The sequence below is a fragment of the Ptychodera flava genome, chromosome 17 (genome assembly GCF_041260155.1).
Source record: "Ptychodera flava strain L36383 chromosome 17, AS_Pfla_20210202, whole genome shotgun sequence".
NCBI classification, from domain to species: Eukaryota; Metazoa; Hemichordata; class Enteropneusta; family Ptychoderidae; genus Ptychodera; species Ptychodera flava.
Genome location: NC_091944.1, coordinates 14,669,949 through 14,739,542, shown reverse-complemented (window position 1 = coordinate 14,739,542; position 69,594 = coordinate 14,669,949). Strand labels below are relative to the sequence as shown.

The following is a 69,594-nucleotide window of genomic DNA, read 5'->3' as shown; positions in this document are numbered from 1 at the left end:
TTTTCTCTATTTTTTTTGCCATTTCAGTAAAAAATTGTTTCCTCTGAAAGCAATGGTCTGTTCGCTTTAAAATTTGGCGTGCAGGTGCCTTGTGATAACTCAAAATAGAATTCATCAAAATTATTGCAAAATTTGCATATTTGTATTTTTGGGCAATTTTTGCCATTTTTGGTTAAAAAAATCTTCGTTGAAACTGTGTATGCCATTACTTTCTAATTGGGTGTGCAGGTTCCTAGGAGTGACCTGAAGATGACTCTGTGAACTCATGCTGAAATTTGCAAATTTTGTGGTACTGTTTGTCATGCTTTCAAATTTGGTACATAGGTGAAATGTAGTAGGTCATTCATTCAAAGTCAAGTACTGCCTGTGTGAATGAGCAGATTATGATTGTGCTGTTCCAGGCTGAGGTGCTATTTATAGTAATGATGCAATTTTAGACGGTAATTGATGTTTTAACTGAATTTGACTTACATTGTATGTAACTCTTGTACTGTATAAACCCTATCAATTCACCCAGAAAAAATAATTAATATGATTTTAAATAATTGAATTAATTAGGAAATCAACAAAGCCAAAATAATTTTAGTGTAGAATTATTAGAAAGTTCAACTTTTTTGACAGTTCATAGTGAAATGCTTACCAGCTTGGAGGATTAAAACATGTAAAGGTATCTTTCCTGAATCCCAACTTTGACATATTCTGAACCGTCATATATTGTGCTCTGTATGTTATCTAAAAGAAATTGCTCATAATAGTTTGTCATGATAGGTTGGTCAAATAAATAGAGATAGAGAAAGTTCCAATTTCCATTTATGGTTGACTTGGTAAGGATAAAATAAAATTACTTTTTGAGGAAAAAAATAGAGTGGTCAATTAAAAGAGTGGTCAAAGTGATAGGGTTTTTATGGTAAAGCTGGGCTGTAAGGTTCCTCATGTGCTATTTATAGCAATTATGCAATTTGTGTAAACAGTGCAATGAAAGTGTTACATGATTCCTTATAATGCTTTTGATGACCTTGAACTTCTTAAGTTGCAAACATTTGTCTCTTCAGTGTGCTTTCTCTGAGTACCTACAGGCTCAAGTTATTCAACAGAACTTACTTGCAATGTTAATTTGAAAGTTAAAATGTGCTTAGTTAATAGGATTGAAATACTGATAAAAATGCCAGTTGAAGATTCTTTATAACCTGACAGATATGCTTTTTAACCTGACAGATATGCTGTTTTTTATGATGTAAATCTTGATAAGCAAGTCTTGTTTACTTTAATTAGAATGTAATTAACTCTCGTTTATATTATTATAAGCAGTAGTATCAAGTTGAACAAGCTGATATTGACAAGTTGGTCGGCTTTTGGAGGTTAAAAGCTGTAAAAATAAATGTATGCATGTCTGTCTATCTGTCTGTCTGTCTGTCTGTCTGTATGTATGTATGTATGTTAGTTAGTATGTGCGGAGGTATGTCCGTCCACATTAAAACCTCCTAAACTGCAGCACCTACCATCTTAGAATTTGGTGGACAGGTGCACCCAGGGGTGGAGATGTGAATTTGTTGAAATGAACATGTCAAAGTCAAAAAGATGCAAATGAGGGCAAAAAAAAGGAAAAATCCTGCAAATTGCTTAAAACCCTGTAACCACTAACTGGCCAGATTTGGTTGAAACTTGGTATGCAGGCTCTTTATAGTGACTTAAGTTACATTTCTTCAAATTGTGGTGAAATTTTGAAAGTTGTATTTTTTGGGCGATTTTCCTGTTTTTTGTCCAAAAATCTTCTTTTCTGAAAGCGCTCATCCTCTTGCCTTGAAAACCTGTATGTATGATCCTAGGGTTGGCCTTTGTCAGATTTGTTCAAATTGTGGTGAAATTTTCATATTTGTATTTTTGGGGCAATTTTTCCCATTTTTTGTCAAAAAATCATTTTTTCCTAAAGTATTTGTTGGATTGCTGTAAAACATGATAGTCTTGATCCTAGGGTTGTTTTCTGTCAGATGTGTAAAAGTCATTATGAGATGGAGCATTTCATATTGCTGGGGTATAAGATTAATTTGGACTTACAATGGAATTTTCTTAGTAATCAACCTGTAAGAATGCAATGTCATGTGTGTACTAGTACTAAGTATCTCTGTAAAATGGGAGGACAGTGTCATTGACACTATTTTTTATTTTGCAAAGTAGTCTGAAGATTTTTTCCTAATTTTTTAATTGAAATTTTTTTCTTTTTTTGACCACCCCCTCCCAAGATCTAATGGTTCATTCCTGATGCACATTTGAAAATAGATGAAATATATAGTGAACAAAAGGTCACCAGGCCTACACCCGTGTTCCTGTTTCAGCATTTACCATTTGAAAGGCCATTCTATTTGTTCAAGTTATGCCACTGTCTCACTAAATCATACACTTTTTCAGTTTTCTGAGTCCCCTTTTAATCTATTACGGAAATAAGGAAGTCTTAGATGTGATATAAAAAGTCAAAGTATAAAAAACCTTCATCATGTACTTGCTCAAAGAAATCTGTCCAGTACAGTCTACGAGAGGGCGGTTTTAGAACACAACATGTTGACGACTTGTCCGACCAACCTTGACCAATTCAGTTTTCCCGCATTTTTTGGTCTTTCAGACCGACTCTTCATTCAGCAAGAATGTTGTAAATACGTGATTATGTCTTGATTTATATTCAAAATTAGGGAATTGGGAAATTTTTGTAATGTTGTTTCTTTATTTTTGTTGACCTAAAATTTCCAAGGGCTCACTATGAAAATCTATATTTGAACTTTTGTAATTTTTTCATGGCTGATTAATGTGTTATTCAAGTAGAGGAAGAGCAGTTTATTTCGCTAAAATGTGGTGAATTTTGGAGGAAAACGTTCCGCGTACCATTAGCCAAGTTTTGTTTGACTAACGCCTGTCAATAGCTGGATTTGATTTATTGACAGGCGCCTGTCAATAGACACTAAGTAAACAAAACGGTTATCCCAAAGATTAATGAGATTATGGTGGAGGGTAGTGTTTTCAGATTGTTATATGGAAACACAAGACTATTATTTAGTGAATGTATGTGTTTAAATGCCACTCATTAAAATTCTTGTACATGAAACTGAACGGGTTTTTATAGATCACAGGCCATGTTAAGTAGTTGATAATCATACGGTCAAATCTCGTTAGTTTGATCACATACACATAATATGAGAATGAACACGTGATATTTGTTCCCCTCAGCTACTGGTGTCGTATTCGTCCGAACACAAGCCCTGCTTGGATATAACCCCTTTTTTATTTCTACTTTAAAGGGTTTTTGAAAAGTGTGAATGAGTCCAAACCCTAGTTTACCTCAAATATGGTATTCAAAAATCGAAATTAATATGGCTGGATCGATTCGACATTTAAACTTGCTGCCGATTTGCCCATTATTGATTTGGACCGTAACTTGCCCGTTTTACAAGGCGCCGCCAGAATGATGGCTATGTTTGCGTCACAGTGAAGAGCTATGATGAGAAGAATATTAATGTTGAAGCGCAAGGGTAAATGACGGTGTCATAAATTATGGTAGTTTTGTAAATTATAATTACTTTTTAGACCAAAGAAACTAGTGGAAGGTGTCCAATTAACGCAACGTTGAAGTTTGTTTGCTCTTTTCAAATTTTAATTACCAACAGGTGCTTTGTTGGACTTGGTTCAAGTCTGTGATTTGTAAATGTGTTTGACTGGGGTTAACGCGATAATTTGTGTTCTGTTTTCGTGTAAAACGCGTGAGTGTGGTGAACGCGATGAGTGGGGTGAACGCTAAACAGGGGAGTTTCTCAAGGAATCACAATCCGGCAGAAACTAACTCACTACTGCGCAGACTCAAAGGTAACGCGTTCAAAACATGGCCTGAGGCCTAGGCTGCTACATTCCAAATAGGTTTATATGAATTAGGAGAGTAATAATAGAAACTATTACAAACGGTTTTTTTGTTAGAAATTTACAACTTGAACCAAGTCTAGTGCTGTGTGGTCATGAGCATTCGAGCAGGAATGTTGAACAATTCACTATTTTACTGTGATTTTTACCTTTTTTAAAATCTGGAAACATTTGCGCCGAAACAAACGAAACAAATTAAATATTTTTCCTCTTTTTAAGTTTGTACCGAAAGAACTACCTCCTGAATTCCAATTTAATCAGATTAGTGGATTTAATCAATGCTGTATTTGTTGACATGAAAACAGTAAATTATTCCGAAATACATATGATCCTGCAAAATCTGAAACGCGTGTATAGTTTTCTTGGGAGCTTCCTTATAACGCCTTCAAGCGTTTGCTGTTCTTTATCTACTCTCACAACTAAGGCGAACATATTTCAGGTTGAATTTCTTTGTTGCCAACAAACTTGTAACATAAGTATTAGTACAATGCACTTCATCCCAGCAACATCCCTGGAACATTCAACACGAGCAGACTGTACAAAAAGTAAAACCTGGATGAGGGTCCGCTAAAATTTGTTCGACAATCGACTTCTGATAAACAGCAGTCAATTTTTTCCCCAAATCTCTGTCTCCATGATCGCATTCGCTGAATGAAATCGAGTTCACATTCTTCAAGACATTGCATGTTGCTATTTGTAGCGTGCAATAATTACGTAACAAAGCGCACTAAGTTCGGATTTGTCTTTTTAGCATGATTTCAGTTGTTTTCATACTTTTTTCACTGCAACATTTACGAATTGCTAAAAAAAGTTCAGGGTAAAACTTATTGCAGCTGGACGTTACCAGAACCGCTTCCCCTCACACTTTTATGTTTACCCTGTGTTCACAAGCCTTCATTTTGCCCCAGTCATTCGGTTATTCTTTGGAATGTGAAATTGTTTTCATCTGGACAACATAGTAAGTCTTACTCTTACCTACAGGCAGGCACTACACAACCAACACGTCAGAAAAATCCGGCGCACGGCCCGTGGGCTGCAATTATCGCAGCTAGGTAAGGTCGTGCACGTATTTCAAGCTTTCAAATTTCAAGTTCAACTCTTTCAAGAAGGGTTATGTGGAAGGATTGCTGCGAATCCGTAGCCTCTCACCACTCGGGTAGCTTGGTCATTGGAGTGGTAGGGCTACGATGTGTAATACGCAAATATCGCACAGGATACGGCCTTGGCCAGAAATTTTCAAAGGCACAAATTTGACATAACTTTTCAAAAAGGACCGTGTCCGGTGTTCATATAACCTACCCGCTCAATAATTACTCGGTATTTGTCATTTTTCTCTCCTCCAAATGGATTTTTCGCAGCAAGACCGACGATCGCCTTGCTTAACCGCCATCTTGAATTTAAAGCTGCTTGACCCATGACGTCATGCAAGTCTCGCAAGTTCCCGTTCCTACTTCATTTGAGATATCAACAAACAACACGTGCGCTGACTAGTATTGCTGTCTCAGCATTGTCGGCTACGTTATGCGAATTTTCGCGTGGTAAAAAGTGAATGAATAGAAAGCAAATTACTTTTAACTTCAAAAATTGTGAATAAAATATGTAATAAGTTTATAAATAAAATAAATTGTTGAATGACACTAAACTTGTCCAACTATTATCCATCATGCAAATTATGTTAAATTCCCCAGAGAAATTTTACATTATCGATCATGATGTTCTCCATCACATGTAACACAAAATAAATGCAATGATCCTTTTATTTACCATATCGTAATATTAAACAAACTTGGTAGAGCTGATGTGCGGAGTTGCCCTTATTTTCCTTTACATCTTTCACATTTTCTGTTTTATGAATCTGCCTTCCAATGGAGACTCGTCTGTAACCTTTTGCTCTCTCCTCAAAGACTTCTCCACAGTTCATACATTTGACCTCCATAATGTTTCTGAACTTGAACTGAACCAACACCCTAACTCCTTACTAAATTTCAAATGAAGGACCACTTATTATTATTATATCCTTTATTAATCCAATATAAAAAATTGAAATGTGTTGTGGTGTACACAGTCTAAAAAGAAATATTCCACAATAGATAAAATACAAAGATATCACACAGATTAAAAAGCACAGTTCCAAATAACAGACAAAGCACTTGTCGATCAACAACAATACAATTTAAATAATTCTAACAGTAGCCATTAATGAGTTTGTTTTTTTGTTTTTTTTCACCTGTTAGAAAATTGGTTTAGAATTCTCACTGCTGAGGGTACAAAAGTATTTCAGAACCTGTTTGTGTGGCACCTTTATTGAATAGTATCTGGTACCAGACCTCATTTTAGTGAAATTACTATTCAGTTGATGCGTTTTGTCAGACAATATAGTTGTAGATTTGTTTTTCACTGATTTCATATACAAGTCATCAAAACTATACAATTGTACGCCTAGAATATTCCTAGCAGCTTTGATGACACGATTTATCTGAACTTTATTAGAAGAGGAAATACTACGCCCCAGCAAGAAATACAATAACAGATGATTGACTCAACCGTTGATCTGTAAAACATATGCAAAATGTTCCCGGATACACCAAATCTATGCAACTTACGCAGAAAATACAATCTTTGCTGACATTTACGGTTTACATATTCACATGGTCATCCCAAGAAACCATGTTTGTAAGAAGGATCCCAAGATATCTATAACTATTTACCCTTCCAACCTCCTCACCTTTTATTTTTAACGGAGGTGGACTGATTTTGTTTTTCCCGAAATCAATTATCATTTCTCTGTTTTCTTTACATTCAAAAACAAGTTATTATCATCATACCATGTAACCAATCTGTCCACTTCTTGCTTATAGATTGTGTCCTGATCTGCTGTAATGAGGCCAATTAAAGACTTGTCGTCAGTAAATTTGAAAAGCTTATCATTACTGTCCGCATGTATGGTGGAACAATCAGATGTAAATATGGTAAATAATGACGGTGATATAACCGAGCTTTGAGGCGAGCCGGTATTTGTCAATCGCACATGCGATCGCATTGAATTTACCTTGACAAACTGTGGTCTCACAACCAAAAAATCTGCAACCCAATAAATTAACTGCCTGTTTACTGACATATTTTTCAATTTTTTGATTAATAAGTTTGGTGAAATAGTATTAAATGCATTTGAGAAGTCCACAAATAAAATTCGAACAGATGCATTGGAAGTATCAAGGTGTTGTGTGAGGGTATGTAGAAGACAGAGAACTGCGTCTTCCGTAATTCTGTGTTGGCGGTAAGCAAATTGCAGTGGGTCTTGGTAATGTTTGAGAAACCAAATATTTTAGGAGGATCAAGATGTCGTAATGATGTGCGCCTGCATTAAACAATAATTTTTATACAACTATTTTTATACAATTATGTTTATTTATAAAACAAAAGACTCTTTCATAATTGCATGTCAAGCCCCCTCCCCCTTCCAAATTAAAAAAAATGAAATATAAAAAAGTGCAAAAACACAACTCATTCCCAATTTCTTTTCTTTACTTCCTTTTATTTACAATATTTACATTTCCGGGTTTTTTTGCGAAAATACGCACAACGTTGCCGACAATGCGAAGTGTGAAAGACGATGGTCGAGCGCACGTGTTGTCTGTTTACGTCTGAATGCAAATAAACTAGAACGGGAACGTGCGAGACTTGCATGACGTCATGGGTCATGCAGCTAAAATTCAAGATGGCGCTGACTTCAAGGCGATCGCCGGTTACAGTTGGAAAAACCCGTTAAAAGTAGGTAAACTTGAGGAATACCTAGACATCTTCCGATGGATAGATGCTAAATGGACTTTGGACCAAGTCTATGGAAATTATTTCTGTAAAGATCGAAAATTGGCATTCAAATTCGCGCCGTTCGAAATTCCGTGCGCATCGGCATAGTGCATGTGTAATACTATCCTGTGCGATATTTCAGTTCTTCACATCGCAGCCCCCACTCCCAGCAGAACACGTCAAGGAGTGGCAGGGCTCGTTTTCGCAGCAAGTGGAAGGTCACATTTAAGATCGGGGTGTCAGCGGGACGGTCACATTTTACATGATGGACTACCCCTGATTTCTTCTTGCACCCCGTCGTGATAACTGAAAGCTCCCTTTCCATAAAAGAGTTATAGCTTGACGATGTCCGTTCTGCATTTTTTCTCGCTCTACGCTAAGATCCAGTAAAAAGGAATTCACGCATATGTTTAACGACTGAGAAAGGTAAATGGAGATCTTTCATACAATACTCGCAACGCATTAAAATAAGAACTTTATTGACGTTATTCCCTCAAGGGTGAACATAGTCAAGAGCTAGTACTTCAAAAGAAACACATGGAATAAACAGAAAACAACATAATGAATATGTTAAGCAGGTCAAATGATATGTTAAGTAGTCACTATTGATGACGTGTAAAAGTAACGCTTTCATGAAGACAGCCATTTGAGTGCCGCCTGTCTTTAGCAAGCACCAATGAATCTCGTTCGAACCTAAACCATAACACATGTGATACAGAAGTGGTGATAGCATCGAGGAAGCACGAGAACAAAGTGGAACTAACAGTCGTATTCCAGACTCATTGAAATCAAGGTCAGTGTACTGCCTCGATCTCTAAGACAACGGGAACAGATCCAGCATGAGAACAAAATGGAACGAAGGGAAAGACCATTGGATATCCTTGGGGGCTTGGAATATTTCGGGGAAAAAAGATTCCAAGAGGTTACCTTCGAAAATAAAATTCTAGCAAAGGATGGTAGAAAATATAAAAAAATTGCCAGCAGATATGAGGTAATTATAATGGACGGACAATTACAAGTCTTTACTTAAAATTTTCGGAGCCCTACATACAACATCTTTATTTTTTCGTATTGCCTTTCAATATCATTCCATGCCCACGCGCCATAACATCTGTCACTTTCGGTGCACCGTAGGTCACGACATTTTCTTAACGCCTTCATTACATTTCATTTCATTAACACCCTGATTTCAATAACATTTTAACTCACACTTTTGCTATTGATAAATACATGTACCCAGTGTTTCAATCTGAAACATTAACTAGCATTATTCACATGTTGTACTTATGCGACAATTTCTCATCCTCACACCGGAACACTATCCTGAATACTAAACTCAGCTTGAAATAGCCTGCACTGGATATCCTGTGTCCATTGTTGTTCCTTGCAATTTTAACAACTTTAAACACAACATTGGTAATGCAATATGACAAGGGTTGGACAAGGGTGCAAGAATTTGCCACAAAATAGACCTACTCATAAATGTCTTAGTAATGTCACGTCCTTAATTTATGATTTATTTTGTCTTTCAAAGGATGTTATCGGATACAACGTACTGTTAATATACAAACAGAAGCCATACCCTGAATTGAACCAATGATTTATTACAGCAAATTTGGTGGTGCAAGAATTCACACTGTGAAAAAAAATAATTCCAGGTGAAGCAGGGAGACAATAATAATGCTCCAGACTCAATTTCCAATCCCCCCCCCGAATATCAAATGCTCTACCTAACAATCATATTCTGGACTAATTGAATCCATGAAGGTCAGTGACCTGCCTCTGTAACACCATGGGAACAGGTCACGCCGACATATGTCCGTGTCGACCCATTCATCCACACCCTCTTATTGCTTGTGGTCACTTCGACCTTGTCCCACTTTCATGTTATTTGACACACTTTAAATATCATGCAACTTGGCCGAGAGAAATGATAAATCTGCGTAAAAAATGGCAGGCTAGGAAACAATATTCAGCCGTTTTGATACGCAAAATGCATGCACTGAAGCCTTGTACCATAGCTTACGCGACAGCAAATGGCAGCATCTGTACACACTGCACATGTACACGGAACAGTTAATTTTTCCGAGTCGATTTTCAACATACAAGCGTGTCGATACACGGGGCTCAGCCGTGAGTCTTGTCCCGGAGTAGCATGAAATAGAAAAGTTCATTGACTGGTTCCATGATGCATTGCGCGCTACTTTATACAAGCGTGCGTTACTCATAGTTTAATTAGCCGTAGGATACACGCAGGTATTACCCATAGAACACTATGGCAGGTTACACCCTGACCTATATTTTCAATGGATACAAAATAAACGAGGCATTTTCGTCATTGTAAATTTGTGTCATACTTGTATAGCAATCCGTTGTACATTTTGTTATTTTGAGTGTGTATACGGTAGTTGATACAGCCATAGCAATGCATTATGGGATAACCGGGAAAAGGTCTATATGCTAACTATAGTGGAGTGTGCAGACACCGTGTCTCGGTTATTTTAGAGATCCGGTGAAAGTGAAAGAATTCTAAAAAGTAGAGTATTATATTCTATGGACAAGAATGTGCTGTGTCATTGACGAGAGGACATGGCCGTGGGCTACATGCGCTCCTTAGCTGGTTAGTCTGCTAAGTAGATCGATTTTCCGCTCGATTTATCGATCCCGTTGTCGATATGCCCGCCACTGCAACCTAAATGCTCACAAGGTGTGCAACACAATCACTCTAAAAACACACCACCCGATTTGTCTACTGGCCGTGCGCTCACACTAAACATTCAGAACTACATTCCCATATACCTAGTTGGATCACAAATTTAACCATCTCCTCAAAAATCACGCCGATGAATGTGTTACTCGCGTCATCTTGAAGAAATCGGCCGTGTTTTGAGACCAAGCGGGGTGAAATGCAGCCTGCAGAACGATTCTACCATATGATGTAATTTTTTCCACTGCTGATTGGCTAATCAAGGGCCAAATCAAAGGTCACTGCAAGACGTCACTGGCGAAGTACAGTTGAACCATCAGCAGAGGAAAAAATTACATCATATGGTAGAATCGTTCTGCAGGCTGCATTTCACCCCGCTTGTCTTGAACAAAAATGCTAGTGTCCTTCGACATAAATATAGCTTTTGTTATGATAATATGGAATTGGAAACTGTTCAAAATTACAATGACCTGGGTATAGACTTCAAATGTAATGGGAAATTTGACATAGCAAAAGGCTATTAAAGAAAGCACTGAAAGTTTTCTTTTATAGCTGAAAAATGATTTATTCATCAGTCGATGTAAATATTTCTGCATGGATTACAGTGACGGCACCAAGAATTTTGACGATGAGATACAGCTGGATATTGATACACTACCGAATTAGGTTTGTCAGTTTGCTCTCAAATTTACCCTTTTAGTGGTCAACTTTTACAACTTTGCGCCAACATCAGACAGACTAAAACAGCAGGTGACACAGCAAGATGTCTGTAAACTAATTTACTATGTAGTATGTTTATATCTTTACAGCAGCTATCAGTTTCAATGGTGACACACACAGAGACTGGTTGCCAAGTTTTACAAGCAGTTCATATTCATGGAGAGGTGGTAAAAGAACGATGTTACTGCAAATTAGACTCAGAGGACAGTGTTCTTTGTAGTTGAATATCAATAAAGTTCATGACTTCAAAAATAATAGAGTGATGTGTAAAATGAACAAACTTTACTTTGGTTATCAACAAATGAATGACACCACATTTCTCAAAGAGCTGACATCGGGGCCTACTTCAGTACGAAGTGAACTTGGGGGTTTCAGGCTATTTCGTGAACGTCATTTGTTTTCTATATTGACAAGATTGTAGCGACAAGTGATAAAAACATTGCAACATTGTAAGAGTGTTTATCATTTCTAGTTGATCCGACGTTTTTATTAAACACAAAAAAATCTAAAACAACAACCCAAGGTCTTTGTGTCAGCAACTTTTTAGCCTAAAAAAACTCAGACAACAGTTTTCTATATTGACAAGATTGTATTATATTGATATTCAACTACAAAGAACACTGTCCTCTGAGTCTAAATTTGCAGTAACATAGTTCTTTTACCACCTTTACCACCTCTCCGTGAATTTGAACTGCTTGTAAAACTTGGCAACCAGTCTCTGTGTGTGTCACCATTGAAACTGATAGCTGCTGTAAAGATATAAACATACTACATAGTAAATTAGTTTACAGACATCTTGCTGCGTCACCTGCTGTTTTAGTCTGTCTGATGTTGGCGCAAAGTTGTAAAAGTTGACCACTAAAAGGGTAAATTCAAGAGCAAACTGACAAACCTAATTAGGTAGTGTATCAATATCCAGCTGTATCTCATCGTCAAAATTATTGGTGCCGTCACTGTAATATTTTTGACCATGTTGTTAGATCAATACTAACTTATGGATGTGAATTCTGGGGAACTGAAAAATAAACAGATAAGACACTTATTAAAATTGAACTTCAACTTGTGTAAGATGCTTTTCCAAGTTATTCAGTCAGCAACAAATCTAGCTGTGCGATGTGAGATGGGCAGGCACCCGCTGTAAACTTTTATTAAGAAGATGATGGTTAAATCTTGGCATAGAACATGCACTTAAAAAGATAATAGTTTGATCCATGAGGTAATGGCATATTCTATTAATAGTAATATTGCCTTGGAAATGATAAGGCAAGAAGTTAAAGGATCACTGAGTGTAGATAATTTTTGTCGAAAAGATAAACATATTGTGAGAAAATGAACATATGAGATAAGTAATGACTACATTTTAAAATGAAAACAACAGGTCAATGCAGAAAAGACATCATCTGGTGAGAATAATAAACTACCCACCTATAGAAAATTTAAAACATATTTTAAACTGGAAAAGTATTTAAGCTGCTTCAAAAATAAACACGACAGAAAATACATAACTAAGCTAGAGGATAAGTGACCACAAAAGCTGGTGATTGAGAAAGACAGGCACACAAGACAAAAACTTAAAGTTGAAGACAGAATCTGTACTAGATGTGATACAAGCTCAGCTGAGGATGAGTTTCGCTATATCACGTGTTGTCCAAAACATATGCAATCAACACAAAAGTTGTTAAACTCAGTAGTGGTCAACAATGAAAACTTTACCAGCTTGAGCGAATACACCAAGTTTTGCAACATTATAAGCAATATACAAGAAACATATATATTTTTAGATTATCCCCAAATTTCCTGAATACATTATACATTTATACATTTTTTTATTTATTCATATATGTCAAATACTTAACATGTTATTTACTTCTTTTTGTTTATTCTGTTTCTTTTTATAGGCCTAGTTGTTGACTATGTTCACCCTTGTGGAACTAACGTCTATAAAGTTATCATTAGTTATTATTATTATTATTATTATTATTATTATTATTATTATTACAAGTTTAGGGGCTATAAGTATTATATAGAAATCTAAAAACAGTTAATTGTAGCTGTGGGACTTCTGAAAAAAGGTGTTGTTACTCCTGAATGGTTGCCATGGAAACATCTCACATTAAAATGAGTGTGATTTTTTGGTGTGCTAACCAGAAAACCCTTATTATCAATTTTTACATCATTCATACTTCTTTAATAGGAATTAGGGAAAAAGTAACATTTTCAATCCCAAAATAGTTACTATGGCAACTCGAAACATTAAAATAAGTCTGGCATTTCTGTTCTCTGACCCGAACTTCCCCGCTAGATAATTTTCATATCAATCAAAGTAACTTTTCATGGGATATTAGAAAAACTGAAATTTTCAACACCTAAAAAGGTTACCATGGAAACATGGGGCAGTGAAATCGATATCATATTTGGCCTTTTTGACCCAAAATACCCTTATGGTGAAATTTTCACGGAAATTGAACCTATTATTATTCGTGTTATTATTTCTATATAATACTTTATTAATTATTATTATTATTATTATTATTATTATTATTATTATTATTATTATTGAGATATTTGGTGTAGATGGCAGTGAACTTCGATTCTTGTCAAACTATTTTGTGCATTTTGTAAGTAAATACTAGCTATTCTTGGTCGCTACCATTTACGTCTCAACATGATTAATAACAACCCTTTCACATGGAACATATGTCTTACTAAGATTTTTGTTTTTACTATAGTAGCTCGAGCTAAATTGCGTATATTCCTATTTTTCCTGCATCACAGATTTCTTCTCAATGGCTGGATCACTGACAAGTTGGAGAGGTTAAATTATTTCCGAAAACAATCGGTGCGTCTGTCTCCTACGTTTTGACGAGTGGGAGCTTTGAAAGAGGCCTGTGGTGATTATGGCAATATCTACAAGAGTCGGAGAGATAGTGCGAATAGGTGACATATCATCTCGAGGTTTTCCGACCACTGCCACACTGAAGAAACCCGACGGGTCAGTTGCCACCCTACAGCCAACGCCACATCGCTCAGACCTTGTCGAAATGGAGTTTACTTGCACCCACGAAGGAACTCACGAATTGTCATACAGACACACAACTTCCGGTGTGGAGTTTGATGATTCTCTGTTGAATATAGAAGTTTACAGGCCATGGTCTCTTACTCAAAAGTTTGGAGAGTACGGCAGTGGAGTAGGTCAACTGTGGGATCCATGGGGTGTTACTGTCAATGCCAAAGGTGACTGCATGGTGACTGACAGCAGGAACAACAGAATCGTCATATTTGACGCCGAGGGCCGAAGCAAAAACGTCTGGAGATTCGATAACCTAGAAAAAGATTTCTTTCCTCGTCAGGTGGCTATCGCGGCAAACAAACTCCACTTTATAACGGATGGATCGAGATGGCTAGGCGTTGGGAACAATCACGTTGTAGTGTGTGATGAAAACGGAAGATTTATCCGTTCCTTTGGTCAACAGCAACTGCAGAACCCATGCGGCATAGCAGTCGATAGCGATAAAGGTATTGCATACGTCGTTGATAATTGTGATCATCGTGTACAGCTCTTCAATATCTTCAATGGAGGCCATATAAAACACTTCAGCAGCAAAGGAAACGAGAAGGGAAAACTCGACTCGCCTCGATACATTGCCTTAAATAATAAAGGTCAGGTTCTAATAACGGATTGCAATAATCATCGTATCCAAGTATTTACAGCCGACGGAGAGTTTCTGTTTACATTCGGTGATCAAAACGAATCTATTGGCGGCCTTAATTATCCAGAAGGCATCGCAGTTGACACGGACGGAAACGTGTACGTGTGTGACTGCAGCAACGATAGAGTTGTAAAATTTGACGACAGGGGGCGCTTCATATGTCGCATAGACAGCAGTCAAGACGATTTACGACAGCCAGCTGGAATCGATGTTACAATGGAAGTGCTTCCAAAAGCTGTCGTTGTCGACTATGGAAACGATTGCGTTAAAGTTTACCAGTGAAAAGATAGACATGCAGCAGTGTAGTGAATCACAGTCACGTGTTTTCTAAAATTTCGCTCTGCGCCTACGCGCCCGGGCGCGCCCCAACAGACTTGTGTGCATACGCCTTCTCAGGCATATGCACACACGTCTATGGGGACACGCCTTCTCAGGCATATGTACACCCATCTATGGGATGCGTAGGCGCAGAGCGAATTTTTAGAAAACACGTGAATGTGATTGGATTCTCGCAATACTCTGTTTTTTGTAAACATATCTCGTAGAGAAATACATGTAATATATGAGAATACTTGGCGATAAAATGAAAACACATGTCCAGATTAATTTACTTCTTTGAAGTGCTTACGCATCATCGACGTTTAGGGGCCCTAAAGTAGATATGGCTCGACAGTCGCTTCTTGGATTAAACGTTAGCGGAGGCACCATGAAATAGCGTCAGCGACGCTTTTTGGAACTCTGAAAAGGAAACACTAAGTGTATGATGAATCTGTGAACGTCGACCACAAGGAGAATTTCATAGAAACACTCAGTTCGCCGGTTTGATATTTTCTACTTATTATTTTTATGGATAGCACTGTTGCCATTTAGGAAGAATGTCTGACGTAGGGTTTAGATCTGGTTTTAAAATTATCATTAGTAATTGTTTATTTATTCATTTATTTATTTATTTAAAGAGGGTAGAGTTACAAAAACTATATTCTCATCTCCTACGCGAAAGATTTGTTATCCGTCTTTCGTTATGCATTTAATTTCCTTATCAGTGTTTGTATATCTCGAGCGTGCTGTACAACTGCTGCGTTCACTATGTACCAAAATATACATATTTACACAAACCTAATGACTTTAAGTCTCTTGTTCTTGTCGCTGATTGATTTTGCTACCAGATCTCAGTATCATTCAGTAATGCTGCTTCAGCTACTCTGGAGACTCCATCAATTTTGTTGCACTTGTAGTTAGGGGAAAATCAGTTGAGGTACCAGTCTGGCTCGTAATGCTTTCAGCAACTGAAGCTGACACACCAAGATGTCGACTGTAGTACCACTTAAGATCTTTATTATGATATGGCACACGTGACGTTCTACGTCTTGAATGCCAATTCTGTATCTCCATTTTACATTCTCTACAGCTCTATACTTTTCTGAACGTACATAACTGCAAAATTATCATCATTACATAATAGGGTCATCACATGGTAATTCCCGTCAGTCTTTGATTGTTTTTAACCTTTTCACCCCAATTCCCTATATAGAAGTCCACACTTACCATTGATAACAATGGGTTTGGACCAAATCATGGTGATGAAAGGGTTAAGATTAAACAAGATCACACAATGGGAATATCCCGTTCTCGTTTGTTCTCAGTCATTCAAGTTTTTACCAATATTTAATTATCTCCTTCTCGTACGATATTGAACCAAACTTCACACGCCATGGCCACGTGAGGGACGCTTCGAGATAACATGTTTGCAAGAGCGGGAGTTACGATATCGTCTTGGCATTCATTTCATAGGCGCTAATAATTACAGTCAATCATTTTAAAGGGATACGGTCGTCGAAACTGCGCTCAAAGGTCGTATGGGACTCATACGACCAATTTAAATACTGTATCCAAGGTACGATTGTGCTTGATGGAAGTTAAAACATGTCTGTCATAATCTACTTAAGGCCAGAAAGAAAAAATAAATTGTTCATCGGAATCGCCGCTTCTACTTTGCCCGATTTGGATTTTTTTTTTGGATTTCGGCAAATTCATACTTCTGCATTGCAAATACTTTAGTACCGCCGCTGGCGGCGCCCTACACTTCGTCGGGTTTTCGCGGGCATGTGGGATTCTGAATGAGACTTCCGACGTGTCTGCACTGAGCTCTGTCAACACGTTGTTGCGACGTCTGAATTTTGCAAATCACGACACAAACTGGGTCAATTTTTGGCTGAAATTTCTCCGTTTTGTCAAGGTTAGTACACCATGACTATTAATTTGATTGCCAGTACTTAGTTCCAAAGACGCTGATGAAACGTTTGGCGATCTGTTTACCGAGATCGTGACAGCAGACGATGGGGGGCGGTGCATCGAATTGAATGAAAACTGCATCGAAAGTGTAAAAATGTATGACAATGAGAGCATGTTGAAATACTCAGTATACGATGTTATGCAAACATCGACTGTATATGTAATTCCCTAAGTTATTGTTGAGAAATATAGTGTTGAATTCAATAACCAGTATCAGTGTATCTTGTCTGAGATATTTCTGGTTAGCCTAAAAGGGGAAAAGATTATTTTGCCTTGTCTGCATCCCGGCAAAAAAGTCCGAGGGACCGCGGTTATCTTTGGCCTAAAAAAAAATTAAAAAATTCGCTCGCCGCTCCTGAACCTTGGTCCAAAAAATCCGATGAACAAGATTTTTTTTTTCTCTGACCTAAAGTTTATTTAAGCAATAAAGCACCCCCAGCGATGGTATACCACAAGATTTTGACCAGTTCACGAATATGCAAGAGCGACAGCGAGGAATTACATTTCTAGTACGGCAGCTTTTTAATGATCAACGACCCCTTAGATTGGATTGAAACTACTGGTGCAAGATGACTCTAAGTCTCAGATACATACTGATATCAGAATTCGGGTCAAGGAGATCATTAGATATTGTGTACCTGTGACATTTGATCATTGTCTCGAGTTTCTCTCAGTATGTCCAATCGAACACAATGCCTACGACTACACGACTACGGTACGATATTGCTTGATTGCCGAATATCCCCCTTAAAAGCTAGGAGGCTAATAGCTAGGTTGGATATGAATAGCTTGCTTTTAGCTCTCCTTGGCTATTTAAGCTGTTCTCAATTTCCAGATGATGTTTTCAGCCCCTAATAGCTGTTCTTAGGGAGATTTTAGCTGGCTACCAGCTAACAAGTGGTGACTTATGAGAATGGCTGGCTATACAGCTATTCAAGCTATTAGCCGTTTCTAGCCGCTATTAGCCGTTTTAAGCCAGCTATTAGCTGGCTACCAGTATGGAGCTACCAAAAGATGCTACCAGCTAACTAGTGGTGAGTTCTGAGAAGGGCTGCTATTCAGCTCAGGTGCCGCCAACGGGTAAATTTCATCACTTTCGCAAAACCATCTCAAAACATGTTTCGAAGGTAGATACACTGATTTTAGGCATTTTTGTCAGCTATTCAAGTTGATCTGGTAGCCGCTTTTAGCCGCTAATAGCTGTTATTAGCCAGCTATTAGCTGGCTATCTGCTAAGCAGTGGACACTTCTGAGGGTAAAAAGTTAGGAATTTGCGTATATGTTTATAAAGAGATCTAACAAATAAAGTGACTAACTATTGTAGAACCAAGAAGGCAGTATTGAGTTCTATATTAGAAATGTTTTTAGACTAAACTCACACGAGAATCCATACCCGATGCTTTATCTGCTTAAAAATGCCCATTTCGTGTGATTTTCGGCCAAGTTCGAGGGACGCCTCACCAAAACATAGGCGTGAGCAACATTCCAGTTACCCGCATGGGTAGGCGGCGCCCACGTCAGTAACGAGGTGCCCAACGTCAATGCTAGGTGACTGGAATGTTGCTCACGCTTATGTTTAGGGGAATCGACCGAAAGTCACACGAAACGAGCGTTTTTGAAGCAGCTTAAGTATGAGGTATGAATTTGAGAATGATAGGAACGATCGACGGTTACATGATAGATGAACTTGCTAGTTTTCACAATAAAATCGAACGCGGAAGATGCATTGACACGGTTTTTACAGAGATTCGATTTCCTGACTTTCTTATTCTCAGGCATATGTACATATGTATATGGGGCACGTGGGCGCAGAGCGAAATTTAGAAAACAGGTGACTGTGGCCTCACACTTCGATCCCGGCCCGGGCCTTCGATCGATTATACAAGCAAGACTGCGCACACCTGTGTGATCGAAGTTGCAACAGGTTTTTCCTGTCCTCTTGATCAAGTAAAGATAAGTGACCACATATTGACGCGCACAACTCCTAAACACGCATGCGTCGAGCATGAAAAGTTACATCACACTGGACGAAACCTCTCATTTACAGAGAAGCAGACGTCTTCTTCCGGGATTTCTGATCGAGTTGTAAGAAGCTACGGTGGTAAGACAAATTAGACTAGGATTTGATGATGGTTCATTGGGACCACATTCATCCAAAAATGACTCATTCTTTGCTTCAGCCCTCTGGAGGTAGAAGCTTCCATACCTCCATGTGCTAAAATAAGTGACACGTCAGATAAAATTGTCTCACGCTTTACAGCTTGAAGGCCTTCGATTTGTTGATCCTTGCTTCTGTCAGAGTATGATTTTGCAACTCTTCCAAAATGGATGTACCCAACTCCCTCAATGACTGCATATCGAGTTGTAAGCGGAGATGATCAATGAATCGTCAAACTTGTACAAAATTGTACCGTGGATTTTTACATCAATGATTGAGGTCATTCATGAACATTGTAATCACAAAGAATCGTTCACTTATCACGAGTATTCGAATTACGTAACAGATTGTTTTTTATATAAGTGGCTCAGGGACTTTTGTCCCTAGTGTGTGTGACGTAATCTCCCGCCCGCCGAGCCCAACAACACCTTAACGTTTGCTGTTATTCCAGTCAGTAAAGCGAATCGATATGGTGGACTCCGATACTAAGGCAAACTTAAGTCAAGCTTATGATCCATCATCGACTACTGACAGCCTTAGAGACTTGTACGACAAATGGAGTGATTCCTATGACAACGTAAGTAAGGAACTTTACGTCATTATTCTCGATACACTGAAATAAAACATTAAAAAGTGTCTATCGATAGAATGAACACAATTATTTGATGTTTAATATTTCACATTTTTCGTCATTTAGGTCTTTGGCAACTTCTACAATGGACCGAAATATGCTGCTCAGACTTTAAATAAAATCTTATCTGACAAACACGCACGGATATTAGACTGTGGTTGTGGGACAGGATTGGTAGGCGAACAGGTACGACGTTGACGACACAGATGATCGCAACTGGCGCTGTGTCGTGGTAAAGTATGGTGAAGTGCCTAAATTTGTGTCTTGGCGATAAAGTTCAAACTCTTTAGGCCCATAGAATTTTGATGGTGAGCGAATGGAAAATGAATGAACACATGGAAGTAATTTCACAGTCTTCGTACTTCGTGACTTTGCGACCACAATTTGTCGTTGTTATTTTCCTCTGGCTGCTTGTGCTGCGATTGTCGAGTCTGAACAGACTTGATCAAGTGACCGAGCGAGGTCTAGTCAAACTATTTGTGAAATAGTAACAGGTAAATGTATTTCCCGAAATGTCCTACTTTGTTTTTAACAGCGGGATATATTGCTCATTACTTTGATACGCTGACATCCATCCATTAGTATTTGCTCACCATTACAACATGGATGTACAAAAATAGATTACACTTACTTTGCTTTCCAGTTGCACAACATGGGATTCGATAACATTGATGGAGTTGATTTGTCAGAAGAGAGTCTCGAAGTTGCCCGAAACAAGGGGGTGTACGCGAAGCTGACGGCTGCTGCTTTGGGGCCTGATCCCCTAGAGGGCGTAAGCAAAGGCACGGTTAACTTTTACCAGGAATTCTGAACTTGACATGAATGATAGTGTGCAGAAGGTATAGACCTGATTTTGAAAAATCCATTAGAAGGGCATATGTTGTCACTTGAGCGTGAGTAAGCCTCAAATATTTTCTGCGTCTTTGACAGCATTTTATTTTACAAATGTTAACCTTGATCACGGTCCCTCCACAAAAACCGTTTTGTGGAGGGGCCGTGCCTTATATTGTGCAAAATGTTTCGAGGAGCGTCCTCAAATTAATCACAATGCAAAATGCTACTTCACGTGTTTATATGGCTGTAATATATATGGCTCACACACTTTCACGCAAGGCATACGTATTTGCATGATAAACAATAGTTATGCAAATACGCACATCCTGGCTAAAACGTAATGATGACAATAACATACCCCATCGGAAAGTGGTCCCTACCATATCATGTGATAAAAGCGCCAAGCTTGGCACATTTTTCCTATGATTCAAAAGCTGATGAAGTCCTGAACTGCAACTTCCGCCACTATTTTTTATCCGTTTAATATTGTAAAAAATCAAGCGAGTTATAAATGGCGAAAATGGCTTTTCCGGAATAAGCAGCACCAAAGCCGGCACACAAGTGAAAATCAGCCTTCTTGGTGAACTTCCCCTTGAAGAGACTAGGTTCAACTTTGAGACTGAGAACGAGAATCGAACGATGTGCCACTGTGAGCAACAAATCTTGCCGTCTTGGCCATACGATGTTACCTCGGATTTTATATTTAAAAAAATTACCCATGAGGCAATGTTGAACTTCGATGAAAAGATTTTTTACAAAATAAAAATTATGTTATTTATGAATCGAATATGCTCCCGTATATCGGACAATCTAGCAAAATATTTGACCCAAAATGAGGAAACACGACGAGATGTTCAAATTAAGACAGACATACGGACGTACATACAGAAGATAGATTCACAGAGAGATTGAAAACGCTACATCGCCTGTGTGAACATGGAGCCAAAATGTGAGCATCTGGAAACTTTTCCATGGTCCCAACATCTCTTCAGTCATTAAAAGTAGTGAAACTCGGGTATATTTGTGCCCCAGCTACCATCTCTCAGACGCCATAGAGAATCTGCCAGAGTAAACAATGGCCGTATATGTTTGGGGTACTAATATGAAATATTTCTTTGTACTTTTTTCTGTAGATTCGTATGATGCTATCATCTGCAGTGGAGTTTTTGTGGATGGACATCTGACTGATAATGTTTTTAAAGAATGGACCAGGATAGTCAAACCAGGTATTCTTTAAAATATTCTCCTCATTGTCATAATTCAGTAGTATCCATATCTTTCCGTGACTCACACGACCCAAATACACGCGTTCACTGACTGCATCTCCCGGACCGTGACAAATAGATATTTTTACGTCAATGAACGATAAACACACGTGGCGAAGTCGTTACTGTTATCAGTGTTATGAAGTCGATTGTTAGGTCATGGTAGGGTTGGTAAAAACATGAGCAAGATGCTACAAAATTTTAGGCTTGCTGATTTTTAGAAAAAATCTTCACGTGAAGGCGGCGGGAAAATGTTTTCATGTTTGAAACAAACAAACAAACAAACAAACAAGCATGCGTGACTTGCGAAAACAATAAATTCGGAACTTGAAAAATGCATATCGGTAGTTTGACTACCCCAGCCAAGTATATATTGTTAGCTCACATTTGGTATATGTATATATTCCAAAGAGAGGTTATATGGTAAGTCGGCGGAGTAAATATATATGTATGTATGTACGGATGTATGTCCGTTCCCTTCAGAAACTAAAAAATACCCCGCCGCAATTACCGTCTTAGTATTTGGCGTACAGGTGTACCCAGGGGTCGAGATGTGAATATGTTCATTTTAACGTGTCAGTGTCAAAAACATTCAAATAGGGTAAAAAAAGGACAAATCCTGCAAATTGCTAAAACTCTGTAACTATACGTCAGATTTGTTGAAACTTGGTATGCAGGTCCTTTAAGGTGACTTTAGTTAGATTTTGTTCAAATTGTGGTGAAAAAATGTAGTATTTTTGGGGCGATTTTTTCCATCTTCTTCTCTGAAACTGTCCTTCCCATTGCCTTGAAATTTAGTATGCATGATCTTACGGTTGGCCTCTGTCAGATTTGTTCAAATTGTGGTGAAATTTTCATATCTTTATTTTTGGATATTTGGTCAAAAACCATTTCCCGCCAAAGTTCTCGTTGTAGTGCTCTGAACCTTGATATGCATGATCCTAGGGTTGACCTCTGTCAGATTTGTATTAAGGGAGCGTTCAGTTATTATGGCCGGGGGTGGGCCGGCAAATTCTCCTGCGCATCAGTCAAAATAAGTGAACCCCCACGTACCCATTGTACCAAAAAATTGATGACCCCCCCCCTTTCAAGATGACAAAAATTTCATGACCCCCCCCCCCCATTGCTTGAGTAAATTAGCTGCACACAAACACCTCAGGGGTAATGAGCGATAGAATCCCCCAAAAAAGAGCTTAGATTTTTTCAAATGACCTTCCGTACAAACTCAAAAGGTGTTAATGCTCAGATTTCCCATTCTGACTTGCTATAATTTTGAAATTACCCCTCAAAGGGGTTGGACAGAAATTACTGGTGGATTGCAATATTTTTACGCAAGCGTGTGTGTACATATTTTGATATTTGGATTTATCAGCTGTTGATAATGTTGATTCACTATACATGGTATACATATATTTTCTAATACATGTATGAGGAATCTATGTAATACTTTCTCAATGCAAAACTACATCTATGCATTTATAGATATTTGATAATTTACATAAATGTACTTAAATGAAATAGGGTTGTTACAACTGGCATGTGGGCAAAACGTTTGACCTTAGAATTCCACCATGCAAAAATGTTCATCCACTATACATGGGAGTTAATGATAAAATGTGAATAATTTTTTTTTCCAATGCAAAACTTGATATACTTGTGCATATACAGACGTTCAATAATTAACATAATTGTACTTGATTAGAATATGATGGTTAAAGGTGCATATTATGTGTACAAGAAATCTGATTATGGAATTTCACCGAAATGCTGATTCACTATACACTGGAGTCTATGAGAAAACTAAGAATAAATTTTTTACAATGCTAAACTATTGTTCAAAGGTTTTGAACAAACTAAAAGTTATGTATAATAATGTTTGGTGTATCTCCTGGTAGCAGTGCTTCAAAAATGTTTGTGTCTAACAATATTATGTCTCTCGGGGAAGTTATCCGACAAAGTATTTACAACTGTAAATGCAGAATTGATAGATCTTCAAACGCATTGATTTCTGTTATATGTAATTCAGACTGGAATTGCCACAGTAAGATTTTCCGTCGCTGGAGGAAGCAGTTGTACACAATTATGTCTTTCTTTCGCAAGTGTTTATCATTCTCTCTGTTTCTTCTACGTTTTTTTCTTTGTTTTCTTGATCATTTCAGTTTAAGGGCCGTTCACATTAGCTAAAAAAGACTAGGCCCTTGTCCTAGCCAGGTTCGTGGCCGACCAAAAAACAGGTGTGAACGGTTCTGGCCGGCCACTGTCCGGACAATTTCTGTCCTAGTCGAGAGGGGTGGTTTGTGGCCGACCCAGGTCTCTGGCCGAGCAGTAAACAGCGTATGTGAACGCGTTTGTCCGACTCAGGTCCCAGTTGACTCCCTCTGTAGTTGACATGCAGTGTAATCTTTGACCTATTCGACGATTCAGTATCATTAGACATGGCGAGTCGAGGAGTCAACTGGGCTACGGAAGAAATCAAGTGTCTTTTAGGCATTTGGAACGAAGATATGGTGAAAAATCTGATGGACGGCACGTCAAGGGATCGAATCGCCTACAATATCATCTCACAGCGTTTGTCAGAGCATGGGTTTGATCGTAGCCCAGATCAATGCAAACGTAAGATGAAACATTTGAAGTCCGAATTCAAAAAAGTTTCTGATAATAATAGGACAAGCGGTCGGGGAAGAAAGACCTGTATGTTTTACGAAGAACTTAGCCAGATTATGGGCAGCAGACCTGCAGTAAATCCCGCTGCAGGCTCGGTTGTGGACAGTTGCAGTTTAGGCGAAGAATTGCAAATGATCTAGGCTAGGACAGCGTTGAACGTAATGTGAACGCGGACAAAAGATTAGCTTATCTTCTCACATTCTGCCGGATTAGTTCTGGCCGGCCCTGGGCCTAGATGTGAACCCCATATTAATGTTCATTTTGTTTGTGTAATGCTGATATGGACACATTGTCTGAAATAAACTTTAATAAATAAACTAAATTAATTTGTGCTTTTATAGGTGTTTGATAATTGATACAAATGTACTTGATTCAAATAGGGTATTTAAAAGTTCAGATGTGGACAACAATTATGATATTGGAATTTCACCAAAAAGTATTATTTAACTTTTCATGGTACTAGTAGTCTCAGTATAGGTAACTGTTAAATAATTTCCCTGACAAAACTTGCTATATCTCTAATATGTAAGTAATAGGAATTGTTCATCGCCCTCAGTGCAGTGAGCTTGATTTACAATAAGACAAGCCTCAGAGTTGTCAAGTCAAGATATTCATGTGACAGATAATTATACTTTTGTTCAGATTTACAGGTGAATAACTTCAGAGAATGAAATCATGCAACGAATCATTTTTATCTCCCAGAATATTTCTGAACACTGAAACTGCTTTTTGACGGGACTGATACTTATGAAAATTAAGTGACCCCCCCCCTCTGAGCTGTTTGAAAAATACATGACCCCCCCCCCTTTGCAGTTTTCAAATTTGAGGTGACCCCCCCTGGATTTTGCCGGCCCACCCCCGGCCATAATAACTGAACGCTCCCTAAACTGTAAAGGGGAATTTGTTTGAATGAGGTTATCATTGGCAAAATTGTGCATGCTAAATAAAAAAGTGAGCAGCAAAGTATAAATCATGTGAAAATGTCAGTAACTGTGAGTCAGGATTTTACAAGTTGGTGATATTTTTACAGAAACACAACCAAAGATCTCCAAGACGTTAATTAGTTGTTGTCTTAAATATTACTGCTAGATGAATTACCTATATTGTTTACATTTAATCCCATGTAATACAATATCACAAGAGGACATCTTTACGTTGGAATGGTAGATTGCATCACTCCCTTTGATGTACCAGGCTGCATGGTATTGTGTATGTGTGTGTCCATTGCACCAGTTTTGATGTACTATGCATTAAAATGTGTTCAAACGCACTTAACGTTATGATTGTGAGCCAAGTGTTATTGATGCTATTTTTGTGTTTGTGTTTGTCTTCCACAGGAGGTCCAATCGTAATCGTGGTGAACGAAAAGTATACCCATTTGGTGAAGGGCGACACGTTCAAGAATATGGTTGAATCTAAAGTCATCAAAGTCGAGGACGAGTCTTATGATGCCGCTTATGTAACAACTGGTGACGATAAGAATGCTGGATGTTATGTTTTGACCGTTAGAGTACTCTAACTTCATCAAGTAAAACACTAATATTCCCCTGACAATCAACAACTCGAAAATTTACTCCTCAAAAGTGACGCTCATTAATAGTAATAACCATCATCATGACTTATTATAATGTAATCACTGGACATGTCCTAATCAGCCGGTAACAACGATCATTCGCAGAGGTTCCATCTAGTAATGACGTCATTGTCACGAGCATCTAATGTTTAGACCTTGCACATGCAACCATAGGACTTTTACGTGTTGTATTCTCAGAACGCCTGGCACATATCAGCACGAGGTGTGAACCGTCCGGGAAACTTGACACTAGAGAGTAGAGGGCGGTCGGTCGTTTCAGAAGGCTGATTCGACCAATGTCCATAATGTCCTACAATACTACATTGATATATGAATCTATGATGTTCTTCTAACATGGAAATAAAGCATATGATTGTCATTTACAAAGTAAACCCAAAAATTTTGAGAGAAAACTGTGTAAGAGAGGCATGTAATAAAAACATCATAGCCCAAATAAGGACTAATGTACCCTCGAGGCTGGAGATCATTTGTCCGACGTCATGAAGGCAAATGGTCACATACCTTCTGGCACACAGTCCCTTGTTTTGGGCTGTTATATATATATATATAAGACTCTGATGCTTAGTCTGTTCCTGCATTTAAACTCAAAGTCTATGGCAAAATGCATCAGACTACGTTGTTGATATTTTATGTTGGTTTGGACCTATTATTCAAGAACAGTCCGCCTATTTGGTCTTTTTCTTATACCCATTTTTGGCTGGATAACGGTTTTTTCCGATAATAATTACTTCAGCTGAAGTATAACTAACATTTCCGAAATGGGTTTCGCCTATTCGCCTGTACGTTGTCATTCAGAGAAAAACCAATTCAATAAATTTGGAATTTGCACAATATACTTTTCAGCCTTACTAACTTTGTGTGATTTCTGGGAAAATCCCTACTGTGCTCAAAATGCATGTCTGTTTTTATTAAAATCTTCGAGTGTAACTATGACTCTTCTGAACTCTTAAATTTTAATATACATTATCCCCGGATAGTGATATTACTGATCCACAATCTCTTAAATAACATTGCCTGGCTAGCTGACTGAATGAAAATTAAACTATATGAGAGGTGATGCTAGAGTATGACATTCATTGTTCATCAGTTTTTCATAATTTTCATAAAGTTGGATATCGACGATTTGTTGAGATTTACGTAAATGTCGGGCAAATTAGACAATTACAAGATTAAGATTTAAAAAACCCAGAATTAATATCGGTCATCGTTATGACGTCATCATACGAATTTGGCCGCATCATCTCCCTCAATCTGAATTTTTCTGTTATAATCCCTCATCCTATCCAGTCTACATACATGTATGACGCTCTGTGTATGTCTAGTCTGTGACAAACTGTCCATTCTTGTCAGTGTCTCTGTTTTGTCTCTGCTTGTCTGCCTGGCTGCATCTCTCTCTCTCTCTCTCTCTCTCTCTCTCTCTCTCTCTCTCTCTCTCTCTCTCTCTCTCTCTCTCATATTACGTCAATTAAATAATACCGATACGACAATGGTCGTCTATATCGCAAGAATTGTTGAGTGCGATCAATTGCTTATGGAAGATTATTACGATAGAACGTATTCTGCAGTAACAGATCGAAACCTCAGGTTACAACGTGTACTTAATTGTATGGATATTGTTGGAACATAATAATCATTCATCGTCAAATGACACTTATAATATTGCGTCGGTTTGGTCAAAATCTTCACCCGATCTCATATATTTGTAATTGCCTCACCGTTTTCAATGTATTTCTTACTCACCGTTTTCAATGTATTTCTTACTCACACTTTTAACCTGTCTGTTTGACTCGACATTAATGTGTAATTCTCACATCCACACACGATATATTATGTCTTCCTGTGAAATCTTTAGTTTTTAAATATCTAAATAAGTGGTTCTGGAATACTAAGAGTCATCTAGTATACTGTACGTTATCTATACTTTTAAATAGGATTACACGACGACCACTACATCCTGCTTTGCTAGCGACGAAGGGCGCATTAACAACAAAAGGGTCGAGTCTTCAACCAATATTTTCGATTCATCACGCATGCTTTCTTTAATATAGACTATTTTCCTGATGATAGGTTTTTTAAGTTTTACATTCTACCCCATGGCACTGACTTTAGCATTAAACTTTTCGAATCAGTGTAGGAGCCCGGTCCTGTTTTTGACACCAATGTTTTGTACATCGTGGAAATGAATAGTTGTGCACTATAACCCGTATTATATTACCATGCCCTGCCCGTCGCATTTTGATTGGTCGAGCTGAGCCACGTGACTGACCACAAATACACAGTAATGGTTTGTTTGCATGCCCGAAAGTATCGTAACTTCACAGCTCAAACGTAAATCATAATCAATCACAAAATAAAATGGAGCACTTGTAGGTCAAGTTGAGATACTTTTTTGTGAAAACATCTCCGGATCGGCTAATTTTTACAGCGCGCGTGACAGTGCGTCGCGTATTGCTCAGTTTCTGGGGCCCAGTTGTCGTTCGCTCCGGAAATTTTCGCAAATTTTGACGGTTTTCTCGGGTTCGCTGTAATATAATGGAAATAACAGACTCCGCTCTGACCATTAACGTTTATTTGTGGGCGTGGGCTCGATGAAAGCCAAATTAACGGTCTCGGCAAGCCTCGCCCGTTAATTTTTGGCTTTCTCTCGCCCTTGCCCACAAATAAACGTTAAAAAAGGGTCGACTGTATGTAGCTTTCATTGGTTTTGAAAAAGCATTCGATCGGATTAACCGCTACCGTATGTTTATAAATTACTCAAATCAGGTGTACATGGTAAAATGTATAAGGTACTTTTCTCAATGTATCAACATGTTAAATCCTGTGTGAGAACACCAAATGGAATTACCGACTTTTTTAATTGTAGCCTTGGTGTTCAACAAGGCTCAGTATTGTCACCTTTATTGTTCAATATTTGTCAATGATATTGGGGAAGTATTACAGAACACAGAGTATTTTTCTGGGTTGACATTGGCCTTCTCAAAATCATCTATTTATTATTTGCTGATGATTTAACCCTTGTTAGTACGGTAGTTCTAAAAGTGGTTTACAGCGTTTATTGAACAGCTGAATGATTACTGTAATACATGGAAATTAACTGTTAACATTAACAAAATCAAAATCATTGTTTTTAGAAGGGGTGGAAGTCTGAAAAAGTACGAAAGATGGTTTTATAATGGGCAACGAGTGGCAGTAACCTCCTTTCAAAGTTACCTGGCTATTGTTCTTTCATGGACTGGACAGTGGTTTCTAGCTCAAAAAGTCTGAGTGAACAGGCCAATAAGGCTCTTTTTAGTTTGAAAAGCTGTCTATGTAAATTTGGTAATATTCCAGCAACAATGGCTTTAAAAATATTTGACTGTAAAATCATGCCAATCCTCCTGTATGGTTGTGAAATTTGGGGATTTCATCCTGCACCAGACGTCGAAAAAATCCATAACAGTATGCTGCGTTATATCCTCAGTTCATATCATAATACCTCAATTATTGCCGTGAGGAGCGAATTGGGCAGAGTGTCTTTAAGAGTACCAAGATATCTTAGAATTGTTGAATATTGGCTCAGAATTGTAAAAGTGGATAGAAACAGGCTCACCCACAAATGTTATGTATTTCAATTAGACAATATTGATGTAATCAGGTACGACTTTTGGGCAAAGAGTGTAAGACACTTATTACAAAGTTATGGTTTTGGGGAAGTCTGGAACCAACAAGGGGTGGGCAATGAATGTGCTTTTTTAAATATCTTCAAACAGAGATGTATCGATATTGACATGCAATCATGGCTAGAGGATATGAGTAAATCAAAGAAACTGAGTACTTATTCAACCTTTAAAAAACAACTTATTTTTGAGCCATATTTGAACTTTATTGATAAACCTGTATTTAAAATAGCATTATCAAAATTTAGAATTTCCGCACATACTTTAAAAATTGAGACTGGCAGATGGAATAATATTCCAAGAATTGATCGAATATGTGAAATGTGTAATTTGAATCTTGTCGAGGATGAGTTCCATTTTCTTCTTGTGTGCCCAAAGTATAGAGATTTAAGATGTAAACATATTGCCACATATTATTTTAATCCCCGCTTGTATATAAATTCGCGATACTTCTTTCCACTTGTAATAGTGCTACTTTGAGAAATTTAGCAGATATATTTTCTATGCCACGCAACTCAGGGAGAATACCCTGCTTAACCAGGGCAACAGTCTGTAACTTTTCCAGTGTTTGTAATGTTGTATAAAATGTTATTTACTAGCGATCCTTACATTATTACACCTCACTCATTGAGCGTGCACTGTCATTGGTTAAACACGACTCACGTGACATGTAAAAGAACGTGATGATGCCCTCTGCGAATGTGATGATGCCCTCTGCGAACTTGATGATGCCCTCTGCATTTGATATTACATGGATGACGTCATTTTACTTACTGCGCATCCTTTCTGCGCAAAACAAATTGTCGTTCGCTTGTTGTACTTTGGCAACTTATGGCTGCGAAACGTCATGCAGAGCTGTCACCGGCACAGTTAGACGATATTTTGATGCAAGTAAACATCAAACGAACGAAAATGGCAACAAGGAATGCAATTTCTGTGTTCAGCGACCATGCAAGCAACAAATTTGGATACGCCACCGAGGAGATCGGCAAACTTTAGCGGCAACCCTATAGACTCGGCACTGACAACATTTTACGCTGAGGTTCGGACTCAGAAGGCGAACTGTACTCGAAGAAGTCTTTGTGTTTTTGTTTCTTTGCATGTTGCTTGTTCGGTGTAATAAAAATAATAACACATGAGAGATGTAAATAGTATGATTGGACTTTCGGGGCAAATCATAGTTGAGGTTGAGGTATTCACTGATCAAGCTGATTGCACCATTTCAATTATTTATCATGTGCAAACCAAAAGCTTAAGCTTCCAATTTTCTCCACAATCGATTCGTTTGGGGATATTTTTTTTCTCTTCTGATGAGAACTTTTAATCAAATTTATACATATTGGGAGTTTTAGCTTTAAACTGTTCACTTTTATGCCGTCGAAAATGTATTCTTCTATGGGACATATCGAGGAAATAGAACGAAATAGAACATACCTCTGATTCCCAAATACTTTATTATTCCAGGTTCCTTATTTTTTTTTCAGATTTCAGTTTATTCAGAAGTACCCTTGTGCTGAAGCTCAAAGACGGTGACAAGGCTTTCACGCGCAAGAGGGCGCCGTAACCAGCAGTTTCAGAAGAAAGTCTGTCTGAAAAAAGTACGTATTATGTGCTATCGCCGCCGCGGTAGGGTAGGTGGAGGAATTTTCTCAAACATTAAGGCTCCATAATTTTAAATATACCCCTATCGTAACAAGAGTAGCACCGCTGGCAGATTAAGTCTGGGCTGATACACAAAATTGTGAAGCGAAAGTTTCAATTGTATGCTATTATGCATATTTTAAACCTTTTACCTCTTAATTAGGGTACAGACCGTGTCAACACAACAAATATGTGGCCTTGTTACTTTTTTTTGCCCAGATTACACACCAAACAAAATCTACAAGCGAATTTCCTGTTGCCCGTCTCTTCATAGACCCTTGAGCGAGATGGTCTATGGTCTCATGATAAATGCAAGAGTTCGAATGAATGGACTGTTCAGACATTTATTGCATGCGTTTCCATTTAATGTATAGTAGTATGCGCTTCGAAAGTGAAAGACTTAAACTTTTGCTCAAAATTTCCTAAGGGAATCTTTCAACCATTCTCTTTCAAAGTCAAGAATAAAAATCGGAGGTCACCGTCAAATATAAGTACTTTGAGAAACAAATTACCCAAGATGTACCGATATTTGAAATTCAAAATGGCCCCATCCCTGTGTTAACTCTTTGGAACTCTATGGAGGAAAATAAAATTTTCGATTTTTCGAAAAACTAAGACGCTATAAGGTTGTCTTACAAAAAGAGCTTTAAAATGAACATTCACAAGTAGTGGATCAGAAAAGAATTGTAAAAGTTTTAGAGTCAAAGTATCTGTACTGTCCCCACTGCGCATTCTACCTGTGAGGGGTGTACCATTATAGCTCATCGCCTTGTAAAGATCACAAGGTCCGAGACCTTCCGTGACAAATTACGTCCACTCCTTCTGATGTCGTGATTCTTGATATATCATATTCTAAAACACTTGTTTTGACATTTTCGATTTGAAATTTTGATGATCTGAGTCGTGACAATGCCCCAGTCCTCAAACGTTCACAGTGAATAAAACAGAAGGCAGATGCACGACATCCTTCTTTATATATATATCAATACAACGGCACCAGACTTTAAATCAAATAAGTCAAAACGTCTTTTTAGCGTGACCAATCACGTCCAGGTGATGTGTCATCTTTCAGCTGTTCTGGGCTATCATCGTGCCAACTATATCATTGGGCACATTGAATTATTCCTTCTGGCCTATACAAATTTAATATTCGATAAGGTACACTTCTTGCATGTGAGTTTGACCCAGAGTTTGACCCACAGCGCCCTCTATCGTTAGTTTGATGGAACCGGGGCAGAATATACAGGGCAATCATCATTGCTAAAAAGGTTTTGCTAGAGAGTGAGATTGTTTAATGTTTCTTGTACCGTGGACGAAAACGACAATTCTCCGCGCTGTGTCAATATCTTCGCGCTGTGTAAAAATCTCCGCGCTGTGGGAAATTTATCTCCGTGCTGTGTAATCTCCCCGATGGAGGGAAAATAGCTCTGCATGGCAGGGCTGTGTGTTACGGCGTTACACGGTGGGAGGCCGTGTAACGCCGGTAACACACAGCCCTGCCATGCAGAGCTAGAGGGAAAACCGATAAAGGGAAACCTAAGTCTAGTGAGTGTCACCATTTATCCCTTCTAAAATCCACCTTGAATAAAATGCAGCTCAAATTTGCCACATGTTTGCACCCGCCAGCGACTGTGGCGCGACGAAGGAGACGTTGAAGTAGAGTCCGGGTCACTTGTCATGATTTTGGCTTCCGTGTGCATTTCGTGAAGACTCTTGTCAACATATATCATTTTGTTCCTTAATATCTGGAGAGTCCAAAAAACATTGTTGGCATTTTTTCTTTCCACTTTGTCAAGGTCAAATTCAAGGTCATTCGTTACTCCACAAATTCCATTGATTAAGCATTGTAGTGCGTACAAAATGGCTATACTCATTGACCAAATTACTTTATAATACCTTCAGATGGAAGGGAACTTCACAGCTCATAAAGATTTTAAAATCCTCATTGTTTTTGTTTTTTTACCATTTTATATGAATTTATATGCAATTACAAGGATTTGCTTGTATTGCAGTTGTACATCTTTTTCCATGCACTGTGTTAAATAATGACACAGATCGGTTTTTGACATGCACTGTGCTTGACAACTACATCATAAATTTCCCTGCATCTCGGCGTAAGCCATCCGCAGTATTACCAACTCTGGTAGGTTGTAAATTCCAGACCTCTGTGCAAAATTTCACTAGTGTAGACAGGATTGCTGTGCAGCTAGCAGTGTGTACTCTCTGCTTGTAGTGAGAGTAAGTCATCCCTTTTCCTCGCATTTCTCTCCAAGTCATATTAAACGATTTGTATTTTTCTAACAATAGAAGGGATTAGAGACTTTTTCTAATCATAGGCTACATGCAGAGGCCATTTATGAAAACTAAGCCTCTGCGCTGAGAAATATAGGCTATTACCTGTGGCTTTTGAAAATCAACTCCAGTACGCACATATTGTACTAACCAAGACACCCATTGTTAAAATATTGATACTGAGTACGAAAAATGATTCATTAACAATGGGTTGAACCTTTATTGTGAGACACTGGAAGTCCGTAGATTATTTAGGGTTAAAAACGACAAGATTAGTCATTTACGGTGTTAGTAGTTTCTCAGAAACCGTTATCCAAAGGCTATTTACTCGATATTTTATTGTCACCGAATCTTGACATTTAGTGGTTGCATTTCACATATACATATTTCACATAACTGACATTGCATGCAAATAACTTCGTCAAAACTTTCAGTAAAAAAGCATTTCATTCCTCCGAAAAGAGGACGTTATGCCTGATATGTCAGGAAGCAAGTGGTGAGCTTGTGTCACATATCCCACTGAATATGACACAGTGCTGGAGTTTGTTCACCAGAGAGGTGAAGTTTGTGATGATGTCTTTCCAAGAATATGTTCAAGACTCAAGGATGATTCCTCTTCCCTTCGAGATTGTGGTGCTTGCTGGCATATAGGGAATGCTATGCAAATACTTGCCACAAAGGTCTACTCCAATGAGCAAAATTGCGCTATGAAAAAGCGTTAGAGCAAGGTGATAGCTCTGTATTAATAGGTTTAGCTCGTGGACGACCCTGTACATCAACTTTACTCTCATCTACCATGTAAAGTGCTGGTTCATCTGAACCTAAAGTTGCTTTCACTAGATCATCAGCTAGTACATACGACAAAAGCATGTGTTTTGTCTGTCAACACTATAGTTTTCTTTGGGTCCTCTCCATGAGGTTTCTTCATTCAATGCCGGGGAAAAACTACAAAAAGCAGTAAACCAAGGAAAATCAGACTTGTTAAAAGTCAGACTCAGTGGTGCAAAAGATCCAAAGGATGCTAGAGCCATTGACATTAAATATCAATCACAAAAGATGTTGGACCAAAAACATTGAAAATGTATTGCGAAATTTAAACACAAATGCAGACCCATTGTGTGAGACTGGATCTGCAAATGTCGGTAATGATAAATACCACCATGCTTGCTGCAGATATCAATTGTTTCCTTGTTGGAAAATTCTTTAGCTGAAGGTTAGTTTTAAACCTGGGTGAAGTACATGACTCATATTTGGCAATACGTAAGGAACATGGAATTGTGAACCCATCAATTGGAAATAGGAAATTAAAGAAAATTATAACTGATCACATGAAAGTGTGGAATTTAGAAAATCTGCACGACACAGTGAACCAGAATTGGCTTTGCTAAATGCTACAAAGATGCAGCAATACAGGGAGTTGCTGAGGAAAGTACAGAGGGAAATGTAACAGTACTGTTCAAAGCTGCCAAAATTTTGAGAAAAGCAATATCATTTTCAAGAAGTACACCAACCAAAGGCAGTCTTATCCAAGCAATTCTCAGAGCCCATTATCAAACAATGATATGGAAAATGATATCATTGCCTAACCCGACTTGCCACCTCCAGCAAACTAACAATGGAAGCTGGAGGAAAACACATTCATACCCATAGTAAGCATGCTTCCTCCTTTCCCTGAAGCTGTTGTGCATTTGATCAGATATTCTTGTAAACAAAATATATACAAAACAAATATCTGCTCTTGCAAGACGAATGCAATGACATCACATGTACGGAAATGTGTCACTGTGAGGCTGATGAAAATTATTGTCCGAACTGTTCACCTCCTATAAGTGACACTTTTGTTGATGATTTTGATAATGATTAACAACTTAAGCATGAAAATCTTCTGTTTTTTTGAAAGTCACTCATGCAGAGTTTGAAGTTGCTGTGTGATCGTATTACTTTTATAACAAAACTTTCTTCATATTAGAGATTATGGCATTAAAATTCATTGACCTTTGACAGGAAATGTTAGACATCTGACTTCCTGAGAATGTTGTATAAGTTTTATGAATCTGAAATTGTATACAAGATAATCATTGTGATGTTTTAAGATATGGAAGGCATTTCTACGAAAATTAGAAAGAAATTTCATACTGACCTTCAATTGACCTTTGGTAAAGTAGTTCTATATTTTTAATACAATAACCATTTTTTTTCAAAAAACCTCAATGTTAATGACTGTAAGGAATAATTCACATCAAAATGCATGTTTCCAAAGGTAATATGGTTGCAAACTGGCCATAAAGTCTGTTCATGGCTAAGAAAAAACGATTTTTGTCGATTTTAAGGAAATGACCTTGAAATGACCTTCAGAGTTGTCAGAAAAAATGCCAACAATTTTTTTTGAAAAACTTGGCCATTAAGTAAATCGATGAGCTAGGTTGGCAAAAATCTTCACTAAAAACACACGGAATGACAATTGACCCCGGACTAACAGTTAACGAAAATAAACTCGAAATCCCATGGGCGCGAAAGGGCTCATGGGAGGAGCGTGCGTGATGTCATCGGCGATACATGAGCGTGTGTGACAGTAAAAAAACAGAGGATAAAAAGTGCAACAAGTTAAAACAAATACAGTAAAATACTGACCGACCAGCGGGAAATAAAACACTTGCAAAGCACAGAGAATAAAAACGCAGACGTTTCGAGTGCGACACTGACGAAGGGTCGCACCCGAAACGTCTGCGTTTTTATTCTCTGTGCTTTGCAAGTGTTTTATTTCCCGCTGGTCGGTCAGTATTTTATTGTATTTGTTTTAACTTGTTGCAGTTTTTTATACTCTTCGTTTTAGCAAGTATTATCTCTCGCTGGTCGACCTAATTTTTACTGTATTATTTTTCACTTGCTGCAGTTTTAGCCCTCTTTTGAGGTCGTTTGTAATTTTTATCGTGTGTGACAGCTTACCGTAGCATTGGAGTCTATGACTGTCTAGTATAGTTCTGCATGTTACAACTTTTTAATGCTCAGTAGCATGAAAAATGAATTAAGTGCAGTTGGGTGCAAAAACGACTAAAGGAAGAACAAAAACGGTGTTAGTTTTTACCGTTTTCCCACAGAGCAGCTCCTTCGAAGACAGTGGCTAAAGAAAGTCCGGCGAGTCGGAGGTAATAGGGCCTAAAATGTTAAAAACTGTCAAGATACTAAGTTATGTTCTGCACCTTTCAAAGGTCTGCGAAATCGCCGATATAAACCGATAAATATGGGCAATTTCGGGACTACACCTCAGCCTAGAACGACCTTCTTGCCTATCGTTTCTTGGCACGCTGAGAAATAGCTGATATTTACCCTATAAATATCGGCAATTCCGAGACTCTAATATCGATACCAAACGATCATACTAGATTTCCTTGCACTGTGTCTCGACACGCCGAGTCTTCAAAATCACAATATTAACCCGATAAATATAGGCGATTTCGGACTTTAACTCTGATACTAGACGATACTTTGTCAAATCGTGGGTAAATATCCAATGTATATCGGAGATTTAACCACCTAAGGGAGCATTCGTTATTACGGGGAGGGGGTCGGTGGAATTTGAGGGACAAATGAAAATGTAAGCTATCCCCCTCCAAATCAATTTCTAAAATTTAACCCCCCCTCAATTCATCAATTATAAAATGTGACCCCTCAAAAAATCATCAGATTTGATTCAGTAAACCTTCGCACCCCTATGGCCTGGGCTGAAAAATTAGGCCCTTCAAAAGTGTTTGCAAGGAAAAGAGCTACCCATCCCTTGAATTTTCATGCACAAAAAAACAGCGACCATCCCCCAGATGTCAAAGTCCGTATCAATAATATCTTAATTGAATTATAATTTCCCATTTGACCTTTGACCTTTCAAAGAATCCTTTTTGAACTTTACAAATAATCACTGGGTTAAATTGTCATATTGGTTTTTCAGATCTGCTCTTTTAAATATAATATTCTTGTCACGTACATTTATATCAATTGTCAAACTTTTTTAAAACACTGATTTTAATAGCTAGTTTTGTATTGTAAAAAATATATTCAAAGTTTCCTCACATACCACAATTTAAAGAGAATCAATATTTTTGGTGACGTTCCAAAATCAAATTTCTTGCACACACATGAACTTGTAATCGCCCTAGTCTAATCAAGAACGTTAATGTCAATAATTAAGAGTCTATAAAACACAGATTTAGCTAGTTTTGTATTTAAAGGAAATTATTCATAGCTTCTCATAGACTACTCATAGATTTTGTATGAAGGACCAAGTAACATTTCTGTGAAATTCAAAAGTCAAATTTTTTCCATAACTCCATACAAACCTTTGTAAAATTTGACCCCCTTCCAATCATTGATTGCAAAATTTGACCCCCCCCCCCCTTAAAAACGGTTTCGTAAAAGTCAACCCCCTGATTTCCACCGACCCCCTCCCTGTAAAAAACGAATGCTCCTAACAGATCTGACCACCCGACTACCTCTGTCCGACTCTTAGTTCAAAAACAGCATCCATGGCCGATAGTCAAGAATCCTGCATGTTTTACATTATTAAATTTATCCATGCAAGAAAACATTTTACATTATTTAAAGCATTTTTCATTAAATGTCCACACGAAACTTCATACACATAATTACTAGCGGGATTTCGTCGAAAGGACCGATCGGATATCATCGGGAGTTTCCGAGAGGGCCTTACACGAAATACATTCTTTACATGTAGGCTTTTAAAAAAATTTACTTGACGATCGGGACTTGGACAGAGGACCGATCGGACATCATCGGGAGTTTTGGCTGGTCTTCCACGAAATACATTATTTACAGCGATAGACGATACTCATAACTGGATTGTCCATATCGCGGGTAAATATCCAATATAAGCTTATATCGAAGATTTCATCACTTTACAGATCTGAGCAAGCACGACTTCCTCAGTTCGACCCCAACTTCGAAAAACGGACGATACTACAGATTTTTCAAATCGCGGTAAATACTTTCCGATATATATCGGAGATTTCGCAACCTTAAAGATCTGGCCAAGCTCGCGCGAAAACCAGCCTTGCAAACAAATGAACATCGCGATGTAACAGTCTATAATTAACATTATTTCTAACAACCACTCGGCTATTTACTATCGACGATGAACATTTTCTATCCTGTAAATATTTCTCATTAGATTTGTTACATATTTCATAATTTTCTCTGGTTGCACTCCTCGATGAACGTCGACTTTAGAAGTTCGATATCGCGATGCTCTTTTGTTCATGTTGTTTGCAGGGCTGGTTTTCGCCCGAGTGCTCATGGGTTGAATCAGATTACAACCATTTTCAGTAATAGATATCGAAGCCACTGCAGTGAACTGCAATAAAACTGCTCACACTAATTACGAACGCTTCCCCCGCATATAGGCCAGAGAGAAAATTGGGCTCTGCGTTAATTTACAAGCGCAGCTAAGCACAGTCATCATGTACCTAAGCGAGGTGGGTGTGCTGGAAAAAGTAGATCAATGCAAGTTTTGGATTCAAAATCGGCTGTTTCGGCGGAGAAACTGCGGGCCGTATATCCGAGGTGCTACCAGCGATTTTGTCTATGGCAGTCAGCCGGGCTGTGGTGGGAGGCTGTATAACTCCGTAACACACAGCCATGCAGAGCTACCCTTCTTAGTAGACACCCGTCGTACTGACATTTGTTTAGCAGTGCTGTTTCGTTTATGAGTGTTTCCTTTCGCTGTTTTCGCATTCTGGTAGCTAGCAAGCATATAAAAACTGGAAACTAACACCGACCGCACAACAACTCCGTGGATACGTACAGCTACCCTGTATCCCGCACACGAGTACGCGGGTGCTGCCAATGAAAGCCGGTCAACAGCTGCGACCGTCCGCCCGTGCTGGGTGATCTCATTACCGTGCTCGAGCTTGACTGGTACATTTTATAACTAGCGAAATTTTATTTTTTTAAAAATCTTGATGGTCGTAATGTGACGTTCATAAAATAATTTGTATATATATGACATCTTTAACAATTTGAAAAAATGAAAGATTAAAGTTGGTGCTGTAGCAAAGCCTTTTTAGCAACATGATTGCCATGTATTCTGCCCCGTTTCCATCAAATTAACGATAGAGGGCGCTTTGGGTCAAACTCTGGGTCAAACCAGGGTCAAACTCACATGCAAGAAGTGTACCTTATCGAATATTAAATTTGTATAGGCCAGAAGGAATAAAAGCAATGTGCCCAATGATATAGTTGGCACGATGATAGCCCAGAACAGCTGAAAGATGACACATCACCTGGACGTGATTGATCACGGTTAAACGACGTTTTGACTTATTTGATTTAAAGTCTGGTGCTGTTGTATTTATCATGTATAAAAGAAGGATGTCTTGCATCTGCCTTCTGTTTTATTCACTGTGAACGTTTGAGGACTGGGGCATTGTCACGACTCAGATCATCAAATTTCAAATCGAAAATGTCAAAACAAGTGTTTTAGAATATGATATATCAAGAATCACGACATCAGAAGGAGTAGACGTAATTTGTCACGGATTCGAGACCTACACATACAAAGCTCTGGGCGATCAAATGCAGATAAGAGAGCCGTAAACGACATTAACTAATATTTTGAATGCGTTGAACGTGGTTCTTGATATCGGAAGGGTTCATCAAACTTTGACTAAGCTTAATTCAGCGGAATGAATTTCCTCTAGCTAAAGACCAAAAGAAATTTGATGCTATTCAGATTGTTTCAAATATTGCAAGCCCAACTCACATTATTCAGCCATTAGTAAGCACTTCCCTTTGTGTACGTGTTTTTTTTTTTTTAAAACTTCTTACTGTGAAATTCGTATGACGTGACGTTATGCCACGCAATTATAATTTAAAGGAGAGGGGGTAGGGTGGAAGTGACCATCACTGCATATTTTTGTGCAATGACTTTCCCGTAATGTATGTAGACCAACGGAAAGTTCCTATAAAGTAACAAAAATGCTATAATCACTAGAAATACGTTTATTCATACAACAGTGTTGTACAACTTATGTAACCAATGCCACACCATTATCATGATACGTGGCAGCTAGGTTGGGACTGGTCTGTTGCATGCATTTATGCAGTGAAGGTTCATTAGCATATCACTATGCGACTTATTAACATATTTATTAGGGTCTTCTCTTAAGCAGCTAATATTACTTTGAAAATTTCCATGTGACTATAAAAGCGTCCATTTATACGTTTGGTATTGTCAGATTTAAGTATAGCCCTCTATCTTACTGGACATTAAGCATGGGGCCACCTTTGAAGTCACGGACACCTTAGAGGTCTTGAGAAACATTACATTTGCCTCGGTGGCTACGTATTTTAGGTATTTTAGACCAAGAAGGCATGAGGGACGAACGACAGTTTATAAAGGCCACCGATGGCATAGGACCTATTGTCATCTGCACAGATAAACCGTTGCTTATCAGTCCCTTTCCTCCCGTCTACTGATAAACATGTAGACTGTATTGTGTAGGCGTTGCATCTGTAAGGATTTGAACAAAGGGGAAACAGACCAAATGTATGACGATTGCGCCTGTTGAACAGACGTCTTACCTTACCGAGTTGTCGATCCTTTTGACTAGTTCCTTTGCTGAATTATGAACCCGATATGTTTATTCAGTACCCCATGAAGGTTGAACATATATTGACGACGTACTTTACTTTTATAAATAACCCTTTTGACCCAATGTGCTCGATTCGCCAGTTCACGATGGCCAATATGTAATGGGAGACAGGGTAATGGAGCACGTTTAATAATACTAGGTCAAGAATGTCGTTGAATCTTACAACAAGACGTTGAAATATATATTCCGTCTTTCATTGGGGAGATTTGATATTGTCACGCACAGGCCTAACGTGACTTCTGAACAGAAAACAAATCTACAAGGGCTGGCTTTCTTGGTCGTTTGCACATTCGGTGTCAGATAGATAACTCTGCAGTTTTCAGGGGCTGGTTTGAAATTCTTTCCTAAAGTTACGTTCACTGACCCAAGGCGCCATCGACCTTTAGATGGTGTTCAATGACTCGAATGCACTGCCATACGATAAACTCTGAATCAAGGCTCTGCTCTCACATTATTGACCGTGTCCGATACATTGAGGTAATACACATCACCAAAGTTAGCGATTGACACTTTTACTTTAAATATTCCCCAGGGAAAGTTTAAACGATTTTATTTTAAAAAATGAAGAATATCGAAGCCATCTTGCGCATTTTTGAACTAGAAGAGAAATACCTGATATTTACCTATGTTTGAAATTCAAAATGGCCGCTAATCCTACGTTAACTCTTCCGGGTGGGGTTAAATTTTCGATTTTTATAAAAAATGAGGGTTGGAATTCATGTATATTCTACAAGCTTCAAAGTGAGACTACACAGGCGGCACACCTATGAAGTGTTTTAAAATGCTTAGAACCGAATATCTATCCCGAGGTGTATTTTATGTTAAAAGAATGTGTGGCAGGTTTCAATCAAGATCACGCACTGATTAGTTGATGAAGACTTGTGAGTACTAAAAACCAGCACAAGAACGCCACTCAGTCTGACGTACTTTTCTGACTGCCTATTCACCAGTGAGAGCAACATGCTAACCAGACGAGGATGTTATCAGGTACTGTTGGTGCCAATCTATTCTGAAAGGGATTCGACATTATCGCGAGGGGAAAGGGCAAGTTATTTTTGTGGGGTGAGGGGAGGATCAGCTTCAATAAAGAAAGATCTTGGCTATCGCTCATATTGATTGCAGAAAATCAAAGAATTGTAGATTACGTGTATCTTGACCTCAGAAGTACGTTTAAACTGTAACTACAATGAACACGATTGGAACTAATTTGGGATAATTGGATGGTGAAGTAAGGTCATCTTAACCTGCAAATGTAAGCTCATCTGCTTTTCTTTTTAAGTTACACACTTGTTTTTATGAGTAATTTGTAATATTGCAAACTCAGCTATATGGTACCTAACACGTTTGAGAAATTTGAAAAAATGAAAATCCATACTCTGGTCTTGTCTTCCATTTCAAATTATAAAGATACCCTAACAAGGTTTTTCTTCTGAAAGAAACCCTGTGATTTTACTGTCTTGAAGCGAGTCTTTGGCGGTCATTCAAGTAACATAATCAATTTTGATAAAAGATCTTACAAATTTGAATAAAACAAACACACCGCGTTATATGTTGGTGGACCTTATATTTCAAAAAGGTAAAATGACAGTACTCTTCATTGTCTATAATATTACATAAATTGAACACGTCTTTTATTCACACAAGAAACAATACGTATATAAAAAATAAAGACTAATTTACAGTACTTACATAGATAAACTACGGGAAATTAATTATCTCAAATAAACGGTACCAAAGACAACTTCCCCATTCCAAAATAAACTTAGAAAATTGTAATCATAACCTTGCATAAACATTAAAAAAAAACGATTACCAGATAAAGTACAAAACACAATAAAACAGAGTAAAATCTCAACTTAGCAAAAAAAAATTGGTGCACGTGTTCCGAAAAGTATGAGTCCTACATAGGGTACACATCATGCATTTATCTGCAAGGTATAGTAGACCACACATATAGTATTCTTTTCGACTCCGAAAATTGTGCGCATTTTCTAAATTGTAGGTGTGTGATGTCTTATTTTATTGTTGACAACTGAAATGTAGGCAAGACTAGAATTCGTTTTTCAACAACAATATTGCACCATGAACATGATGCATTGTATGTAAGGCTAACACTTTGTGGTTTCATGTAGTTCATCTGAAATAGAAAAAACAAATAATGTATCGAGAATATTATCAAAAGTTACAGTTATGGTCCGTTTAATCGATAATGTGCTAATTTAATATCATTTCCACTTTCCGACAACTTGCAACTTTTCACGCACACTAGTAACACTTGCAAAAATTTCACATAAATTTCTACAAAAATATAAAATTTATAAATTGTGACGATTTTGAAAACATGAAAGACTCTCTGACAAGGGACCTATCAAAAGTAGGTCTAATATCCTATTCTTCCTATGGAAAGTGGACAGATTTTCTCATTTGATGAAATCAACTATTTCATAGAAAAATATTTATTTATCCGAACTGTTTTTTTTTGGCATTTTCCAATCCTGTTATTGATAGGTTTTTTAATGATACGTGAACATCTGAGGTACCTGTAGGCATTAATTATCCATACCCTCATCCGTGCCGTCTTTCGTTGTTATTTCTTGCTGTCGTGTCTCCGGCTCGAATGCCGCCTTTTAAGCCGTCTGTCGATGGAGGGCAGCGTGAACACCACAGCTGATGCCAACATGGACACAATGCCCGAGGCCCAAAAAGCAATGTCATATTCTCCGAACGTATCACGTATCCAGCCTAAAAAGGAAGCAAAATGTAGGGAAATAAAATTACACTGTCATGATGAAAAGTAGTGATTTTGATTTATGCTTCATGACAAAATTTCAATAGACTCGCCAGTGTCGTTGCGACTGTCAAACCTATGTGACACTAAAGTTAGCATAACCTAAGGAAAGAGCATTAATCATGATAATTTCACTCGACTGTAAAGAAATAGTGCAATGGAAAAAGAAAGCTTTTGACGGGAGAAGTTGCAAAATAAGAGGGTCATCTAGTCACGGTGTCGATTTCAAGGTAAAGTGACTGGTTGTTCGTGTAATATTTTACGTTGTTATTGCAACTGCACTTTCATGTTTGCTAAAATCTTTCGAACTGGCATTGTTAGATTTTATCTGAGGCCCACCAAATAGAACTTGCAGCCAAACCGTACAGGTAAACAGCAATAACATATTACTTTTTTACAAAATGACAGTTGTGGTAGTGAGTCGTTTTATACATGAGAGAGAGAGAGAGAGAGAGAGAGAGAGAGAGAGAGAGAGAGAGAGAGAGAGAGAGAGGAGAGATGAGAGAGAGAGAGAGAGAGAGAGAGAGAGAGAGAGAGAGAGCTGATGTCCTTATAATATAAATAATTTTCAGTAATTTGTTACCTATAGACCCTACCAATATAACATGGTCCCTTACCTACAAACGGTCCACTTGCCAGTGACATCACTCCACCGGCTTGCATCATGAGAGAGGTCCCAGGTCCAATGTTCTCATGGCCAAAAAATTGTGAGATGGTCAATGGTAAGCCCACGAAGAAACCTCCCACACCTATACCAAAGCCGCCGATGCAGAAGAGTTGACCTATATAACAAAGTCAATAACAATAATGGTATATAATAATGGCAAAAATTAAAGAATTGTATTCAAATCACGTTAAAAATAATAATGGGTTTGATCGCATACAAACGTTCCCCTAGGGATATTTTGTCCGTCGAGAATATTGTTTTAATTAACATGTGAAATCGATTTTCATTAATCATTTATTTCTCGTTTTTTTGTTATCGGCAAGTCTATTGATCATGCGCATACATCTTTTCAATCCGCGTACAAGCACAAAGGTTTCAAGCTACTTTTTATTTTTTCACCATGTTGTCTGCAAAATCATGCCTAGGTTAGTCTCACGCCTGCGTTGAAATTTTGACAAGTAAAAATTAATCAAACGTGATCAAACAACATAAGTTGGTCAAACGTGGTCACCGTTGAAAAATATTGTGAGGGCTTACCATTTCCTTATACCGGGGGGTTATATTATTTATTATGCGCCCTTTACTTAATCGTTGAGAGCAAAATCCTTTTTTGACGTTCCACGCCAGATTTTCAATATTTGATTTGCAAAAGTTTTGTTCTTAAGAAAAAAACCACGAAGTTTTCAAGTACATAGTCTTCAAAAATTACCACCAATCGAAGGCCTTGTGTGATCTACTATTTGGTCATGCATATTAAAACAATCACATCCAAACTCGTAGAAATCATCATATCAATCATATTAATAGGGATAGCTGACTGCGAAGATCAGTCACACTCTTTATTCTGTTACTTAACATACAGATTCAACTATTTGCAAACACTTGAGTTAACAATTATGCCTGTAGACACTTACCAGCAAAACTCTTAATGTATGAGCTGACAACTGCAAGTATACCACATATTGCTATTGCGGTGCCAAACAGCATATGTGCTTTTACACATGGTGTATGTCCTATGACCCCAAGAAGTGGCCTGCCAATTAGTTGAACTAGTCCCATCATGGCAGGAATGAATGCACTCTGCGTATCTCCTATTCCAAAGTCTCGAGCACGTTTTACCTACAGAAATTTAAGGCAAAGTATGTTTAGGGTATGAATATATTGCACCGTTAGTTAATAGTCTTATTAACAGGCGTTATGGCGATCTAACCTGTCCGAAGAGGAAACGAACTTAGTAAATAATATGTAATCACGCTAAACATGCAAAGTAGTATGCCCCTTTAGGTAGAACGCCCCCAGCCCAAGGAGCAGGTATTCTTACTCATTTTAAAGCTATTGGACTAAGAAAACATCACCATCTCAGTTTTTCGAAAAATCGAAAATTTTACTTTTCCCCATGAAGTTAATAAAGGAGAGGCGGCCATTTTGATTTTCAAATATCGGTAAATGTCAGATAATTTGTTTCTCTAGTACTAAACTTTGCACGGCGGCTCCCTTATTTATATTCTTCTCGATGTGGTAAGAGTATGGTTGAAAGTTTCACTGAGGAAAAGTTGGCGTCTTCCACTTACGGTACGTATATTGCCTTTATTAATACTTACTGTTTGGTTGAAGCCACTGCCTTCCGATGTTATTTAAGGGCAATCCTTTGACAATATCATTGTCAAGGCTTTGCGTCTGTAGGCTGATGTAATTATTCTGTTCTCCGACACACGGATTATGCTTCTTAAATCACAGACTGTTTCTCAGCGTAAATGCCAATTGCTTAGAATACGCATAACAGATAGTCTTGTACGGTATTTGGAAAGCACAATTTAGGCTTCCTAGCAATTTACTTACCATATTCATTACGACAACAAGCTCGGAAAATCCAAAACCGAGTGACACAAACACCAGGAAAATGCTAAGGGGATTCTTGAACACAACAACTCCAAAAACAGTTTTCAAAAATGATTGCGCTGAAGTTAAACAAGACTTTTGCTTCTTTTCTTCAACTATTATCACTTCACAGTATTGGACGCCATCGTGTAAGTTTGAGTCTCCGCATGTATTGTTGTTAATCGTCATGACATCTCCTGATTCAGCATTGCGTGACGGCAAGGAGACATCCACTTCATTCAGCAAAGGCCTGAAAAACGCGCCCGCAACACATATATGCGATCCAACCGCAGAGAGTATAATCAGTGCTCCCCTCCATCCGTAGTTTTCAACCAATAATTGGGTAAACAAGGACAATGTCAGCTGTCCTGCACCCACTCCAGCCAAGGCTATACCGATTGCGATCGTTAATTTCCTTTCGAAGTAGATACTTACCATCTCAATGGAAACAGTGTAAGTCAGGCCAAGACTGGACCCTGTTGAGATGAAGAATGGATCGAGAAATGTCAACGATATTGGATTATGTGGTTTTTTGTTTATTTCGAATAGCATAGCCTGTCGCAAGCCTGTACAATTTACTTTGGCTTAAGCAATCCAAAAGTAGTGAAGCAGTAAACCATATAACATTTCATTTTAAATTACCTATCATCTGAAGAGGGATTAACAATGTTATTCTAAGTGACGGGATGGGCCAAACAAAGTGCGCGTTATAAAGAATGGTGCATGGTTTGGTCCTTGAATATGACGACATCGTATACCTTGAGGGCACACTAATACAATTAAGCGATACGAATTTCTCACATGCTCCGGCTCGGCGATTCCCTCCCTAACACATTTCAACGTTCTGGAAACTTACCAGTCACTATACCATAGCTAATATATACATGATAAAGCTTGGTAGCGAAGGCACTTGAAAGAACTCCACAACTTGCCACGAATCCAGCTATCATGACAGTTGTTCGATGTCCTAGCTTTCTGGCTAAAGCAATTCCAACGCTTGATGACATACAGAAACAAAACTGGAAAATCGAATAAATCCATGCTGTTGACAGAAAAAAGTACCAATGTGACTTTAAAAGTAAAGATGATAGACGACGTATTCGTATTTGTGGTAGAGAAGGTGATGTTAAAACAAGATATTTTACCATATCCCACTAAGCCCGAAGACTTGTGTTTCCTCAACATGAATCTTCGATGACGTCACACGAAGGACAAATACCAGAATTTACGTTTACCACATACAGACTCACGGATAATGGTACAAGATGATAATGGATAAGCGACGTGGCATAATTAGGAACTTAATTATGTCAGTACGGTAGAAGAAGTTTCCGATTTTAGCTGATCTTGATCACGTAAATAAGAATCTTGTCGTAATTCTAAGGGTAAATCTTGCTTGATCTTTTGAAACTTCATAGAATATATGTCTCGTCGTTTAGGACGCCTCTAATAAAAGGACGCCCTGTGGTCCAATGCAGTATATTGTATCTTAACGTTAAATGATAATGCTTTTCTGAAGAACGTACAAATACTGTTACAGAAGAAGCCATCGTGTTGACAGTGTGCGACACAGAATAGCGTAGTAGCCTGATGTGAAGGCTTATACTGTATTTCTTTAAACTATAAAGCGATTATTTCCTTTTTACATTGTACCTCCAAAGATGTCAAGCCAGGATGGTATAGGCTTTTCAAGAACCAGCAGTGATACTATCTAGTTTATCTTTTATTAAAATGCCTTATGTAAATGCAGAAGATAAGAAAATTATTGCGAGATTTCAAGTTGGAGAAAATACATTCAAATCAAATTATTAACTTTCTCGAATATTTCCATTACATTTGCTCTATAATATATTTTTTTCTCTAAGTTTTATGTTAAGATAAATTCATTCTTGAATTTATCTTCGATTGGTGTGTTTGTCTGAAACGTCCAATATTTATGGATGCTCCATTTAAGTTGTAGGACAAAGTTACAGCTATCTAGCCTTTAACTTGAGGCAATGAGAAGTAAACAATCATGACTTATAGTCCGGGGTCTCGTTTTAACTAACCTAATACAATACATATTATTTAAGGCGCTACATGTTCAATTCACTCACATGTGTCAGCCTGTGATCTACCGAAGGCGTCAAGAAAGGCTACATACAATACACTGAAATAATATATGGTGCCAGGACCTAATATGGCGTTGATGAAAGCTGCCAGAATGATTAACCATCCCCAGCCACCGTCAGGAGGTTTCTGTCGTGAGAGTTCGACGTCAGACATCTTAAAACAAAAAGAGTAATATTTTGGAAATTTGAGAAAGGAAGGACATACATTAGATTCCTGACATAAAATGCGTAATCTAAGTACAATAATATCATTTGTAACACACTTTGTCAAAATTCTCTTTTATAATTCACGGTCACGTGGTATGCATCATATCTACACTAATACAGGCAAAGAGCAAGTTACCATGCAACAGTTTCTGAAACTGCTGACCGGTTAATAGTTTGGAAAAACTATTGACCGGGAAAGTTTGAAAGTGCTGTGTACTCAAGCGTACATCTTAAACATCTTAAGAAGATGGTAGTGTCCTCTGCGACTGAGACGAGTGATGATAGCTGTAGACTCCGCGATTTTTGGAAAGGAACATTGATTTGATGTGTAACAAAGACGCATTTACTGACCATATTCGGGTAAAAACGCAAGTGTGTTTTCCCCGGGCCATTGCGATTTCAAATCTGGTCAAGCTACTGAATTTTATACTCGTGATTAATAGCTCTGCTGGACAGAATTGTCCCTAAGGCTGAATTTTGCTCAGTAAAGCGATGAATTTATTGCTCTTATAAAGTTTGTGTGCGATGTATGTTAGCGAGTTTGTTAGTGCGAGGGCTTCATGAACTCTACAGCCTGTGGGGGTGTCGCAGTCAGAAAAATTGTGACAACTTAAATGGGATGTTGAATCACTCTTTTTGAGTGTGGGGATTTGGCAGACCGGTTTTGAATGTGATGTCGTCACTAAGTGACTGGTTGCCGTACGCTGTGAATTCGAATCCGATCGAAAATCTACTGAATTTTCATTCTACACTTGTTATCTTCAGCCTTCAAGCCTTCCCCTTCACTAAAGACAGCTTCTACTTTGACATATATGTTGCTGATTTCTAGATGAAATAAGCTCGATTGATTTTGAAGCGGTTGATGCAAGTGACTTGGGTTAAATCCCAAAGGTTGTTGTAAATAATCAGATAGATTACATGTTTTCAGTCGGCGTTGCAGGTGATGTTGTTTAAAGTAAGAGAACGTGTTGCACACTTTGAATATGGATTTTGCAGGGTTTCTTTTATAACACTCACGTCCTCTCAAAATGTTGGTAGCTATCTGAACACAAATCTTGGTTGAACTGTTCTTCGGGTGTCTACTGTTACACTCATGGAGCATGTTTGTGTGTACGCAAAATGTTTTTGTGATTGTGTCAACCGGCTCATATTAAGCAAGGGACAGCTGTGTAGATCGTTTGTGAATGAGTTTCTGTTCGCAAAAAATTAACTGTATAGCTACACTGATTTTTTCATGCATAGATATGACGTAATAATCTAAAAAGTCCTAAATGTGTATTTTCATGTAAAAATAATATAATATAAATAGCCTTAAAATCGCATTTGCAGAGACACAGCGTTTGTGGATATTAATGGGAACGGGGTGTGCTTCATTGCCCGCAAAAGAATACGTCTGGTTAAGCAAGCACACTTCCAACGACCCTCCTCATATTTCAGTCCGTCTAATGTGATTATTATACCTGAATGAAAGGTTACCTTCACCTAAATTGTTAAACGAGTACGCGAAAGCTCGTAAGGCGCTATTATAAAAGACATCGCCAGACAATAGTATAAATTACCTTTAACCTACGAAATACAGCTAAAAACAACTCAAACATGTTGCCAACGGCGAGATTTTATGGTGCATTCTTACTGAAAACTCGGTCGCCCGGACACTGTAAGAAAAACTCCCTCTTTCCTCTGGTTTTCTAATTAAATGGACGATCAGTATAACACAAGATCGACGCGTAGTGTAAGGCATTTCGAAGGGAACATGTGTGTATTATTCGTCTGCTTTTAAAGTTAACCTGATTGACATGTATTGCCGATACATACCAAAAGGTTTGATCAGCGAAGGTGTCAAAACACACCGTTTGCTCCTTGGTCGTAGAACTGCCATACAATAGCAAACTCCAAACGTCTTCAAAGCCAACTTTACTGGATGGCGCCCGAATAAAACGCGGATCTAAAATTCAGATACATTGAAAATCCCCTACCTCTGTGAAAGTTCACAGATATCTTTCTATATTCTCGGAGAAAAGAAAACATATGGTTAGATAATACTTTTGATTTCATAATGATTTTACGATATTTTTTGACTTAGTTAATTGTATGAATTTGTTCAACAGACTTTCCTCGGAGGTCAAGCGCATCATATCAAGGTGAATCAGTGACCTGAGACAATTTGATGATTGCTGTCTTGGCGTACATTGGGCAGTAGATCGATATTTCGAAATGCAGGGGAAACTCACCAAAGTGTGCCAGAGCGTAATCGTCAGGGACACTTTCTTTACAAAGTTTTAGGTTTCTAGTATATACATGTGACCTTGACGACTGTCTCTGACCGTGAACTGAACGTGGACTGAGAATACTTTAAACCATGCGCAAAGCACACAAATAATCGATGCTCGATCAAAGAACATCGCGCTCGTGTTTCCCGAAAGAGACCTACCTGTAAAACCTGGAATGGTACAGTAGTAGTGCTTGTTGGTTGTGAAATGGCCGCTAAAGAGCTACTGGGGCTGGTTCATGTGACTTTTCGGGTGGGGAAGTATGGATGATTCAATACTTAGTGGATTGTTTATACTTGCGCTTTTCAGAAGCAGAGGCTCTTCATGCCTGGAAAATGAACTCGCTGTGTTTTCTACAAAACTTACTGTAAGCCTAATTACGTTTTGGCCTGAACATACATGTCTAAATTAGTGTAGTGCCTAGAGTCAAGCAAATGATTTTTTCCCGTATTCCATGAGATATGAACTTATTACACGCAAGAAGCTGGCATCGAACTCCTGATGATCGATGATTTTTTGAGATGTGCTTTTAGAATTTATGAAAAATGAAATAATGTCTTTCGAGAGCCCTCCGAAACGTCGTTAATATCTTTTTACACAATTATCGTGTAACGACATCCGTTTGTGAGCATGCAATGCATTGCCATGATCTACCCAGTCCCAGGATGACTGATCCCGTATAGTCTCATTAATGCAATATCGCCATCAATGTTCAAAGGCCTAAATCAAGCTGGAAGGGAGTCTTGCCTTGCTGGATTGTTTTATCCTTTGTCCTTGAGAAATGTACCCTGACAAATACAATGCACCCTGACAATCAATCATCGAATGAATTTCTTAAATGGCAAACCAAAAACGCAGCAGTGTTCAATTGTTAGTCCGTGGGGACTTATAGGTTTGGTCATGTCCGTGTGTCCGTGCGTCCGTCCGTGCGTCCGTCCGTTCAGGCAGATATCTCAGACATGCCCTGGTCAATTGCTTTCAAACTTTGCACAAGGATAGTACCCTACCCCATACAGATGCATGTCGATTTGTTTCACAATGCGATCAAATTTGGCCGTGTTAGAGGACTTTTTAGTTTACACCTCCATAAACTCCCATGTATAAGGCAGTTCTCCATGGACTCCCATGTATAAGGCCAAGAAAAATAAAAACTTAGTTTCTCATCGTATTCATATTGCAAAAAGGATGCAGTGACACAGTTTTTAGTCCCCACGGATGAAGTCCAGGGGGCTTATAGATTGGGTCATGTCTGTCCATTCATCCATCCGTGAGTCCATCCGTTCACTCAGATATCTCAGATATTTTGACAAAATGTCACGTGACCTTGGTAACCTTTGACTTGAAATATACATATTTGTCCATAACTCAGTAACCACAAGTGCTACACCCTTCATATATGGTATGATGGGACACCATATGACGCCACATAGCGTACCTCATTAATTTTGCACATATCTAATTTTGAGCGAGCCAATAGAGCTAGAGGTCTGATTTTTGGTATATAGGGATAACTTAGCAATACAATTTTTTTGACAAAATATCACGTGACTTCAAGGACCTCTGACCTGAAATATACATATTTGTCCATAATTCAGTAACCACAAGTGGTACACCCTTCATATTTGGTATGATGGGACACCTTATGACGCCACACAATCCCTCATTAATTCTGTGCATATCTAATTTTGAGAGAACCGATAGTGCTAGAGGTCTTATTTTTGGTATATAGGGATAACTTAGCAATACAATTTTTTTGACAAAATGTCACGTGACCTCAGTGACCCACAAGTGGTACACCCTTCATATGATGGGAGACCTTATGACGCAACATACTGTACCTCATTAGTTATGCGCTTATCTAATTTTGAGCAAGCTAATAGAGCTGGATTTCTGATTTTTGGTATATAGGGATAACTTAGCAATACAATTTTTTTTGACAAAATGTCACGTGACCTCAAGGACCTTTGACCTGAAATATACATATTTGTCCATAACTCAGTAACCACAAGTGGTACACCCTTCATATTTGGTTTGATGGGAGACCTTATGACGCCACATATTGTACCTCATTAATTATGCGCATATCTAATTCTGAGCAAGCCAATGGAGCTGGATTTCTGATTTTTGGTATACAGGGATAACTATAGATAGAAATTTTTGACCAAATGTCATGTGACCTCGATGACCTTTTACCTAAAATATACGTTTATGTCAATAAATAAGTAACTACAACAGTACAAGTGCTATGTCCTTTATATTTAGTAGGATGGGAGACCTTATGACAACACACGCTTTACCGCATTAATTATGCACACATCTAATTCTGGGCAAGCGAATAGAGCTAGAGGTCTGATTTTTGGCATATAGGGATTAATTAGCAATACAATTTTTTTTCCAAAATGTCACGTGACCTCGATGACCTTTGACCTTGATTATACATATATATGCATAACTCGGTAACCACAAGTTCTCTACCCTCCAGTTTTGATAGGATATTAGACCTTAAGATGTCACATCTTGTACCTCATTTATTATGCGCATATGTATTTCTTGGCTGGCCAATACAGCTAGAGGTCTGATCTTTTTTCCTGATTTAGAACCATAACTTAGACATGCCTCATGTGTTTCAAATTGGGGACAACAAAATAGACCTATGTACCCATAGATCTCAACATGTACACTCCAGTGATACTTCTTAATGACCACATTTCCCTGCCCCATCAAGACTAATGCTCCTATTACAAGTGGGGACTATGTCATTGTCAATGACTTACGTTTATATAGACAGAGTTGTCCACTGTACACTCCACTAAACAGAAAAGTTTTGATGTTCTTCTTAAGAGTGACTGGCGGACGTCTAATGGGACATTGTTCCAGGTGGAAGGGGGGGGGGCAGTGTGCGAGAAAGCACGATTACCATAGGTTTTTCAGTCTCTACACATGGTACATAGAGCAGACTTGTGTCATCAGATATCGAGGAACTCTTGGTAATTATTTGAGATGGATAAGGTCCGATAGGCAGGAGTATTGTTGTTCTTAGCTTTATAGGTGATGAGGAGGATCTCATACTGGATTTTGGTGTGTACCCGTAAGCAGACCAGTGTAATTCCTTGAAAATGGTGACGTGGTCTGACTTTCGGATACGAGACGCAATTCTTGCTACAGAATTTTGGGCACGCTGAAGTGGAAGAATGGAAGCTGATGATACGATTCAGTACCCAATGCGACTAAGTAGTGATCAATACTTTCTGAAACGAGTTAATAGTACTGTAGGCCTTCACATGTTTAACAACTGTCAAAGTAATTTCCTCCACAGGCCTTCACATGTTCAACGATGGTCAGAGTAATTTCCTCCAAATCAATATCGTACTGCTATTGCACTGAACCAATGATCGCAAATAGAACCTTTATTCGTGAAAACCACAGAGGGACTGTGTGAAAATGTGATATTTAATCAAATAAATTCTCATACACGCTCTGTTTGTATTGCTATTTGCTTATTATTTAGAGGGTACTGAAATAATCCGTATGATAACATGCAAAAATATGAATCATATTTTCATTTTGCATTACTTACAGCCAGGGAACGCATTTGTATTGTTCATACCTTGGGGTCCATATACATACTGTATGGTTCTTAAAAATCATTGAAAGAACTGACTTCCGGCACTACGCTTGGATCAGTATGACAGAGGGCAAAAGCAATAATAGTAAGTTTCGAAAAATATGGAATGAAAAAAATTCGGCTTCTGGAAAATGCAAGCAGATATAATCAACCACATGTTGAACCATCCATACTTCCCCACCCGAAAAGTGGAAGTGAACCAGTCGTAATTGCTCTTTTGCGGCTATTTCACAGCCAACAAGCACCACCACTGCAAAGTTTATATTTCAGGAAATACGAGCGCGTTGTTCCTTGACCAGGCATCGATAGTCTTTGTGCTTTGCGCAGGTTTGACGCATTCTCAGTTCTATTCAAGGTCAGAGACAGTCGTCAAGGTCACAAGTACAGTGTATCGGCAATCTCTCGGTGATAGATTAGAAACCTAAAACTTTGTAAAGAAAGTGTCCCCGACGATTACGCTCAGGTATACGCTTCGATGAGTTTACCCTTCATTTCGAAATATTGATCGACTGCCCAATGAACGCCAAGACAGCAATCATCTAATTGTCTCAGATCACCCATTCACCTTGATATGATGCGCTTGACCTCCGAGGAAAGTCTGTTGAACACATTTACACCATTAATTAAGTCACAAAAATCTTGTAAAAATCATTACAAAATCCACAACATTATCTCAGCTCATATTTTTCTGCGAGAGTAGAGAAAGATTTTCTCTTAACTTTCAAAGTGGTTGGAGATGAAGTATCTGAATTTGAGATCTATTTTTTAGGGCGCTGTACACTAAAGTTAATTTTGAGGTTGTTTGGAGTTTGCCATTCTAGGACCGATTAGCAGACTATCGTGTTTTGACACTTTCGCTGATCAAACTTTAAAAGCAGGCGAATAGTACACAAAGGTTCATTTTTAACCGCCTCACGATACGCGTCGATCATTTGTTTTGCAGAGAGAGAGAGAGAGAGAGAGAGAGAGAGAGAGAGAGAGAGAGAGAGAGAGAGAGAGAGAGAGAGAGAGAGAGAGAGAGATTAGTAGTAACTTTTATTTCACTGCCTCTCTTATTGCTACATCGCCGATATTCAACCTTTATGCAAATACTTTAAAAAATATGATTTTTCGAGACAGGGCCATTCGTGTAAATAGTTCATTTGCCATGGCAACACACTCTACGAGTTAATTGTCGTGCAGATTACATTATGATGGTAGATTCTTTCGCACTGCAATTTTGTCGCAAAGAATATGGTATTTGGATTCTTGAACAGAGCAACGCCAAACACAGCCTCCTGAAATGATTTCACAGAACTAAATAAGACTGTTTCTTCGAATTCTTTTCCTCATTTTCAAGTATTATGACTTCGGATGATGGAAAAACGAGTTTCTCTTGAAAGCACTGGGTTCCTATATCTAAGTTTGACTCCCCTCTTGCATTAATATTGGCTGTCTCCTCAACTTTAAAAGTGATCCCGCTACACAACACGGCAGATAGGCAGATAGTATTATATGTGCTCCCCTCCATCCATAACTGTCCACCAGGAATTACGTCCAGAGGAATAGCAGCAGCTGCCCAGCGCCCACCCCTGCCAAGGCTATGCCGATTGTCGACCTCCTCTCGAAATAGGTGCTGGTCATTTTAACGGCAACATTGTATGACAGACCAAGACTGGACCCTGCTGAGACAGAGGGTAAGACGAGAAATGTTGACTGTTTTGAAGGTAGCGCGTGCTTTGAATAAGTACTGGAATAGTAGGTCATTTTACAAACACGTAGCTGCCATTTGAATTGTTAAAGAATATTTCACTGTGTTCATAAACAGTGGTGAGGGGTCGGATAATTTTATGGGGATTGACAATTCCTACCTTTTTTAGAGGGGCCACTTTATAATATGGATTTATTAATATGCCAAAAACTATTTGGTATTACACAAACTGAAAATTATACAAAATTACACTTCAACCCTTCAGAAAATCGTTTGCTGGACCCCTTTTGCACAACATTGAATCTTACCAAGCATATCGACGTCAGATACAGTACGGAGTTCAACTTCAACATTTCGTTCATGACAAGGAATGCTTGTGAGTACTTCCCGCACTGACGCAAACTCTAAAATGTTTGCTAATTTACGATGACACTTTACGAGGTTACTTGCCTAAATTCATGGGAAAAAATCAAGAAAATAGAAAAACGATGACAAGTAATCGTGACTACGCATATGTGTCGTTTGTCGTTCCGAACATCTTTGCCACACTTACGCGACACCTGTTTATCCTGTGACAAAGAGGTCAGGCGTACCGATGGAACGTAATCACGTGTAACTTAACGTCTCTGTAACTTAACGTCTCTAGTGGGTGCCCTTCGATGTATACCGCGGTTTGTATTTTAGTTTTGTATCAGTAAGCTTATCACTTACATCTTGTCGATACCAAACATGTTGACTGCTTACCATGTCTGTTCTCTACTTGCCAGTGGGGATAAAGGCATCTTTTATCGACCAATCTTCTAGTCTGGCATAGGTCAAGTACGCCGAATACGATACTTCACTTCTCTAGTGACACCTTTGCTTCAAGAAATACTACCCTGGCTCAACGAATCTAGACCTCAAAAAAACTGTGATTGGGTTACGTTTCAGGAACAATATAGATTTGACATTGATTAATTTCGTCTTTAATATAACTTTGACAACTGCTTCACAAAGCTTTAATTTTGACAACTGCTTGACAAAGCTTCGTCATCGCATAATTTTCTTACCAGTACATGTAAATTAATTTGTTCTTTGCTAGTGGTACAATTTTTTAATCATTTTTGTAAAGCATTGTAAAACTTTTTAACGAGCGATTTTTAATATTTTATAGAAGATGAATAATTGTTGGCTATGGCACCGAAGAATGTCAAAGTGATATTTTTATCTGTTTAAGCTGGCAAATATGAGAATATAGCCGTTGCCCAAACTTAGAACGTGTTTCAGTCTTGTTCAGCTCAAAGACTGAATTCACTGACCGTTCGTTGAAACACCACTATACATATTTCGTTTTCTTTTCCTATTCTGTGAAAGTGGCTTCGACCGACAGATTGAGTATGGCCTTGGCTATTTCAAAGAACTTGCTCATATTCTATACCTGCTCCCTAAAGACCCTTGAAGGCCATTACTGCACAAGAAATTTCCCATAGCTGGTAGCCGACCCAGAATGATAATGCTTCCGTGGTTGACGTAGTTGTATCTGTAACAAAATGGTGGCAATGTATTGATGTCAGGGGGATGCCTATTTGACCCCATGGTGAGGGGAGGGCTTAAACAATAATTTATTATGACTTTTTTTAGGTTTAAGATTTGTTGAGTATTTTTTATCCGATGGAAAAGTGGTGCATGTTTTAACTTCATGAGTTGGTGATGGATTCTTTTCATTTCTGTCTCCTTTGCTTATTCACCTTTAGTGTTTGCAATACACTATATGTGCTGACAAGAAGCTATATCTTTAGATTCGCATTTTGCGTTTAAAGCTCTGCATAATCTCAGGGTTAAAACGTCAATGTGATCATTACGAGGGAGTACACAATCAAGATAGGTAATAGTGCAGATTTATAGACATCTTTGTCAACCCCAGGGATCAAGTTTTTTATGTTTTTGATAATCAGAGGATTACAGTTGAATTGATGTCTTTCCATTGTTGACATTTGAATTCAGTTTGTGAGTTTACTTCGATATTAATCGATCGCATATTCCATTCTGTATATGAAAAAGGAAATGTTTCAGCCAATTACATCGGTCACTATCAAGGACAATCACTGTGAGAATGACCGATGATAGTATAAGACAAAGACTAAGTACTTTCAGCGTCCTACCATTTCAGTGTTGTCCAATGACACAGGTTACAAACATATTTTCTTCAGGACTTTCGAATATGAATATACGATTGAAATTTCCAGCATCCTATGCTTGCGCTTCAATGCTTTCTCATTAAGGTAGTATATGCCTCGAAAATGAAAGGCAAACGTTTGCTAAAACTTTCCTCAAGAAATCTTGCAACTATCCTCTTTCAAAATCACGAATAAATATTTGGGGCCACATGCAAGTTTTTGTACTATAGAGACAAATTACCCAATGTTTACTGATACCTGAAATTCAAAATAGCCGCCAACCCTGTATTAACTCTATGATAAAAAATATAATTTTGGAATTTCGGAAGACGAAGTTTTCTAATGAACCCCCACAAGTGCTAATGAACTCCCACAAGAATTGTAAAAGTTTGAGAGTTCGAATATCTATCCACGAGGCGCATTCTACAATAATTAATTGAAGGAACAGTATCCGGTACTTAGTGCAAATAGATATGCCGTGAACTTCCAAGGAGTAGGATGTGAAAATTGAGAACTCTGGTTATCCACTTTTTATTAAACATGGTTTAATTTAACCAAATTTGGTCCAGGACTCATAAATTTGTGCCAACACTTTCGAATATCGCTTATACAACGGAAAGCGTGCTGCCAAGCCCATTCACAATTCTCGGTGCACGACTTCAGCATATAGCCTGACTTTTCACATCCACTACTAGTCTCGGGAATCATTTATTTTACCACAAGGAATAAGTTTACCATAATTATTACCTGTATTTAAAGCTTATTATTAATATGTGACTAATCATAACCATCAAAATGCTTTAAAATCTGTATCACTGCGCATGAGTGTACGGTGAAACAGGATATAGCCCTTCTTCGCACTCGCATGGCCTCTGTATAAAAGACTTTCCGCGTGCATCAAGTACAATAGGAAAATCAGGATGGTGTATATTTTGATGATGTTCCTACAGCTTTGAAATCCTTTAATGTGACTACTGTTGTAAAAACTTTATAATCTGCATGGGACTTTTTAGATAAGTAAAATCACTAGTTAGTGTATATCAATTCAGTTATCATATTTCAAGTTCCATAAGAGTACGCGTTTGTCGAACATGTAGAGGAATAATAGGTATTGTCCGAGTCAAATTTCTAGGCCTATGCTATCTATAACTGCGCGGAAGGTATGTGTTGTGTGAGGTCATCTAGCATTTGCTCTGTACACAAACGTGAGCTCCGTGTTCCTCGCTCACGCGACCGACGACTAGAAATGATTTACAACTCGCCCACGGCGTATTGAAATTATTCAAAAAAGTAGTTTAGTTCAGAAAATACTCTGAAAATACTTGTGACGTAATAACCAGGAAGCAACTCGTCTTCGACTCGTTGTAACACGGTCATTACGTCACTCGTATTTCCTTCGCTGAACGAAGAAAAATATTTGGGAAAAATATCTAAAAGTACGTGAGCAGTTGACCGCATGGTTGCATTGTCATATCGAATAAAAAAGGTCTTTCACCGGGAAAACTTCTTCAGGGCTAGCGTCGCAAAGAAAAAGACAATTAGTTATCATGACTGGTAGCTGTAAATACGTAGCGATATGGTCGTGAATTATTCGATATAGGGTCATCTCGAGACAAACCTGCAAAACACGAAGTCGTCATCCAGTCTTCCCGGCACTTATATTACAACGTCAACAAATCAATAGAAAAAGTCAAATGACGTAAATTAAAGTGTAAAATTCCTTAAGGGAGTATGCACCTCGAAAGTGAAAGATTTAAACGTTTGCTCAAACTTACCTCAGTGAAAATTTCAACCAATCTCATACTAAATAAAGGATAAAAATTAGGGGTCACCCTGCAAAGTTGGGTACCAGAGAAACAAATTTCTTAAAATTTACCGATATTTGAAATTCAAAATGGCCGCCATCCCTGTTTTAACTCTATGGAGAAGAATAAAATTTTCGACATTCGGAAATCTTACTCCAAGTGCTTTAAAATGAGCCCCCACAAGTGGTAGATGAGAAGAGAATTGTAAAAGTTTGTGAGTCTGAATATTTGTTCCCGTGGTGCGTTCCACCGTAATCAATGTTGTAAGCACTCATTTGTTTGAATTATGTACTGATGACGAAAACAGGTGAAAAAGCTCTGGTGATGGTGAACAGCTTCATTGTAACATATTTTTAAACTGTTAATCGTTTTTAAACAACCTACATGTCCGGAGCTTTGTCTCGTCACCAACAGTTTTATTCCACTATGTTTCTTTTGAAGACGTAATCGTTGATGTATTATAGCAAGATCGATGATTAAATCCATTCAAACTTCATATCGTCAAACAGTTTACAAATCCCTTCAGAGAACCAATCACAATAATTGAGTGAAAAACCCAAATGAAAAAAAAGTTCTTTGACAATCGACTTTCCTCTAACTGTATTAGACGATTCTCATCTGATCATAGAAACGTGTCTTCGACCTTTGCAAGAATCCCATGCAGCCTTTGTTCCCAGTGACAACATGAATCGGCGTAAACGTGTGAAGCTCCAGAAAAATAGGAGAGCCCGGTTTGTACTTGGTCACATTTTTCGTGCTTTACCATAACCCCGGATCCCTCAACAATCAACAATATTACAGACGAAAGTATGATCATACAATTTTATATATATGTATTAAAACTCAATTTTTTGAGAATTTTCACTTTACCATTTGCAGTTCTTAAAGCCCTAATGGTGCATTTTGTAAGATTCAGACGTGACGGAAAATAACCCAAAGATAGTTGTATCTATCGACACAATGTAAACTATTAATGCCTTCGTGAAATTGTTGATAACTTCGAGCACCAATCGTTCACGTGATCAAGCATAGACTTCAAGGAAACAATATGGAAAAGTTTATTCATAAACTGAATACGGAAGTATGTTTGCAGTTGCGGCGATCCAGTGGTCTCGGCGATCTTTACCGTCAACCAAGAAAGCAGCATAGAGGATAACAGATGTGCATGTAAATATTGCGGATCCAAAGAGGCAACTTCACAATCGGGTCTACCTTTGTCAGTGTTACAATAGAGTTAGTGGAACGCTGGGGTTGGTCGTTGTGGGCGCTCTCTTTTTAGCGCTCTATCGACATAGGGCAATGCAAACGTCACTGCTGACATCAACATGAACACAAGTCCTGACGTCCAAAAAGCGATGTCATAAACTCCATACTTATCACGAATCCAGCCTATAAGTAGTGAATAAAAAATATGTATGGCGTCCGTTTTATTTGCAAATACAGCCCTCACACGGCTTACGTGTGCCTCTATAACTTTTAAGGAAGTATGCTCCTCGAAGGTGAAAGCAATACAACCCTCACATAAATGGAAACCACCAATTTCCATAAAATGCATTTATAAAAGCTTCACACATATATTTAAACACATTCATTAATCAAATTTAAACATCCACTTTTTATCTTCTTTGCATTAAATTACAACGAAGACCTCTGCATAATGCTGCCTCATACCTGCAAATGATCCGCTAGCAAGATATATCAAACCAAGGGCTTGCATCAGGAGTGAGATTCCAAGGCCCATATTCTCCTGACCCAAAAATTGTGATACGGTCAATGATAACCCCACGAAAAAACCTCCGATGCAAATACCAACGAGGCAAACGTAGAGAAGTTGACCTAATAATAATAATAATAATAATAATACCGTCAAGAACAGTGTGCTTATATTTGGTTTGAATTGGTCCATTCAAGAAATATTTAAACCAGAAAAACAAGAATGACAAAAGTAAATAAGGTCTGAAACTTTAGGTACTGGAGGTCAACTTTAGGAACACGCATAGCATGGGAATGTTTCAACACAGTCCCTCTTAGTTTGAGCAGGTCTACCAATATGTAACAGTTGATGAACAATGACAAGAAATGACTCAGTGTGTGTAGGCTGTTTTAATTACTGCCACCACTCCGGCACACAGAAGGTACACTGCATACAATATACGGTCATGAGGTCATGGGTCATAGAACCTCTCACTAAGATGTGTAGGCTGTTTCAGTTAACTTAATACCACCACTCCTACACATTTGCAGGATTTTCCCTTTTTCTCACCTCATTTCATATTTCTGACCCTGACATGTTCATTTGAACAAATTCACATCTCAACCCCTGGGTCGACGTGTACATCAAATACTAAGATGATACGTGTGGCGGTTTGGGAGTTTTTTTGAGTTGGACTGACATACTAGTACATCCCCACATACAGACGCCGCCGTCCGTCCATACATACATACATACATACATACATACATACATACATACATACATACATACATACATACATACATACATACATACATACATACATACAGACGCCACCGACCCACCATATAAGCTCTTTTTGGTATTTATACATATACCAAATATGAGCTGCTGCTGCTACTACTACTACTACTACTACTACTACTACTACTACTACTACTACTACTACTAATAATAATATAATAATACATAATAATAATAATACTAGTAATAATAATAATAATAAGAAGAAGAAGAAGAAGAAGAAGAAGAGGAAACCAACCCCACTAAATAAACCTTGAAGACAGAAAGTCACGACCACATACAGCATATAATGGGGTTGTAAAAAAAGCAGGTTGGAGTACGTTTGGACAAGATTTTTCTCTGCAACGTCTACAACATACCAATTACATTCTGTAAACACTTACCGGCAAAACTCCGAATGTATGTACTGATAACTGTAAACACACCGAACACCGCTAACACAACGCCAACTATTGCGTGTGCTTTCACACATGGTATCTGTCCAACGACCCCGATTATTGGTCTACCAATTAGTTGAATCAGTCCCATTACGGCTGGAAGATAGGCACTCTGTGTGTCTCCTATTCCAAAGTCTCTGGCACGTCTTACCTAGATAACAGCAATGGTCGTTTAAGGGAATGGTCAGTTTCTTCGACCAAGGGGAAGGGGTGGATAAATTTTTGCAGACATCAAAAAGTAGCTGACCCCCTTTCCAAGTTTCTAAAAAAAGGTGACACCCCAATCAACCTTTGAATAGCAGGGTGACGTTGACATGCCAGTTGTGAATTTCAAATTTTCAATTTTGAAAATGTGATTACAGTATTTTGAATGAGCTGTGGATGTATTTCACACTTTCTATGCATAAGGCTAAGAAAAATAAAAAGTTTGTTTCTCATCCTCGCGCACGTCAATTCAGACCCGCCGCTTCAACTTGTTTTCTGCTCATGAGGAAATAAAATGAAAAAAATAAACACAAAAACACGCGACGATTGTGCATAACACAGTGCTGTATAAAACAGAACTGTAAACAAAATAATTGACATTTACATTCCATTTAAAACTGCACACATATGTCTCTGTTATATTAAGCTGTCATAACTGTGCACAAAAAGTCAAACCGCAGAACTGTTTGGTATACAAAAATATTAAAGCAACACTGCTATGCATTGATCTCTGCGTGTATTCCTAATTGTTTTCATGTTTTTGCCCGTTCTTGTTGATTAAAGAATAAATATTAGAAGAAAAAAAGCCGCGTCACTGCATCATTTTGTAATATGTCTAGGATGAGAAACAAACTTTTTATTTTTCTTGGCCTAAACAGGTGTCCAGAAGTGGTGTACATAAATTGATGTCAATTACCAATATCAAAGAGAAAACAGCAGTAAATCAAAAATTTTAGTGGATAATAAACCGTTGCCAGCAATCACACTCTTGGAAGTATAGCTTGTTAACAAAACACTTACCAAGTGCACAGAGATGATAAGCTCGGAAAATCCATACCCAATCGTTATAAATACCAAGAACAGACAGATTGGTTTCTTGAGCAGTTCAACTCCGAAGACTGTTTTTAAAAATGATTTCACAGAACATAAAATCGAATCTTCCTTCTTTTTATCCTCTTTCATAACTGTCACTTCAGACGGCGGATAAGTGATGATGTCGTGAAAGTACTCGCCATCACCGTCTAATTTTGAGTCTTTACTTTCATGATTTGTAGTAACGACAACACTGGGCAGCACAGGGTCATTCACTTCGGTAGTCAAAGGCCTAAGGAGGGCGCCCGCCACACAAACATGTGCCTCAAATGCGGACAATATAATAAGTGTCCCCCTCCAGCCGTAAGTTTCTACCAAGAATTGCGTAAGGAGAGATAATATTAATTGCCCAGCACCAACCCCGGCCAAAGCCATGCCGACAGCGATCTTTAGCCTCCTTTTGAAATATATGCTGATCATTTCAAAAGCAACAGTGAATGTCAGACCTAGGCCGATTCCTGTGGAGATGGGAGGAAAGAACCAGAGATTAGCTGTATGGCAAGGTATCTTATGCCATCGAATAGGCGAAAAATAAATTTTGGAAAATAGGATTGGTCGAATATGACAAGTCTGCGTAGAGAAAAAAATGTTGCAAATCAAATAAACATTGCTGTCTACAAAATAAAATGTTAACATGACTAGACCAGACTGACAAAACTACTTTTTGGAGAAGTGCTGATACTCTGTATACTACCATTACATGGCCTGCTATGTATATATTAACATTCTGAGCAGCTACAAAATTTCGTTGACTTGCATTCCCCTCAAGCATCAATGCTTCCCAAAACGGGCATGTATTATGCGTTTTGGAAACTTACCTGTCACTATACCATAGCTAATATATACATGATACAGCTCTGTAGCAAAGGAACTTGCAAGAATTCCACAACTTGCCACGAATCCAGGTATAATAACAATCTTTCGATGCCCCAGTTTCCTGGCCAGAGCAATTCCAAGGCTTGACGACAAACATAAACTAAATCCAAAAATCGAACCTATCCATGCTGATAACAGAAAGGGTACATACAAAACTTATCAGTAATACAAAGTTGCAAACATACTCAATGGATGAGAAAGACAATAAATATGAAGACACAACTTCATTGAGATAAAAACGATTTGCACCTTTGCACCAACTATGACAATATATGATTCCCATGTCTGTTAATGACGTCGATTTAGTTAGCATAATATAGGTCAGCATGATTTTGTGAATATGTCTATTTCGCTTTTTTTTCTACATAATCGCCGTTGTTTTTATTTATCGACAAGAAATTCCAAAGCTGTTTATTCTATGGTTTGTTTTTATTCTTTTTTTTAATTCACACATTATAATTTGCCTTGCGTCCCAATTGATTCGACGGTTTCAAAAAGCCGAAGCAACACTTGAAATTGTTTAAAGTATGCTAAGAATATTCTCGATAGTAAACAGGGCAGACGTTATTATCACGCAGCGATTGAAAGTTGTTTTGAATCTTATTAACAGATATGAACTGTAAATGCTTACGTGTTTCATTATATATTGCAGTTATGTGTAAATTTGAACCTTTGCCACATGTTTGCAACTTCATTGAAAGTATTATGATCAACATAATAAACAATATTCACCACAGATTAACTCTATAGGTCATTAAGTATTCAAATATGTAATTAGCTGAAATAAAAATAATTAATTTCTTTGACTGCTATCATTGTATCACCACTTTATATAGCAAGTGTAATTGCCTTTGGTCAAGTCCTTCAAACTATATATTCCAAACTTTGAAAGCTCATTAGATATGCAAACTATAAATTAGCTGACATGAAAACTTAAGTGCGAAATGACTTCCAATATTGGTATAACCTGGTATAATCATCAATGTACATAGCATGTTATGCCAACTTTGATCAAATAAATCGAAGTATATATCCCTAATTAGGAAAGTTAATTAAATACACAAATTAGGAATTGGCTGAAGCAAAAATGCTTAATGCCTTTCAATAATGTTAGCCTACATAATAGTATCTTTAATGTACATAGCAAGTTTCATCAATTTTGGTCATGTAAATTCAAATATATATCCCTAATTTCAAAAATTCATTATGCAAATTAGGAGCTGGATGAAGTAAAAATGGTCAATGACTTTCAATAATGTAGTATCGTAGCATCTTTAATGTACATAGCAAGTTTTGTCAACTTTGGTTAGTCAATACAGATAAATATCCCTGATTATGAAAGTTCATTAAACATGCAAATAAGGAATTGGCTTAAGTTCAAATGCTTAGTGACTTTCAATAATGTTTCATAGTATCTCTAATGTACATAGCCAGTTTCATCAACTTTGGTCTCGTCAATTCAGATAAATACCCCTAATTAGGAAAGTTCATAAAATATGCAAATTAGGAATTGGCTGATGTAAAAATACTGAATGACATTTAATAATGTTCTATCATAGTATCTTCAATGTACATAGCAGGTTTCATCAATTTTGGTCATGTAACTTCAAATGATATATCTTTAATTTCAAAAATTCATTAATTATGCAAATTTGGATTTGGATGAAGTAAAAATGCTTAATGACTTTCAATAGGTTAAATCATAGTATCTTCAATATGCATACAAAGTTTCGTCAATTGTGATCGAGTAAATTCAGATATATACTCCTAATTAGGAAATTTCATTAAACATGCAAATTAGTAATTATCTTTTACGTCACCCCTTAATATCTTTCAAAGCTGATATATCTTGGTGTGATCAACATTTGTAGCGAATCTCATCAAATTGTGCGCAGTCGTTGTCAATATATATCAGTTTTTTCTAAAATTATTAATTATGCAAATGAGCAAAAAGTAAGCAAGCCACACCCACCAAAAACTAATCAGTTCTTGCCATTTGCAAACTAAATCTATTTACCAGATTTTATTCTGATCTCATGAGCCGTTTTTTGAGATATTGAGTACACAGACAGACAGACAGACAGACAGACACACAGACACACACACACACAGACAGACATCGCTGCGACATATGCTCACGTGTGTCAACACGTGAGCAAAAACCAGATAGCTGTTGTCCTTCTCTTTCTGAATCTTTGGTATGTAGGTCGGTCCTCACAGAGAAGCGAAGACAGTAACCATCAGCTGTGTCTGTGCAAATTTCAATCAGCAGGTAACTCGGTCTACTTACAAGTGTCAGCTTTTGATCTACCAAACGCATCTAAAAACGCTACAAACAATACACCGATCGAGTATACGTTGCCGCCTGAAATTGCCAAGATCGCGAAGGTCGCAAGAACAATCACCCATCCCCAGCCACCATCAGGAGGTTTCTGTCTCGAGATTTCCGCATCAGTCATCCTCCAGCAGCTTGATCATTGGCAACAAATGCGAAGCATGAAACACAGGCCACATAAGAGTTCCTCAATATCGATTGTCTTAAAGAAAAAATGAAAAATGCAGGATAATAGTTTGTATTAATTTTTTGAACATGAAACTTCACGCTAACATATCAGTAAGCTTAAGGCATTTTGACCAGCGGCTATTTCAACGATAATCGTATTAATCTCGTAGCCTTGATAACTGGTATACAGACAGTAACTTTGTAGTTTACATGTAAATTGCAATCGATCAGTACCACTCATGCAGGCTATATATTTACTACAACAGGAGAAGGTCGAACAATTTATAAATGCACCACTCTATACGTTTGCCGTAAATGGATTGGCATAGAGTGCGAAGTGCATATTGCGACCATTGTGGCTGGGACGGAAATAACTCCATTGATGACTCGAAAGTAATGAAACGGGGCTAGCAAAATTCGACAGTATGTGTGTCGACTTCACTGGCGTTTGATGGGTCGAACCTCCTAAGCATGCCTGTGAGGATACATTGAAACAACATTAGGGGGCCTACGTCACAAACCAGGTGTGCAGGATTACTCAATTCGGTAAACAGAGCAATAAATAATCGAGTAAAGTGCGGTTTGTCTCGTATTGTAAGCTCCAAAACTCGTGCAATTCGTGTCCGTGATAAGTGTGACAAGTCTGTGGTCGTGCTCGGGCGGCCATGCCACTTCTTGCCAATGTTGCCCCTTCGTCAAAACCAAGATATAGCTCCCATCGTTTGCACATACATTTATTTTGCATTCACTAAGATACGACTGCAACGTTTCATTTCAATTTGCAGGCGCTGGATCGAAAGCACAGTACCGACAAACGAGTAAGAGAGAATGTGTAACCCCGGAAGCTGTGCATTATTGCCAACAAAATGTTCGACCCATGTTTCGTATACTGAAACTTCTATGGCAACTTACCTAACAAAGTCGGTCGACGTTTTAACAGAACAGTTCTCGAGTATATACACTACTGAGTGCCAGCATGTTTCCGTTTACCAACAGAAATACAGATGACCCCGACGCGTTCTGAGGAGAGGACGCTTTGACCTGATATGACCTAGTACCTACTTTAACCTTGACAAAAGAGCCGTTCTGATTGGACAATATCTAAAATGTCATATTTACAAAGGGCAGGTACAGATTGTTTGTTTCTCGCACGTCTTTTTGAAAACTAATGCGACGATGTCTATAGACATAAAACGTTGTGATTCGTCTGAAAAAGGGATAATTATTAATTTTCCATAAATTTGCGGAACATTCTCAGTAAGTAATCAGCGGAAAATTTTCAGTTACATCGTGGAAGTGTGTCGTGAACCTCCAGAAAGCCGGGCACGTAAATCTAGAACTCTCATGATCAATGATTTGAGAATTTTTTACGCAAATATTCAACTGATTATTAAGGGTCATATAAATATTGTTGTCAGAGATGGTCTAAGTATTAAAGTGGCACTCCCACTTGGTAACATTTTTAAAAGTTA

General features: G+C 38.1%; 3 protein-coding genes across 10 annotated transcripts; 2 read left to right on the top strand and 1 right to left on the bottom strand.

Annotated features, from left to right (window-relative positions):
- Window positions 1-4,886: 4,886 nt before the first annotated feature.
- On the top strand, window positions 4,887-15,978 carry LOC139115544 (tripartite motif-containing protein 2-like). 3 transcript variants are annotated; one of them, XM_070677740.1, is made up of 3 exons: window positions 4,895-4,952; window positions 8,429-8,701; window positions 13,913-15,972. In XM_070677740.1, the coding sequence occupies exon 3, from the start codon at window positions 14,035-14,037 to the stop codon at window positions 15,127-15,129; it is 1,095 nt and encodes a 364-aa protein (XP_070533841.1). In that variant the 5' UTR covers window positions 4,895-4,952; window positions 8,429-8,701; window positions 13,913-14,034; the 3' UTR covers window positions 15,130-15,972. The 3 variants fall into 3 exon arrangements, with proteins under 3 accessions (XP_070533842.1, XP_070533841.1, XP_070533840.1); XM_070677741.1 differs by lacking the exon at window positions 8,429-8,701 and having other exon boundaries at window positions 4,887-4,952; XM_070677739.1 differs by lacking the exon at window positions 4,895-4,952 and having other exon boundaries at window positions 7,466-8,503; window positions 13,913-15,978.
- A 3,698-nt stretch (window positions 15,979-19,676) lies between these two features.
- LOC139115542 (methyltransferase-like protein 27) lies at window positions 19,677-26,656 on the top strand. The gene is made up of 5 exons (XM_070677730.1): window positions 19,677-19,874; window positions 19,995-20,114; window positions 20,572-20,710; window positions 21,896-21,988; window positions 26,029-26,656. Exons 1-5 carry the CDS (start codon window positions 19,767-19,769, stop codon window positions 26,208-26,210), a joined length of 642 nt encoding a protein of 213 aa, XP_070533831.1. The 5' UTR covers window positions 19,677-19,766; the 3' UTR covers window positions 26,211-26,656.
- Window positions 26,657-43,083: 16,427 nt separating this feature from the next.
- LOC139115541 (monocarboxylate transporter 12-like) lies at window positions 43,084-69,186 on the bottom strand. Of its 6 annotated transcripts, XR_011548142.1 has the most exons (11): window positions 69,035-69,186; window positions 67,910-68,156; window positions 65,562-65,747; window positions 64,672-65,201; window positions 63,613-63,817; window positions 48,965-49,133; window positions 47,725-47,910; window positions 45,905-47,344; window positions 44,941-45,105; window positions 44,099-44,277; window positions 43,084-43,672 (listed from the first exon to the last, which is right to left on the bottom strand). XR_011548142.1 is itself a non-coding variant. In XM_070677725.1 (8 exons), exons 2-7 carry the CDS (start codon window positions 49,131-49,133, stop codon window positions 44,123-44,125), a joined length of 1,395 nt encoding a protein of 464 aa, XP_070533826.1. In that variant the 5' UTR covers window positions 63,613-63,702; the 3' UTR covers window positions 43,141-43,672; window positions 44,099-44,122. The 6 variants fall into 6 exon arrangements, 5 of the variants coding, with proteins under 5 accessions (XP_070533826.1, XP_070533829.1, XP_070533828.1 ...); XM_070677725.1 differs by lacking the exons at window positions 64,672-65,201; window positions 65,562-65,747; window positions 67,910-68,156; window positions 69,035-69,186 and having other exon boundaries at window positions 43,141-43,672; window positions 45,905-46,109; window positions 46,830-47,344; window positions 63,613-63,702; XM_070677728.1 differs by lacking the exons at window positions 64,672-65,201; window positions 65,562-65,747; window positions 67,910-68,156; window positions 69,035-69,186 and having other exon boundaries at window positions 43,141-43,672; window positions 45,905-46,109; window positions 46,830-47,344; window positions 49,043-49,133; window positions 63,613-63,702.
- Between the last annotated feature and the right edge of the window lie 408 nt (window positions 69,187-69,594).

Bases quoted from the DNA above. Each gene is read 5' to 3' on its own strand.
- LOC139115544 (XM_070677739.1), top strand. From the start codon at position 14,035: ATGGCAATATCTACAAGAGTCGGAGAGATAGTGCGAATAGGTGACATA.
- LOC139115541 (XM_070677724.1), bottom strand. From the start codon at position 68,078: ATGACTGATGCGGAAATCTCGAGACAGAAACCTCCTGATGGTGGCTGG. The intron at 65,748-67,909 runs GTAAGTAGACCG...TTCTGTTATCAG, and splicing joins TAGATCAAAAGCTGACACTT to CATGGATAGGTTCGATTTTT. The intron at 65,202-65,561 runs GTAAGTTTCCAA...CCATCTCCACAG, and splicing joins TAGCTATGGTATAGTGACAG to GAATCGGCCTAGGTCTGACA.
- LOC139115542 (XM_070677730.1), top strand. From the start codon at position 19,767: ATGGTGGACTCCGATACTAAGGCAAACTTAAGTCAAGCTTATGATCCA. The intron at 20,115-20,571 runs GTACGACGTTGA...TTTGCTTTCCAG, and splicing joins CAGGATTGGTAGGCGAACAG to TTGCACAACATGGGATTCGA. The intron at 21,989-26,028 runs GTATTCTTTAAA...TGTCTTCCACAG, and splicing joins GACCAGGATAGTCAAACCAG to GAGGTCCAATCGTAATCGTG.